The 72,089-nt window shown below is 39.7% G+C and overlaps 1 long non-coding RNA gene, 1 other non-coding gene and 1 pseudogene across 2 annotated transcripts; all 3 read left to right on the top strand.

Moving 5' to 3' along the window:
* Window positions 1–13,355: 13,355 nt before the first annotated feature.
* LOC133044337 (small ribosomal subunit protein uS8-like) lies at window positions 13,356–13,794 on the top strand (annotated as a pseudogene).
* A 7,613-nt stretch (window positions 13,795–21,407) lies between these two features.
* Window positions 21,408–21,481, top strand: TRNAN-GUU (transfer RNA asparagine (anticodon GUU)). Its single transcript has one exon. It is a non-coding gene; the product is annotated as a tRNA-Asn (tRNA).
* Window positions 21,482–21,866: 385 nt separating this feature from the next.
* Window positions 21,867–50,132, top strand: LOC133044420 (uncharacterized). Its single transcript, XR_009689934.1, has 4 exons — window positions 21,867–21,972; window positions 22,587–22,713; window positions 46,756–46,808; window positions 49,931–50,132. It is a non-coding gene; the product is annotated as an uncharacterized LOC133044420 (long non-coding RNA).
* The last annotated feature ends 21,957 nt before the right edge of the window (window positions 50,133–72,089 follow it).

Genomic DNA, 72,089 nt, shown 5'->3' with positions numbered 1-72,089 from the left:
TACTGTCAGATGATAAATAAGTGTTCCAGGCTGGAATACTTTAATTTTTAAAATGTTTAAAATCTCCTACAGTCCTTTCTGTTTCAGAAACTGAAGCTGCAATGTTATTTGTGAACTAGGCCTTATAGCTTTTCTATACTTTTTACGTCTTAATTTTGTAAAATCTTCTAAAACCATCACGGATGGCTCTCTGAGTTTGAACTTTAGCATTGATCTGCTTGTCTTTGAAAGTCACAAAAAACACAAGAAGAAGATCACCTTACCTAAAGATGTCAAGAGTAAAGTTAGAAGTTAGCCATGAGCTTTCTCTTTTGGAAAAGAATTTAATCCTGAAGTAATTCTAAGCCTGCATTTTAATGCAACTTTTCTACTAGAAGAATACAAGAAACTGGGTTGGTTTCCCAACCCCACCCCACCCCTCGTTTGGGAAAGAGATGTTTTCCTTGTGGAAATCTGTAATCTGGAAAACTATTTATATAAAGGATCAACAATTGGAAATAGCCTAAATGTTACTTTAAAATTTAAAGGCCGGCTAATGTAGAAGTAGTGAGAAATTCGCGGAGTTCCAAGGTCCTAGGCAAAGCGGCCGGTGAGCCTGCGCGTGCGTGGCGGACGGAGCGAGCGTATTCAAGGACCCGGCGGCTCGCATCCGAGGATCTTCGAAGGCGCCGAGTTTGGGTGGCGCGTCTGATATACTGCAGGGTCTGAGTTATGCGAGCATTCCAGGGGCTGGTGGCACGGACAGTGCTCTGTGGTTAGAGTTGACCACGGAAAGAGGACGAAGTGAACCGGGGCGCACAGGAGTGAAGACGTTTGTTTTCCAGGTGCAAAACCAGGGAAGCGCTGACCAAGACGCCCTGGGACACTGTGGGGTTCGGTTACCATTGCAGTGATCCCGAGCCCACACTTTCACGGGCTCCGCTCCACCGGCCTGTGGAAGCCGTCGCTTGCAGACCCAAGCCACCACACTCCTGCGCCGGGAAGGAAGGAGGGCCCGGGAAGCCGGAGGTGGCGGTCCTGGCCCGCAGCGCTGCGCAGCGCGGAACCCGACGGCGCGTGTGGCCGCGGTGTCTCCTCCGCCGCCCCTCACGGGTTAGTGCTGGGAGCTGGGCGAGACCGGCCGCAGCTCCCGACGCGCGGCCTCGCGGCCCGGCGTCTCCCGCCGCCCCCCCGACTTTGTCCCCAGAGGATCGTCAGTGGAGCTAGCGCTGAGGGGGCTTCTCTAGCGCCGGCAGGACGTCGCTTTGAGCGAAGGACACTGTCAAGTGCAAGTGAAGAAACAAGGAGAGGGGACGAAGGGAATCTACCGGGGGCGCGTTGGACACTCTTACAATGGACACTGTCAGTCGACGGAAACCAGCAGTTGAAGGTCGGGGGTGAGAAAACCTCACTTTCTGTTTCCTAAAGAGCCTCCCATTGCCCCAGAATTTAACCCCGCAGGAGCTTCGGGACATCCCCGCGCCGAAAATCCCTGGGACTCCCACCGCGCAGACCGGCGTCCCGGCCGCCTCCCGGACGGGCGCCCAGAGGCTGGCTGGCTCTGAGTCATCGTTTCTCCCGGGCCCGCCTGAGGTTCCGGGCCGAGCCGGGTCTTAGCCGTTCTTCCGGCTGCGGGGACAGGCCTGGAGGCCTGGGCCCGGCGCCGCCTCGGGCAGCGGGGCTCCGGGTGGGCCGGAGACGTGGCCCCGGCGGGAGCGCGCGAAGGAGGCCGCGCCACCCCCGTCGCAGGGTGCAGGTTGGAGGTGCTCCGTGGGTCTCTCGACCCAAGGCCGAATGCGGGCGGGACCTCCAGCTATTCTGGGAAAGGTCTAGGTTCCGGCACCCCTCCCGGCTCCCGGGTCACTGCGCGCCCCTCCCTCCCCGCCTCGGGTGTAGTCAAGTCTTTTTCAGTTTCTTTCCTCGACGCTTCTCGATTACCCCATCCCTTTGCGGCACGCGCCCGCCGCCAACCCCGCGGGGGGAACTGGAGAGATCGGCGGGCCCCGGGGGTTCGGGTCGGACCCCCTCGGGCCGGGGGCCGAGGAGGGAGGCCGCCCCGCCACCAGCAGGAGCGGGGGGTGCGCTGGACGTCCGGAGCGGGGAGGGGGCCGCGCGGGCCCTGCGTGCCTCCCCGTCTGCCGGAGCGAAGCTGCTGAAGCTGCAGAAACGCGCTGGCGCCGGTCCACCCGCTGCAAACAAAACCAAACAAAACGCGGCGAAAGGAAAAGCGAAATGGCGCTGCTGAAAATGGAGCCTCGGCCTCTAGGACGTCTTTCTTTTCTCCTCCGTCTCTTACTTGGTCAACTGTTTGTTGTCCTTTAACGCCCCGCCGCCCCTCGGCTCTTCTCCCCGTAATGGCTACCCCGTCACCCCTTGCTTTTCTGCTTAACCATCTCCTTCCCCCGCTTTTCCTTCTTTTCTTTCCCCTCTCGGTTCCTCCTTCTCCATTTTGTGTCACAGACGCTTCTCTTCTCAGTTCCCTTTCTGGGCTCGCGCTCCCCTGCCCGTCTCCCTTGGTGTTTTCTGCGTGTCGGGGAGCGGGAGTGGTGGGGATGGTGAGGCTAGGTAACGGATTGGTTTGGTGGAGACAGGGGTTTTTTTGTTTTTTTTTTTATTTTTATAACTCAGATAGCTCCTTTAATTAGTCGTGCGCTCGCCCTGCGCCCTCGTCCCCAGCGGCTCTGCGCCTGGACTCGCGCGGCGCAGTCCCACCAGCCGGGCATCACAGACCTGGAGGAGACTCAGGGCTTGCGCAGAAGTTAATACCTTTTTGAATTTTGGGGGCTTTAGAATATCGTTTTTGCCGTCTTCGTGGGCATAGCATACTTGGATAGATGGATCTCATTTTCCCAAGGGACTTCCAAGGACCATTTTATTAAGAGAAGCGTGTAGAAAAGACGGCAATGCTAGTAATTCTTTTTTTTTTTTTTTTCTTCTTGTTTTCTTTGGAGCCGAGGGAACCCCAAGCACTGAGATACTTGTGTTTTCCAGGCCGAACTTTTTTGAAAATTACTTTTCCTTTTACACGCATTGTTGACTTTGATCCTTTTGAAGAATGAGGATGAACTCTGTTTAAAAAAGAGAGAGAGGCTTTTGAGTACGTAACGCCCCAAAATGTGGTTCTCGGATGGTTTTTCTAGACTCTTTATGATTTTGAAGTTCAGGGTCCCTAAGCGGTGTTCAGTGAAACAATGAGAAATATGTCGCTACGTTAAAGATAAAGCAGAAGGTGATATTTCCGGATTGTGCTCAATCGTTGTGGTAGAGTCTCGGGTTTGTTTTTGCTGGGGGTGGTGGTAGTGGTTGGGCAGAATGTGCCTTGGTTCTATTAAAGAACCAGCTGATAGAAGCTATTTTAAGTGAAGGGCTTCAGTCAATACAAAACTCTGAAAGCAGTGACATCATTTTTCTGACCTGAATGTGTCTTTTAATCATGGTAAAGAAAAAGGTTAGTCTCTATACAATATTTGAAAATAAAAAGATTGTGCTTCCCAGTATAATTATTACCAACTACATTTCACTTTATTTTCATATCTTCTGACTAGTTTCATCTCCTCTGTGGTCTGTCAGAACCATATGCTACTGAGAAAAATATACAAATGCTCTTTCCTTACATGATTCTAGTGCTCCTGGAATTATTTGAAAAGATTTCAAAATTTCATAAGAAGACTCTCTTTAAAACTGTCTCAGGGTAGTAGTATTCTTTGAAAGAATCTTAGAATGGGTCTTTAAAAATTTACCTTCCTTGGTTTTCATGAATTGCTTTGATTAAAGTTAGGTTATGTTCATATCTTACTTTCAGACTATTTCTTTATGAAAGAAAAGAGAAAGGAAGTAGTCTTGGCAAGAACTAAACCAGTGCAACTAGGCCTTATTAAGATCCTAAATCTGTGAATTGGTATCCTCCTGGTTTTTTTATCAAATGAATTTTGCATAAACAGCTGCTTTTATGTCTTTTAAAAATAGGTTTAATTCAGACTCCTACTTCTTTTTTATGCTTTTCCCTTGATAATAAGCAAAATGAGTCTCAGTGAAAGGGTAGGTACATTTTTCCTCCCCCCAGACAAGCTTTCCAAAACTGGGCAAACTTAGAAAGTTATTAGTGCCCTTTAATTTATTTTCTAATACCCTTCATTTTAATTGGAATGATTCAGTATTTATACCAAGTTAATCCTATTAAGATGTTATTTCCTGCTCAAAGGGGATATATTAAGGCACAATTAAGTTTATTTTAGATGGACAACTTCTAAGCAAGGGGGGTTGTGCCTAGAGAAAAGTCTCATTTATCTAGAATATATAGATACATACTATTAGTAATTTTCAAAGACCATTGAAGCAATGTATTGGGGAGAAGAGTATAAATCAGACATGGTATCTGATGTTGAAGAGTTTACACATTATAAGGAGTGATTAATTCTTTATTTTTTCTCATTTAAAAACAAACATTCCTATGGAAAAGAGTAAAATTAAGTCACTAACTTACTCTACACACAAATTCAGATAGACTAAAAACCTAAATAAGAAAAACAAAACTTTAAAAACATTAGAAGGAGGTATAGGAGAATATCCTTATGACCTTGGAGTAGAGAACAATTTCTTAAAACATTGAGATGCGCAATTCATAGAGGAAAGGATACATTGAATTATATTAAAATAAATTTATATATATGACAAAAGACATCATAAAAGGTTAAAAGACAAGTGGAGACAATATTTCCAAGACATGGACTTGACAAAGGATTAATATTCAGAATGCATAAATAACCTACATGAAGTATTTGATAATTTAAATATGAATAATTTCATAGGTGAAGGAACTGGGTAAGGATATACACATGTGAAATATAGTACTATTAACAGGAAGGACTCATTGTCTTAAAAAAAAAAAGTGATTTCCTTTTGGAGAAAAGAAAGGAGGGGAATAGGAAGAAATCCAAAGGGGATGTCAATTCTTTCTAAAAAGATCAAGGGCAACTACAGCAAGATGTTAACATTTTTGTTCTTTCTACTTTGTGATATGATTGTTACAATTTATTTAAAATCTCTAACATTAATTCCTAGTCCAACAAACAAATGACACATTTCTTTCTCTTAATAACTATTGTAAGATGGTGTTCACATACATGATGACAAAGTAAACACTATTTCTCAATGTTTTTCCTATACCATATTTGATTATTATATAATGTTCACATCAGAGATTTCTCTAGTTTGGTGTCTCTCTTTTGAAAGCTTGTTTTCTGAGTAGATTTAGTAAGAGAGACTTGTTTGAAACTATGAATAAGCATAAGAGTGTTTATTCTAATATGACTGAATCATTAAAAATGCTTTTAAAAGCAAGCAAATTGAGAACTTTCCACGTCATTATAAAACACTCTTGAAAAATCAGTCTCAGGCCTAGAATGTAAGGCATTATTTTGGCATGTCTAATTTCTTTTTTATGCAGATTGAATGTTAGGAATTGGTATTTTGGAAGTACATTTGTGGCCTCATGTTCTCATTTTATAAGGCAGAAGTTCATATAACGTGTGGAGCTTCCCTGACGGCTCGGCTGGTAAAGAATGTGTTTGTAATGCAGGAGACACAGGAGACTCTGGTTTGATCCCTAGGTTGGGAAGATCCCCTGGAGGAGGAAATGGCAACCAACTCCATTCCATTTTTGCCTGAAAAATCTCATGGACAGAGGAGCCTGGTGGGCTACAGTCCAAAGGATCGCAAAGAGTCAGACATGACTGAATGGGCAGGCATACAGTGTATATTTCTACCATTGCTACTTTTCATTAACAGAAGTTTTATTTGCTTATAACTTTCACAGGGACTAGTAACTTTCACAGAGGCTATTCATATCATGGTGACACTGAAATAATATAATACTTCATTTGCTCTGAGACTTCATGTTTGTATTAAGCCAATAAGCATGATAAAGTAACACAGTTACTGTTTTGGTTACTCATGTGTGAACTGAGTGAGGGGTGTTCACAGATTGTATGAACTCTGCCATATGCAGTAGCATGTGTGTGTGTGTGTGTGTGTGTGTGTGTGCGCGCTCAGTCATTGTGACCCCATGGACTATAGTCCACCAGGCTCCTCTGTCTGTGGAATTTCCCAGGCAAGAAAACTGGAGTGGGTTGCCATTTCCTATTCCGGAGATCTTCCTGACTCAGGGATCAAACTCATGTCTCTTGCCTCTCCTGCATTGGCAGTGGGCAGTGCCAAATACAATCATGTCAAATGAAAGTGACTTGAAATGTATGATTCTTTGGGCACATATGGATCCTGCTAATTTTGCTAAAGTAATCTTCTGGAAGTTTTAGAGCTTTACTCAAAAACCTTCTATAACTGTTGCCAACAAAATTACAGCCTGTCTCTTCTTTGGCATTAAATGCCCCTGTAACGTCATTATGTTTGCATTTCTAGCCTCATTTCCAAAGGCTACTGAACAAGCTGTCTTTAGCTGCTGATCTATTATTGTTTGTAATATGTTTATTTAGAAGAGGGAGTCTATATTGTCTTCTCTGTCTTTCTCTTCTCTTTCTTTTTATATAAATTAGAATGTACTAGAAAACCTAGCTAAAACAGAAGGTTGGGTTTTTTGTTCTTCTGTTTATGTAACAAGTCTGTAGGTAAAGAATTGCTGGTATTTTCTCAGGGTTTCAGTGATGTCTGCTGCTGCTCAGTCACTTCAGTCGTGTCCGACTCTGTGCGACTCCATAGACGGCAGCCCGCCAGGCTCCCCGGTCCCTGGGATTCTCCAGGCAAGAATACTGGAGTGGGTTGCCATTTCCTTCTCCAGTGATGTCACAGCTCTGCGATTCACTTGACCTTTAACTCATGATTGCAGAATGGCTGCCACACTTTAAGTATCACATCTTCACCTTGGTGCAGAAGTGAAAAAATAGGCAGAAACTTGTTCCTCATCAGCCTGACTCATGTCAAGGAGGTAAAATATTTTCCAAAAGCACCCCACCAAAGGATTTCCTCTTACATCTCATCAGTTAGAATTTTGATATAGTTTAGTACTGGGCCCATTTTTCCACATCAAAGAGAATCTGCTCAATGCCTAAACAAAACTGAAATTCTGCTTAGCCAGGAGGAAATGAGGGAGTGGCTTTTACTTAGACAGTAAACTCTGCCACATCTCCCAGTTCGCACCTCATCATCTGCAAACTAGTTTGTCCTTATCACACTCTTGAAACGCCTTTGACTGCTATCGTCATTGACTTTTGAACTTTTTAATCTAATGAACACTGTTTATTTTCTAACTTGCTTGAGCTTCTTCTGGGACTCACCCACATTGTCCTTGAAATTTATTCATTCATCAGCTATCCACTCATCACTTACTATGTATCAGGCACTCTGATAGGTGAGAATACAGAACTAAACCAGGCATAGTCTTGGCCCTCCACAAGCTTAGAGTCAAGTAAGAAGACAGGTGAACAGATAAATGCAAAAATATTAGAGATGCTGTGATGGAATAAGATAAAGTTGGCACAGAGAAAAGAGCAGTCATTTATATAACTCAGGTGCTAGGCCGCTTTTCAGAGAAGGAAGGGATGGTGCAGTCACTAACAAAGACAGTCTTACTGTTGCTTTGCTATGGTCTCTGCCTCCCATCCTAGAAAAATACAGTTGTTGTTATCTAGTTGCTAAGTCATGTTCTGACTCTTGGGACGCCATGGACTATAGCCCACAAGGCTCCTCTGTCTGTGGGATTTCCCAGGCAAGAATACTGGAGTGGGTTGCCATTTCCTGCTCCAGGGATCTTCCCAACCCAGGGATCTAACCCATGTTTCCTGTATCTCCTGCACTGGCAGGGAGATTATTTATCAATGAGCCACCTGGGAAGCCCAGAAAAACACAGACCTTTGTATAAAAGTGGGAGTCGATGAGGGCCAGAGGGCTGGTCTCCCCACTCCCCTTGGCCTGACAAATATATGTGAAATTCCAGGGAACAGTTGGTCAGCCTTTTTTTTTTTTTTTTTTTAAGCTTAAGATCATCTGACATATACAGAATCCACCCAATGTAGAGGTTATGGAGTGACTTCCCTGGTTTATTTACTTCATCTTGTGTTCTCTTGAGGGTATCCAGTCTCACCACTAAACCCTGGATGGACCATATCTCTGCTCTCTTAGATGTCAGAGCCTAAGCACTCAGGATGGCAGAAAGGACATATCTGGGGAGATGCAAGCCTGTCTGCTGGATTGCAGGGTAGGGCTGGGGAAGAAGTCAAGGCATGATGAGAGAGATGGGGTTGGAGAGGTAGGTACCAGTTCACTACACCCTCAGTGTCTCTGTAATTTTTTTGCAATGCTCAAGACCAAGAGAAATACCTAACAGTTCCATTCATTAAGTTGCTAGTTCCAAATGCCATAATAGTAATTTGTGCAGTGTCTGATAGATGTTGCTGCATTTTCCTCAAAAAAGAATTAAATAGTCTACAGCAAATCTGAGGTCACTGTGTGGTGCCCAAGGGTGACTTGGTACACAGTGTGGCAACCATGCTATAGGTTATTCAAGCTTTTTCATCTAGTAAATTAAATACTCAATTTTGTATTTTAGAAAGACCACTCTTCCAGTGAACTGGAGGCTTGGATGGAGTGAAGATATGATGGGAGGTAGGGAAATTATGAGTTAATGGCAGCCATTTAGGGAAGAAGTGATGAGGATGTAACATGCGGCATACTAATGAGAATGCTATTGGATCTAAACTATCTTATGAAGGTAGAATGGATAGGAATTCCTTATCAATTGACTTTGGGAGACAAGAGATAGGATAATTCTTAGATTGCAGGGTTGGGTTAAAGGGTACATGATAATAGGAATATAGGAAAAGTATGTCTTGGGAGAAAGAGTTCCTTTTCTTGGCATGCTGAGTTTGAGAGGATGAGATGGATACATGGTATTGGGCCTCAGGAACAGATCTGGAAAAGAATTGTAAATTCAGGGATTTTCCTGGTGGCACAGTGGTTAAGAATCTGCCCTGCAATGCAGGGAACATGGGTTCAGTCCTTGGTTGGGAGCTAAGGTTCCACATGCTGAGGGGAAACAAAGCCCGAGCACAACTAAAAAAAGTCCAAACACTACAGTGAGAAAAGATCCTGCATGATGCAACAAGGATCCCGTGTGCCGCAACTAAGACCTGACGCAGCCAAATAACTAAATAAAAATTTTTTAAAAGAAAACCATTATATATATATAGTATATATATAAGAAATGTACATTCACAAGTTATTTATCTAGAGATTGGGGTTGGCAGCATGGGAGTAGACTAGAGAGGAAGCATCCCTGTGTTCAGAGTCAACAGGGGAAGAGGATCCTGCAAAGCAGACAGGGCGAGGAGAGAGGTCATGAAGCTTGTACAAGGCACGGCATCTGGATGAAGCCAGGACTCGACTCTTAACCATTGTCCTGTTCAATAGACATCTGGGTCTCACGTCTTCTGGGTGGGACCCCCTGAGTAGAGCTTCCTAGGAGCAGCTCCGCAAAGAACTCTGTGTGGGTTTATGCTGCAGTGAAGACAGCGGAGTAGAAGCGGGAGGGCCTCAGGAGAGGTGAGTGGCCCGTCTCCAAGGAGGGCTCTCTACAGCAGCAACTCAGCCTTATGTCCAAGGAGCTGCCCTTGCCGGAGCCCCAGGAGAGGAGTGCCATTTCTGTGCCTACATTTTAGGAAAAAATGAGGTAATGGTCTGTTTACAGTATCAAATATAATACACTGATAAGGAGGAGTGGTGAAAGTCCATGGAATCTGACTCTTTAAGGGGCCTTGGTGACTTAGCTAAATACTCTTCTGCAGTGTGTGTGTGTGTTCAGTCACTAAGTTGTGTAGAGGGACACAAACCCAAGGAGCAATAGCAAGGAAGACAGTCATGTAAACAAATAATAACAATGTAATATAATAAGATATAAAGTTTCCTATCAGGTGGGGTAGCTTTCTCCTGCCTCTGTCATTCACTCACCACTTGCTGCTTTGAAACATCTGTGCTCCTGGGTTTCATTTGAGTTCCTCTCTTCTCTGCTTGCCCTGTGTATGTTTAATCATTCAGTCATGTCCCACTCTTGGCAGCCCTTTGGATTGTAGCCTGCCAGGCTCTTCTGTTCGTGGAATTTTTCACAAGAATACTGGAGTGGGTTGCAATTTCCTTCTCCAGGGGATCTTCCCAACCCAAGGATCGAACCAGTGTCTCCCTTGTCTCCTGCAATGCAGCCGATTCTTTACCTGCTGAGCCTGCTCTTCCCCAGCAATTTCATCCCGGTTTAGGGCTTTAACCAGCACCACTAGACTCTTGATTTCTCAATCTATATCTCTAATTCCCTGAGTTTCTGATCTTGAGTTCTGCATTTCCAAAATAATGTGTGCATAAGACTGGGTACATGCAAGGTTTTCAGTCCATGTGAACTGATTTAAAAGTTGATCCTAAATCAATGGACAATCTACAGACGTAGATTTACATATCAAGCCACCACATATTATAGAATAAGTAGATAAAGAAATGTTTCCTGCCAGATTTATCACCACATGTCAATAATTAACCAGAAACCAGGTAACAGTTTCAACATGGGAGTTGGGTTAGATACTGATAGTCACTGTGAATAGTGGACTAGAATACACAGATATGCAAATTAGAATGCAGGTTCCACTGCCAACTTTGGGCAGCTTAGCTAATTCTCTGCCTTTATGTCCCTGTTAGAAAAGAATTCAAAGACACAATTATGCTTCTTATTTTAATTAAAATATAATTCATGCATCATAAAATTCACCCTTTTAAAGTGTACAGTTAAGGGTATTTACAGAGTGTGCAACCATGACCACTGTCTAATTCCAGAACATTTTCATCATTTCCCAAAGAAACCCCATTCTCATTAACAATCACCCTCTAGTCTCTGACTCCTTCGCTGTATCTGTAGATTTGCTTATTCTGAACATTTCATATAAATGGAATCATACAGTATGTGGCCCCTTCATGGATCACAGCCCTCCTTGTTGTGGCGAATGTGTTTGTGTAACTCAGTGAAGCTATAAGCAATCTGTGCAGGGCCACCCGAGACAGACGGATCATGGTGAAGAGTTCTGATGAAACGTCGTCCGCAGGGGAAGGAAATGGAATCCACTCCAGTATTCTTGCCTGGAGAACTCCATGAACAGAATGAAAATGCAAAAAGATATGATGCCATAAGATGAGCGCCCCCCACCCCACACACACACCCAGGTTGGAAAGTGTCCAGTATGTTACTAGGGAAAAGTGGAGGGCAATTACTAATAGCTCCAGCAAGAATGAAGTGACTGGGCCAAAGTTGAAACGACGCCTGAATGTGTGGATGTGTCTGGTATTGAAAGTAAAGTCTGATGCTATAAAGAACAATATTGAATAGGAACCTGGAATGTTTGGTCCATGAATCAAGGTAGATTGTATATGGTCAAGGAGGAGATTGCAAGTGTGAACACTGACATCTTAGGAATCAGACAACTTACTAAAAAGCAGAGATAATCACTTTTCCAACAAAGGTCTGTATAGTCAACACTATGGTTTTTCCACATAGTCATGTATGAATGTGAGAGTTGGACCATAAAGTAGGCTGAGCACTGAGGAACTGATGCTTTCAAATTCTGGTGCCTGAGAGTCCTTTGGACTGCAAGGAGATCAAACCAGTCAATCCTAAAGGAAATCAACCCTCAATATTCATTGGAAGGACTGTTGCTGAAGCTAAAGCTCCAATACTTTGGCCATTTGATGTGAAAAGCCTACTCATTAGAAAAGACCCTGATGTTGGAAAAGATTGAGGGCAGGAGAAGGGGGGCAGCAGAGGATGAGCTATTAGATAGTATCACCAACTCAGTGGATGTGAATTTGAGCAAACTCCTGGAGATAGCGGAGGTCAGAGGAACCTGGTGTGCTGTAGTCCATGGGGTCACAAAGAGTCAGACAGGACTTGGTGGCTGAACAACAACAACACAATATGTGGTCTTTGAGTCTGTTTTTTTTTTTTTTTTGCCTTTGCATAAAAAAAGAAGTCCAACCTATGATAGAGTTTTCAAAGTTCATTCATCTCACAGCTTATGTCAATACTTTATTCCTTAAATAAATACTTGATTCCTTAAATCATATTCCATTAATTGGACATAGCACATTTTGTTTGTCCAATCATCAACTGATGAGCTTGGTTGTTTCCATCTTGAGCTTTTATGAATAATGCTGCTGTGAACATGATTGAGTTTTTGTGTGGCCCTATGATTTTAATTGCCTAGGAGTGAAATTGTTGGGTCATATGACTCTATGTTTAAACATTTTGAGGACCTGTGGAACTGTTTTCCAAAGTAGCTGTGATGCTCTGCATTCTAACCAGCAATGTCAAAGGGTTCCAGTTTTTCCACATCCTGGTCACCACTTGTTATTGTCCATCTGTTTTGTTTTTGCTTGCCAGCAGATGTGAAGTGATATCTCATTGTGGTTTGAGTTGCATTTCCCTAATGACTATGATATTGGGCCATTTTTCCTGTGTCTGATGCCCATTTGTATGACTTCTTTTAAAATATGTCTGCAGATCCTTTGCCCATTTTTAAATTGGGTTAGTTTTCTTCATTGCAGTGTAAGCTTTTTTAAATATATATATTCTAGATATTAGATCCTTATCTAATATATGATTTGCAAATATTTTCTCTTTTTCTATGGTGTTTTTTTCTCCCCTCACTTGCTTGATAGGGAACTTGAAAGCACAAAAAGTTTTTAATTTTGACGATATACATTTTTAAAATTTTGATGACATGCAATTTATCTATTTTTTTTTCTTTCTTGTGCTTGTATTTTTTTTTTTTTTTAAGAAATTGTTGCCTAATCCAAAGCATGGGATTTAAGGCCTATGATCTTTTCTAGTAGTTTTATGATTTTAGTTCTTACATTTAGGTCTTTGATTCATTTTGAATTCATTTTTGTATGTGATGTGAGTTAGGGATTCAACTTCATTCTTTTGTATGTGGATGTGTAGTTGTCCCAGAACAATTTGTTGAAGACTATTCTTTCCCTACTAAATTGTCTTGGCCTACTTGTTGAGACTCAGTTAGTTACAGATATCTGGGCTTTCAATTTTATTCCATTGATCTCTATGTCTGTCCTTATACTAGTATCATAATTGCAATTTCAAAACTGTAAAGTGAACTGTGTTGAAGACCTTCTTATTCCCAAATTACTTGATAATTCAAGAGACGTCAGTCCGGATTTTCTTTCATGCCTTTTTGAAAAAGAAGCCTTTGCATCAAAGTCTTCTATCTAAAAATAACTAAATTATATGCATAAATCTAAATTTATTTACTTATTTAAATATTTACTGGTGTATAGCTGCTGGCTGCCCAGGTAGCTCAGTGCTTAAGAATCCACCTGCCACTCTTTCCGCGCCACCAGAATGGTGCGCATGAATGTCCTGGCTGATGCTCTCAAGAGTATCAGCAACGCCGAAAAGAGAGGCAAACGCCAGTTCGGCCGTGCTCCAAGGTCATCGTCAGGTTTCTAACAGTGATGATGAAGCATGATTTCATTGGCGAATTTGAAATCATTGATGATCACAGGGCTGGGAAAATTGTTGTGAACCTCACAGGCAGGCTAAATAAGTGTGGAGTGATCAGCCCCAGATTTGATGTGCAACTCAAAGATGTAGAAAAATGGCAGAATAACCTGCTCCCACCCCGTCAGTTTGGTTTCATTGTACTGACAACCTCAGCTGGCATCATGGACCATGAAGAAGCAAGACGAAAACATACAGGAGGGAAAATCCCTGGATTCTTTTTCTAGGGATGTAATACGTACAAATAAAATGCCTTAGAGGAAAAAAAAAAAAAAGAATCCACCTGCCAATGCAGGAGACGTGGGTTCAGTCCCTGGGGTGGAAAGATTCCCTGGAGGAGGAATTTTTTTTCTGGGAAATCCCATGGACAGAGGAACGTGGAGGGCTACAGTCCATGGGGTTGCAAAGAGTTGGATGCAGCTGGGTGACTGAGCACACACATGGTTGCTTTACAGTGTTGTGTTAGTTTCTGCTATAAATTGAATCAGTTATACATACACATATATCCCTTCTGTTTTAGATTTCCCTCCCATTTACTTCACCACAGAGCACTGAGTAGAGTTTCCTGTGCTATATAGTAGGTTCTCATTAGTCAGCCGTTTTATACATAGTCTGTATATGTTGTCTAGACGCTAAGTCATGTCCAACTCTTTTGCGAGTCCATGGACTATAACCCACCAGGCTTCTCTGTCCATGTAATTCTCCGGGCAAGAGTACTTGTTTTTGTGTTGTGTTAGTTGTTCAGTCATGTCCGACTCTTTGCAGCCCCATGGACTGGAACCCGCCAGGCTCCTCTGTCCGTGGGATTCTCCAGGCAAGAATACTGGAATGGGTTGTTACTGCCTTCTCCAGAGGATCTTCCCAACCCAGGGATGGAACCTGTGTCTCCTGCATGACAGGCAGATTCTTTCACTGCCCAGCCACCAGGGGAGCCCTGGGCCACTTGGGAAGTACTGTATATGCATAAATCTAAATTTAAATGCTCACCCACATGAGCCCTTTATATAACTCTACTTTTATGTTGATGATAATGGGCTTTGGCAATCTCTCATGTATTCTATGAAGCAGCTAAAAAGTCAATTATGAATTGAGACATTCAATTTCTTATCTTTAGAATGCTGAATATTAATTTAGAACCTAGTTTTCAGCTTCCAGCAAAAGCCTTCAAGTTATTAAGTTTAAAAAGTTTTTTTTTGTTATAACTTGTAAAATTAGACAAACAGTTTAAAAGGTCTCTAAATGTAAGGATTCTTAGAAATGAAAAATCTCTTCTTTAGGCAATAGAACCTCTTGATTTTGTATTTCTATTATTGAAAATCTTAAAGGGGAAAAAAAAAGTTTAAAAATATTTCCAAGGGAAAAATTCTATGGTAGCAAGGTGAAACTCTCATGCTGAGGAAAGAAATAATCCTCTTGGATTGACATAGACAGTTGTATTTGGTTCTGTAGCTCATAAAGAAAGTTGGATTTTTTCCCCCTGAGTAAAATAGATCACAACCTCTTTCCTGGTCTTGACAAAGGAGGGCCATGGCACAAGGTTTCTGTAGAGATCCCTTGTTGAATTGTTCATGGATCCCCTATTATCTCTGAGAGGATTTTTTATTTTTGTGATTATTTAGACAGTGCTAAATCCTTGAAAAATCTCTGCTCCCTGTGTTTTGTTGATTATGTTTAAGAACTTTGTGATGGTTAATTTTATGTGTCAACTTGCCTTGGCCAAAGGATGCCCAAATTGCTGGTAAAATGTTATTTTTGGGAGTGTCTGTGAGAGTGTTTCTAGAAGAGATTAGCATTTAAATCAATAGATTGAGCAAAGAAGATCCCCCTGGCCAGTGTGGGTGGGTATCATCCAGTCCACTGGGGGCCTGAGTGAAACAAAAGGCAGAGAAAGGACCTTTCTGTTTGAGCTGGGACATCCATCTTATTCTGCCCTCAGACTCTGGTGCTCGTTTTCTTGGGCAGGATGGGGCTTGCACCACTGGTTCCTCTGGTTCCCAGGCCCTTGGGCTTGAATTGGACCTCCTGCTTCAAGATGGCAGGTTGTAGTTCTTAGCTTTCATAACCTCAGGAGAAAACGTTTCAGAATAAATCTCTTTTTCTATTTGTATATATCTCCTATTGCTTCTGTTTCTCTGAAGACTAGTGCAAACTTCTGTGGCAGCCAGTCCAGGACAAGAGGTACACGTGTCCAAACCCTGATAAACCCCAGCAGCTCCATGTGAGTCTTACTTCACCGTTTCAGAAATTCATATGCATCTGTTCACCAAGAGGTTAACAGGTGAGGAAAATTTGATTCCTCATAACCAAGTGATAAAGGATTTTATTTTTGAACCACAAAACTCAATGATGATTCACTGAGGGCTCCATCCCACCCCCAAAATCATAGGCAATGGTTATTCCCCTTTCTGGTGGCTGTTTCTCAGGAGATGAAGTGTCTGGTCAGAGTGATCTAGTGAATATAAAATTGAAACAAAGAAGGGATAGTTAGGGGATTTTAAAATAAAAATTTAAATTATTATTTCAAGAATATTTCTGTTTAAATAAATGAGATTATTCACAATGTATGATGTTGAGGAATACTGAGGTCTGTTTCTGCCAAACTCAAGGTCATTGTCACCTATCTCTCTGGGCTTGTTCTAGCCTCATTTTTTTTTTTTCTTCCTATTTTACCATTGTTTCAGATTGATGTTACAGCATCCAGTTTATTAAATGTGTTAGAGGGAGCAAAAGCACCCAACCTGAATCTATTTATGAGGAAAACACCAGACAACCTGACATTTAAGGACATTTTACAACATAAGTGGCCTGTATGGTAAAATGTCCAAGTCATGGTATGTAAGGGAGAAACAGATAGATTCAGGAACTGTTACAGATTTTAAAAGACTGAAAGACAGGACAATGACATGCAAATCATGATCTTGGATTATGTTTTGCAATAAGGGACCTTACCGAAACAACTGGTGAAATCGGAATAAAATCTACAGATTAAGTCCTAATCCTCATAATGCTGTATCAATGTTAAGACTCTAATTTTGATCATGATTCTGTGGTTATGTAATAAAATTCCTTCACTTTAGGAAATACCGCAAAGTATTTAACAGCTATCACATCTGCAATTTACTGTTAAACAAATCAGAAAAAGTTAAATATTGAGAGAAAGAGAAAAAGTTACTGTGTAGTGAGATAGTAACATTTGTGACAATTGGCTAAATTCTTTGTACTATTCTTGCAACTTTTGTTTGTGTCTGAAATCATGTTAAAAAAAAAAAAAAAACAACTTTAAACTAGTGGGAGATTTTTAAAGTCTCCAAATTGTTTAAAAACATGTCTAATGTACAGTTCTCAAAAACAAAACAACAGAAGAGGCAGGATAGCCTAGCGGTTAAGAAAGTAGTCTGGGGACTTCCCTGGTGGTCCAGTGGTTAAGAATCTGCCTTCCAATGCAGGGAACAAATGGCTCAGTCCTTGACTGAGGAACTAAGATCCCACATGCCCTGAGGGCAACTAAGTCCTCACTTGGCAGCCAAAAATAAATAAATATTGAAATAAATAAGCATAATTTTTTTTTTAAGTGTCTGGAGTAACATGCCTGGATTTGAACCCTGGCTCTGTCACTGTGTGATTTTGAGTTAGTTACTTAACCCTTAAGTTTCTCTACCTGTAAAACAGGGATGATAATAATGGAAGTTACTTAACTAGGTCACTGTAAAATTTAAACAGGGAAACATTTGTAAAGGACTTGGAACAGTGCCTGAAACAAAGTCTTATATGTGTATTTGTTAAATGAATAAATCTAGAAAAGCACTTCAGCCTTAGCAGTACCAAAATCACCTTTAGGAATAGCAGTATTTTAAACTTTTAAAAAATTTTAAAGTTTTTTAGAAACAGTCGATTTGAACTTTTATTAGTCTCATCTTTGATCAACTTGGGATTACTGTTGTTTCCCTTGATAATCTCTGGTACTAAATTTTTTAGTCAGCTTCATAGTAGGAATCTGTGAACTCTACTAATATTTTACAACAGTATTGAATATAACTTTCATTTTCACTTTCAGTTGTTCAATACATTTAGCATAACTAAGTCAAGTCCTATAGGAGGTATAAAGACATAACATTTCTGAGCTCTAGGCATGTACACAAGTTAGAAGTGGTTTAAATAGGTACAGAGATGGCTGCCAATACAATATGAGGTTTGGCCAAGGAAAAAGTGCTAGATAGTTACAAGAAGGAAAGATTATATCTAGTTGGAGGGGTCAAGAAAGGTTTCATAGGATGAGACCACTGTATGAGTTTGAAGGAGAAGTAGGCTTTAAAAGGCAAGATGACAAAGGAAGGGTATTCTAAGAACAGGCATGAACAGAAAAAAAAAAAAGATACAATAACAAGGAACAACAGGTGGTACCTTGGGCAAATTATTTAAAGTTTAAATAGATTTAGGACTTAAATGTAAAATCATCATAAGCCTTAGTTTCTTCATCCATAAAATGGGTATAACAGTAGTATCCATTTATTGGAGCTTAAGTTCTATGTAGGGAAATAGGAACATGGAATATACCATGTTAATATTAAGCAGTGAAAATGGGGGTGGAAAAGTGGAGACAAAGTCAAAGTTTAGAGATGTTGCAAAGGTAGAATCTATGACTTTCTGAATGATCCTAGGTAAAAAATAAAAGATAAGGAACTTGGATGATACTAGGATTTCACCTGAGCTTCTAGAAGAGTGGTAGTGTCCTTTAAGGGCCATGGGGGGAAAAATTATCTTTTACCATATCTCATAAACACTGAGCTTGCGCTTAATTTGTGATATCTCATATTTGAAAAACATCCTTTTGGTGGGATCATACTTTAAATATACAAGAGCACTTGTTATTTACAATATTCTAGGATGAATAATTTTGTAAATATTGTCCAATCTTTCAAATATGGATTTATTTGTGCTTGCTTGTGCTTTTTTTTTTAATTAAAAAATGACCTGTGATAATGTTTATACGCCTTTGGAAACTCTAATGATGTTATGGTCAATGTTTCATTGAGTGAACAGTTCATTACATACCAGCTCTTTACCAGGTACAATCTTCTCAGTGATTCAGTTGACTTTAATTCAAGGTGTCAAAATCCATTTACAGGATAGTAGCCACAAGGAGGAGGCTATTCCCAGGGCTTTGGTCTGACTCCCTTTTACTACATTGCAGTTTTAAAATGTGACATCAGTTAGTTTTGAAAGTGGGTCTCGTAGTTTTTTACTTGCTTTTAGAGACTCCTGGTTCAGCATTCTCTTTTGACTGATTTCCTTGTGTCCCAGTCCTCTCCCTATTGAGGTGATTTCTCTAACTCCCTGGATTTCTTTTTAAATTTTAACTACCTGGATTTTTCTTTTTTAAAATTTATTTATTTTAATTGGAGGCTGATTACTCTACAATATTGTAGTGGTTTTTGCCATAGATTTTTCATTTTTAACAACTCAGTCACTGTCCTTTTGAAATACAGGAATTAAAAAGAATAAAGGTCATGCACAGTTGTGTTCATGAAAATCCTGTGGGTTTGAAACTGGAGGCATGGCTTCTGAGAGCACTGGAATCATGATACCAGAAAGGTCTATAAATCAGTGTGGGCCATCTTGCCTTGTATGTCAAGACAGGTGGATCCCATTTGCAAGATGTTCTTTTTCTCCCTTTTTTCCTCTCTGAGACGGAAATAAAATATAGAGGCCCATTAATCTGCAGAGGTCAGCTTCTTTGATAGGGCACATTCTTGGAAGAGTTAAAGTTGCAGTTCATTGTATATGATATACAAAAATGGGGCAAAATGCCCAGTCCTTTGTACTTTAAGCAATTATGAAGACCTAAGTATTAATGAAGCTGTAAGAATCATTTGTTGTGGGTTATCCTGAAATTTAAGGAAAAATGATGTGTGTTTCTGAAGTTAATCCAGTGGACTTAATTTGGCTTTAAAAACTTGGCATAGATATTAAGGCCTAAAATGAGATAATCCCAAAGATTTAGATGACAGCATATGCACTTATTTTTGTAAATGGGCATTTTGCATAAAAGTTACATTTGAATGCATCATGGGAGTGAAATGTTCATATTCCATTTAATATATGTTCTTTTGAAGAATTTACAAATAGACAAAATGGCAAAGCTAATGAACTGTGGATATAGCAATTTATTTTCTTAAAAATATTAACAACCACAGAACTAGGCTTGAAGGCTAAATTTTAAACAACTATCCTCACGTAGAAAAAAATTTTAGCATACAATGAGCTAATTAAATAATTAGTGTATGATGAGCCAATTATTTATTTTTTCTCAACTGTTTTTCAGCATCTCTCTTTTTAGAAGTTAAAATGTTAGGATGTTGACTGAAGTGAGGAAAAGAAGATTGGAGCTTTAGATAATCTCATGAATAGAACCGTTCCTAATATTTCAAGCGGCAGAGTAAATATTGAATGAAAGGGTGGTGAGGTACTAGTTGCAGTCTCTTCTAACTGAACAAGCACAATCGCAAAGGAGAGAATACTCATTTTGGTATTCAGAGAAGAAAAACCAGTGTCTCATAGTTTTTGCTCACATTAACAGGTACATAAAACTTAAGTATGGAGGTAGCATCATATAATGAAAGCAGACTCATGTTCTTTATAAGTACTTCCTGGATTTTTTTTTAATTCAAAATTTTCAAATGCATTTCTAAAAGTGTTTTTTTTTTTTTTTTGAGGGCAGAGTGGTACAGCTTGGTATGAATTCACAGCTGTTTGATATCTCAGTGCTTTCAAGGAACTTCACTAATAAGTTCCAAAGACAGTTTAAGTTGTCTTATCAAGCCACAGGAACTCAAAATGTTGATTGGAGTAAGGCACATCACATACAACTTCTATAAATCAAGATATGAATTCTTCCTCAAGGGATTCTAGACAGCAATTTAGTGACTGTTAAACATTTAAATATAGATCTGTCAAGTGAAAAGTAGCAATTCTCTGAGGCGGGAAGGGAGGGGAAAGTGTCTAGGGTTTTGAAGATTATCTCAAAAGGCGTCAGGACATAGTCACACAAAGGGTAAGATTTTCATATAGTGTATTTACAGGGGTGTAATGTTTGCCACAGGTGTTTCTGTGTTAGGGATTTTCAGGTGTTAGTCATAAATCATACTTTTTTTTCTTCTTTAACTTCTCTTTCCTCAAATTGGGTTGTAAATATCCTGTGAAATGTATGTTTTCAGTGGCATAGTTCAAATGTAGGTGTCCAGGCTAATTTCAGGGAGACTCAGGAGTGAATTGAGCGATTAACTACAGTGTACAGAGATTAAAGAATGTTACTGTAGCTTTTTCCCAATGTCTTTTTCCAGTAACAAAATGTAAGTGACGAGTAATTGCACTAGAGATTAGTACACAACAAATGGGAATTGCATATACGGATTTACTAATACCTGAATATAAAAATGAAGAAGGCAGATACAATTCAGATGACCTTGGGAATGCTACACAAGAAAATTATGAAGATTAGTGAGCAAAGTGCCGGATAGAGTTTGAAACAAAAGGAAAGTTTCTCAACTCATAAGATTAAAATTTTTATTTCCCTATAAAACAAGCATAATAAATAGTTAACTCCCTGAAACAAAACGTTCCAAACGGGAGGGGGGTGGGGAGTAACAGCAGTATTTTAACACTCTTGCAATATGAAATTCTGTTCGATCTTGGTGTATTTTATAATTTTACAGTATGCTTAAAGGTGGAAAATAGAATTAAAGGGTTAGAAATGCTAACTGGAAAAGTCGGATTTTAATGAGAGGAATCAGCAAGCGGAAAAGAAAGAAACATTCATGTGCTGCCTTTATTATTCTTCATAAAGGTTATGGCTGGAGGTTGTAACCGCATCGAGGTCTCTGTGGCGCAATCGGTTAGCGCGTTCGGCTGTTAACCGAAAGGTTGGTGGTTCGAGCCCACCCAGGGACGCTCTTCTATTTTACAAGATTGTCGCCGGCAGTTTTTGCACAAATCATGGGGTTGAGGCTTCTGGGCTACGCTGAGCTGGATTTTCAGAGCCGGTGAAGAAGCACCGCGAGTCTCACTGCGCGGTCCGCGGGCAGGCGGAGGTGGGGAATTCTTCAGCTTCCGGGCGCTCAGGGGCCCCTCCTCCAGCCGCCTGGCTCCCCGTGCGGCCAGGTGGGCGCTTCCTGCCAGCCCCGGCAGGGCGTGTGCGTCCCGCGCCTTCCAGCCCCCGCGTGCTTTCGCTTACACGCCCTTAGTTCCTAGACGCCCGCCCGCGCCCGGGCGCCCGGGCCGCTCGGCTGGTGCCCCGCCCGCCGGGCTCCGGCGCCGAGAGCGCGCGCTGAGGCGGGGCGGCCGCCGCGTCCCGGCCTCGAACTCGCCTCCCCGGCTCCCGCGCCGCCTGAGGGGCCGGCGTCCCGCTTCAGGACCCTTACTGTGTCTGAGGTTGACTGAATGTACGTATTTACTGTCAAGTTCAAGCTGTACATTGAATGAAGGCGCTCCCGGTGTTTGTTCACCAACCGCCCCGCCCCGCAATGTTGAATTGTGCAGCATCTTGTCTGCTCCCTGTCAACAAATAATCCCAGAATTTCACTTAGCTTGACTAACCCTGGCGTTGGTAAACTCAGAAATGTGTCGTAAAGTCTTTGTGTGACACTATTGTAAGAGTATGTGTACATTTTACTTTTTCTACTAAAGTTTTAGAATTTAATAGAGAATAGAATAATACCTGCAATATGTCCCATATATTCGGAAGGGGAGAAAGTTTTATTTTACAACTGTGTTGTTGTTACACATTTAAAAAAAAAAAAATGAGAGATTAAAAGTGAAACTGCTAATATATTTTGCTTCGACATTCTATATGCATATTACCGTTTCACAAAACTCTTGCAAAATAGTTACCTTGTACTTTGTTCTCTAAATATATGCTGCCTTGAGACTTAATCACAGGTTCATCATGATAATTATTGTCTTGGGTATAGATTAATTTGAAAGATGATTCTGGAGAGAAGTGGTATGTCTTATCCCTGAGAATATACAGTTATGCTCTTCTTCATATTTCCTCCAGGTTAACATATTAATAAAGGCTAATGTTTTTTGCGTGCTTACTACTCGCCAGGCACTGATCCAAGTGCTTTCCTGGATGAAAGTGTGAGACATGTGCAACAAGGTATGTTGCATGACAACCCTCCCAGGTATGTCCCATGGTTCCTGTTGTACAGATGAGCCAACTGAGTCTCCATGTGGTGCTGAGTGATTTGCCTGAAGTCACATTTGGTTCCTAGCACAGTGAAGTTTAAAACCCCAGTTGTCAGGCTTCAGAGCCCACACTCCTCAATCCTGTAATTCCTACTCAGAAGTTCTCTCCTCTAAAATAGAGCTACTTGATTGATTAGTTAATTTAAAACCAAAGGTAATACTTTAATTGGTTTTTCTGAAGTTTCATTAATATTTTGTTCCAAATTTCACAAAGGAAAGAAAAAAAAAAAAAAACCCCACTGAACATTCATGAAATGCTAAAGGGCATTGTTAAATCATGTATTCATTGTGCTGCTTCATTGTCTTGAAATGAAAACTATGTCGAATGAAATCTTCCTGTGAAATGTGTCTTTGGAAAACAAGTTGATAGCATTTGTGTCCAGAAGACAAGGTTAGAAATAGAGGTGGGTTGGAATAGCCCAGAGAAAATATGGAAGAAGAAAAAGAACAGGTTCAAGCCAAGCCTAGAGGGTTAACCTGGTGTCTAGGAATTCTCAGACCCCTGACTGGTGTTTGGCCATTGGGGTGCCCAGTCAGACCCTATTTCAGGACACCTGTGTGAGAGAGTTACCAGGATTTGCACTTGACAGGGCCTAGGTGGCAGTTTTAAACTTGATCCTAAATTTCTAAGTATATTCTACTTCATCCTATTCAGGCAGCTAATGGGATTTAGAGGCCAGAAAATAGAGAGAGAGGATTACATGAGAAGGGAGGTGGGGTGAGGAGTGCAAAACTGCTCTCTAATGTAAGTAGTTGATTTTATTATGTGTGAAAGTGCTTAGTGATTTTCTTTGTGCTGGGCTGTTGCATACAGATAGAATAGACGAGAAACATTTTAGAAAACTTGCTTAAATATTTATGAATGTGTTGGCTTTGTACAGTGTGTATTGGGTATAGATGTGATAAATGCTGTTTCTGGGGAGTGTTATTTTATTCCTAGTTTCATGGGTCTGTGATATCAACAAAGCCCAGGCTATGCCGAGATCATTTAGAGCATTAGTTAAAGTTTGAAACGCATTTAAAAGGTTTTGATGAGCATATAAGCATGTAAGTATGTTCCTGATGAACAGTGGTATACTTAAACTTAGAATGTCAAATCAGAGGGAAACTCATTGACGAAATACAATAAAAGGTTAATCAGGTACTATGGTTTATACACACTAATTAGAGAAAGTCATAGTTGTGTGATTTAAAATAATTAACAATTTAAAGAGGTTTTTTGTATTGTAGCATTTCTTTACATAATGGAAGTTGGGCGTGTCCCACATGGCTAATATGCTTCTGTCTTCATTTGTAACACCTGTATTTGATACCATATGATACAAGGTTTGGGGGGGTGGGGCAAAAAACATTAAGCTGCCAAAGAAACACAACTGCCTTGTTTCTGCATTCACAGTACATCCTAATGAGTAGTGCCCACGTGAATTTTAACTTCATTTCTCTGAAGTTTGGTGGGCTGTGTTGCCTGAAATGTTCAACTGATAGTTATAACTAGGAAGAGCAGAGATAACATTGGTGGTAGAAGAAGCCATAATGCATTTAACTAGAAAATACTTTAAGAAGTTGAAACCTTTCCAATAATTAAGAATGTTAATTTTATCGGCTGCAGCATTTCATTTAAGGTGATTCATGTTGAGCCTCTTTGGTGGTGTCCACGTGGTTTGTGTTTTTGCATATTGAGAACAATTGTGTGTGTGTTGTTTTACATGTATTTGGTTTTTTAAAATTTTTATTGAAGCATGGTTGATTTACAATGCAATGCTTCTGCTGAACAGAAAAGTGAATCATCCATCCACTCTTTCAGAAGCATCTGTTGAACTTACAAGATATGAGAATAAAGGGTATCTGTAAAATTGTACTACATGCCTCAGTTTTAAATTGTTTTCATAGCTTAAATTTTTAAGAAAAGCCATTCAAATTTTAATTGTTCAGTATTTAAATTACAAAATGTAGAGATTCATATCTTTAAGCAATCTCTTAAAATATAATTTTAAAAGGAACTCTATTAAGCTTAAATACATAAAGAAATGTGCACAAATCTTTAGGAGTACAACTAAAGAAATTTTTACAGAATAAACACACTTTTATCATCATCTTGGTCAATATGTGGAACAATGTTAATATCCCATAAACCTCCTCTTTCTGCCACCAAAGTTCAGTTCAGTTCAGTCGTTCAGTTGTGTCTGATTCTTTGCGACCCCATGGACTGCAGCACGCCAGGCTTCTCTGTCCATCACCAACTCCTGGAGTTTACTCTAACTCATGTCCATTGAGTCGGTGATGCCAAAATGTAACTTTTAAACTGTGAATATATGGATTATTAAGTTGAAGTGTGAATTTTAAATTGTCATAAATCAGACTCAAAAATAAATTTACTACCAAACCCTATCAGATAAGTATTTACACATAAAGGTTAGGAAAAATAATAGGAATTAGAAATCTGTTTTCCATGCTTATTCACTTTTGACTTAGTCATCTGTGACAAACTTGCTAAGAATAAATTTGTGTTATTAAGCTAGAAAGTATGACAAATTTACTATTTATTTGAACTGTTGAATTTTGTCTGTAAGCAAATAAAGTGCTCTTCTATTACTCCCACCCATTAAAAAAAAAAGAAACAAAAACAACCTTCTAGACATTAGGGCATTTCAATTAATTTTTTTTTTGAAAATACATTTTAAACTTTAAAACCAAGATGAGATTTAAGATTAAAAGTTGCAATAAGAGATGATGACTCTTGGTCTCCCAAATAATATATTCTAAAATCTTAAGAATTTTGATCTTAAAAAAAAAAAAGAATTTTGATCTTGAGTCCTCTGTTGGAGGAACACGAATAGTGGTCCCGTTATTTTGAAACTATATGTAATTATAAAGGAAAATCTGATCTGTGTGGTACAAAAACTATGCTTAAATTTGTGGAAAGTTTAGTTTCTAATATGACTGAGGAAAACCATTCTAGAAAGAGTCATCATGTAAGAATCCACAGAAAAGTTTTACCTTCTTCTAGCAAAATTCTTTATTGTTATTTATTAAAGTAGTGTATACCTAAGATTGTAATAATAAATATATATATACAAATTTAAGTACAGTGATGTTTACTGCAACATTATTTATAATGGTGAGAAATTACAAGCAAGGTGAAATATGCAACACTAATGGAAATAGAGAAATGAATTATGGTATATTAAACATTGGATTACTATATAACCATTTACAAAATGTTTCAAGAAAAATGCCTTTGGACAATGTTAAAATATTTCATTAGTTATACAAAGCTAGATTCAAAACTATCCAAAGAGCATGGTCCCATTTTTGTAATGAGACTGAATTGATCTAATTTCTCTAATGATATAATACCATCAGTATTTTGGCATAGATTTATACCAAAATAAGATTACACAAAAGTAATAATACACTAAAATAAGATTATCACTGATTTTTTTTCTTTTTTATACTTTACTTTCCAAAAGTAAGTTTGTTATCTATAATGAACATGTATTATTTTTGTTAACTGACATCTTTATAACTTAAAAATAATGCCTGAACTCATACTGTATATAAAGTTTTGAATTCTGTTTTTTCTCTCTTAAAATTAACATTGAGGGAGAATAAGGAGCTCAGAAGTAAACCTTTGCATGTATGATCAATAATTTTCAACAAGAGTGTCCAGCCAGACCACTTAATGTGAAAAGACAACCTTTTCAACAAATAGTGTGAGGAAACCTGAATATCCACATGCAGAAGAATGAAGTTGGGCCCTTACTTTACACCCTGTACAAAAATCAACCTGAAATGGATCAAATACCTAACTGCAAGATCTAAAATTATACAACTCTTAGAAGGAAACATAGGGGTAATGCTTTATGACATTGGATTTGGTTCTCTTTATTGGATGTGACACCAAAAGCACAGACAACAAGAGCAAAAATAGATAAATTGATATACTATATTGGGAATTAAAACTGTCTTTACAAGCAAAGGACACTATCAGTAGAGTGAAAAGGCATCCCATAGAATGGGACAAAATATTTGCAGATGATGTATCTGTTAAAGATTTAACATCCAGAATATATACAGAACTCCTATATTTCAACAATGGGAAAAAAATACAATTTAAGTCACACAAGTGTTTGAGTAGAAATTTCTCTAAAGAAGGTATACAAATAGCCATTAAGTATGTGCAAAGAAGCTTAACATCACTAACCATTAGGGAAATGCAAATCAAAACCACAATAGATACTACCTTGTATGCTTTAGGATGGCTATCCTGAAAGACAAAAACAACAAGTGGAAAATAACAAGTGTTGGTGAGGATGTGGAGAAATAGGAAGTCTTGTGCTTTGCTGGTGGGAACATAAGATGGTGCAGTCACTATGGAAAATAGTATGTCAGTTTTTCAAAAAATCAAAAATAGAATTACTATAAAATCCAGCAATTCTACTTGTGAATACATACCCAAAAGGATTGAAAGTAGGATGCCAGAGATATTGGTATACCCATGTTCATAGTAGAATTATTTGACAATAGCTAAAATATGGAAGCAGCCCAAATTGTCAACAGATCAATGGATAAGCAAAATGTGATATATACATACAGTAGAATATTATTTTGCCTTGAAAAGGAAAACCATTCTGACACACACTACAACATGGATGAAGCTCAAGGACATTATACTATGTGAAACAAGCGTGTCACAAAAATACAAATACTGTATGATGCCAGTGATAGGGGATATCTGCTGCTGCTGCTGCTGCTAAGTCTCTTCAGTCGTGTCCGACTCTGTGCGACCCCATAGACGGCAGCCCACCAGGCTCCGCTGTCCCTGGGATTCTCCAGGCAAGAACACTGGAGTGGGTTGCCATTTCCTTCTCCAATGCATGAAAGTGAGAAGTGAAAATGAAGTCGCTCAGTCGTGTCCGACTCTTAGGGACCCCACGGACTGCAGCCTACCAGGCTCCTCCGTCCAGGGGATTTTCCAGGCAAGAGTACTGGAGTGGGGTGCCATTGCCTTCTCCGAGGAGATACCTAGAGTAGTCAAATTCAGAAATAAAGTATTTAAGATGGATGGTGGCTGCCAGAGGCTTGGGGAAGCAGGGGAGTGTAGAACTGTGGTTTAATGGGTATAGAGTTTCAATTTTGTAAGATGAAAAGAGGGAGATTGGTTGTACAGCATTCTAAATGTACCTATACTATGAACTGTGCACTTAAAAGGATTAAGAGGGTAAAATTAATGTATATTTTTGCCACAGTTTTAGAGATGATATTTAGGGGATTTGTTTCCCCTTGTTATATAAGACCTACTATAACGCATGTAAGAAAATAGGTTATTGATGAAGTTGTTTCCTGTGGTCTACTTATTTAAGAACCATCTTTAAGGACATTTAATTTTTTTAAGAAGATAGGCTCTCAAGGAGAGGTGGGGGAGGGGAGCAGAACTCCCCATTCCTTAAGTATGTGTTGTGCAGTGATTTTCTTCCGAAGAGTACAGTAGGGAAAGTGGCTGGAGGTTGGGTGTGAAGAAAGAGTAGTGTTCCAGTGAAGAAATCTGACAAACACTGCCTGCAGCAGGGGGTCAGGACCTCAAGGGTGATAAGTCATGTTGATAGTTTGTACCCTTGGTGATGACATTTCATATCTGTGGTCTTCCTCTCCCAAACTCATAATCCAGTCTGTTCTGATGAAAACCTCTAGTCTGATAAAAAGATCAGGTCATTGTCAGTGCAAGGTCATCCTACAGAATGTTTGACCAGTACTCCTTGCAACTATCAAGGTCATCAAAAGCAAGAGAAGTCTGAGAAATTGTCACAGCCAAGAGGAGTCTAAGGAGACAAATGAATGTGATGTGGTGTCCTGGATGGAATAAAGACTTTAGGCAAAAACTAAGGAAATCAGAAGAACCTGTGGACTTTAGTAATAATAATGTGCCAGTGTAGATTTAAGAATTGTAACAAATGTACTATATTAATGTAAGATTAATAACAGAGGAAACTGAGTGTGGGGTATGTGAGTACTCTGCATTATCTTCTTAATTTTTTTTTTAACAAATGCAAAGCTGTTCTAAAAAATAAAGCCTGTTAAAAGAAAAATAAGGTAGCCCTCCAGAACAGTGGGGAGAGGAATGCATTTTCAATATATGGTATTGAGACAGTTGGTTCACAGATCAGGTTCCCAGGGAAACAGATACTAAGATGCTGGGATTTGGGTACAAGAGGTGAAGTAGTCTAAGGGAAAATGAGATTGGACAGAGGAAGGAGTTGAAATGGGGTGGAGCTACGATAGAGACCCATGGGAAACTTTGAAGCTGAGAAGACCTTTCAAAAATATTCCAAATCAAGACAAAGGTGCTAAGCCTCTGAACCTCCATACTAAACAGTCATTAGGTAAGTTAAAGTGCTCAGTTGTGTCCGACTCTTTGTGACCCCATGGACTATAGCACCAGGCTCCTCTGTCCATGGGATTTTCCAGGCAAGAATACTGGAGAGGGTTGCCATTTCCTTCTCCAGGGTATCTTCCCAATCCAGGGATTGAACCTGGGTCTCCTGCATTGTAGTCAGATGCTTTACAGTCATTAAGTGAAGTCGCTTAGTCGTGTCCGACTCTTTGCGACCCCATGGACTGTAGCCTACCCAGGCTCCTCCGTTCATGGGATTTTCTAGGCAAGGGTACTGGAGTGGGTTGCCATTTCCTTCTCCAGGGGATCTTCCCAACCCAGGAAATGAACCTGGGTCTTCTGCATTGCGGGCAGGCGCTTTACCCTCTAAACCAACAGGAAAGTCTTAGATATATACAAATCATGTCATTAGATATATACAAATCATGGGGAGGGGTCGGAGCCTTGGGCAAAGCATCTTTCTTTGGCCAAGGGCAATTCCTGAAAAGTGACGAAGCTGTGAGTTGTCAACAGCCAACACTATCATCAGAATTGGAGAAAGGCATCCCAAGAGATGCCACCCTGAGCCACTGGGCTGTCACTGTCTTCTTCTCACTCCTCGCAGGGAAGGAGCAGTCCTTTTTCTCCCCCAGTGATCACTGTCAGGTACCCTGTGTGCTCAGTCATTTCAGTCATGTCCAATTCCGTGCGACCCTATGGACTAAAACTCACCAGGCTCCTCTGTCCATGGGGTTCTCCAGGCAAGAATACTGGAGTGGGTTGCCGTGCCTTCTTCGTCAGGAACTCTTTACAGAATGGTAATTACTTTACTTGCCTGCTGGTCTCTCAGCAAAAAGAGCTTAAAGTGACTTGGAAGCAGCCATGCTTTAAGTTTATGAACAGTCTTGCTGTGTCTCTTGGTGGAAGCAAGAATTGTGGATACAGGCAACACAAATTTCTTAAGTAGGTTATTGGAAGTGATGATAACATGTTCTACTCCTACATCCAAACCTTGGTTCCCATATATTTTATGTTCCCATATTTTATTTTATTACATGACACAATATCATGTAATGGTCATTGACTTCAGGTATATACCATGTCTCAAGGAGCAGCTATCCAGGGTATCACCTCTAAGCCAGCTTTGGCTTTGGTTCAGTTGTCTTCAAGTGGCCATCCCACTGCTCCCTCTGCCCAGCAGCTTCTGAATAATGTAAGTAAAGAAAAGTTGATCTCATGGTCTTATGCCCATTGCTGCACCTTCTCTGAAGAAAGGTGGCTTGATGGGATACAGTGTGGGGCCCCAGTCACTGATCGAGTACCACCTCTTAGATAGTGGTGTAGCTTAGGTTGTGTGGGTGTCAAAGAGAACTGCCTGTACCTGTATCATGTATCCGAGTCAGGAGTCACTGCCCCTGTCAGGATGGAAGGGGTCCAGTGTAATCTATTTGCCATCACATGAGTAGTTGGTGTCCTTAACTGGTTACCATGTTGAGGATGCTTGGTGTTAGTCTCTTATTGGCAGAATGAACTTTTCAGCAGTGGCAGCAACTGGCTCAGCCTTGGTGAATGGCAGTCCATGCTGTTGGGCTCATCCCTAGCATCATGGCTGTTCCATTCATGAGCTCGCTGACTCACTGTGGGGCGGTGGATCACAGATGCTAGCTGATGGGAACTGACTTCCTTGTGGGAATTAACACACAATGCAAAGAACTTCGTATTTCATGTCCAATACCATTGGCTCATCCACATCTCTCTTCCTCAGGCTTCCTTTAAAAAAAAAAAAAATCCTTCTAATACACTGTATTTTCTATTTGTATTCCCAGTGACATGGCTTTATTTTTTAATAGGCTTTCTCTAGTTGCGGAGAGTTGGGGGCTCTTTAGTTTCGGCGTGCATGCTTCTCATTGCTCTGACTTCTCTTGTTGTGAAGCACGGGCTCTTGGGTGTGCAGGCCTCAGTAGTTGTGGTACATGGGCTTAGTTGTGGGATCGTCCCAGACCAGGGATCACACTGGTGTCCCCTACAATGCAAGCTGGATTCTTAACCACTGGACCACCAGGGAAGCCCATTCCCCAGGTCTCCTTACCCTAATTGTTTTGTTATCTGTTGCTGCATAACAAACTACCCCTAAACTTAGTTATTACAATTTAATTAGCTCACGACCTTATGGTTTGGCTGGGCTCATCTGGGGGGGGGGGGGGGGTCTCCTTGTGCTGTGTGGGATTTTTCACTCAGTTGCAGTCAGATGAGGCTGGGCTGGAATGTCCGGGTGCGGCATTGCTCCTCCAGGTGGCCACGCCATTCAGCAAAATAGCCAGAACTTCTTACAGGTTGTCTTCAGTGTCAAATTGCAAAGAACTGGAAGCTGCTTGACCTTCTCGGTGTGTGCCTTCCAAAGTCCCAGAATATCGCCTCCTTGCATGCTGTTAATCAATGCAGTCATGGGCTCCAGCCTAGATCGATGGGACATAAGTTTTGTCTCAGGTGGGAGTAGCAGTAGGTGCGTGCAGGCAGGGGCAGAATTATTCAGAGTTGTCCCTGGAGAATAGCTGCCACAGTCTACCCTCTGCCCATAATTCACATTCCTCCCTTACACAAAATACAGCTCATCCCTTTTCCCAGGACCACCAGTCTCATCCCATAATGGCATCAACTTGAATCCAGGATTTTATCATCTAAATCAGGTATGGACATTGATGGATCTTCTCAGTTGTGTTTCTTTGGATGTGGCTCCTTAGTATGGTTCTTCTTGCTGTAAAGAACTATAAAATTAGAGAAGTTACTTGCTCAGTGATGATAAGACAAGAATAGGAAAGGTGGAATAGCCAAGGGGGTGGGGTGGGGAAACAGTGGGCACACTGCAGTCATGATTTATGCACTTCTGAAATCAAGCAGGGCACACGTTCCTGGTCCTTCACTGTAGGCCAGTCCCGATCTCTAGGATTAGTTCCCAAGCCTCTTGGCTCTGCCCTGAGTCATCCTTCCTTTTCCATAATAAATAGCCCCTCTCTGAAGGTAAGCAGCTGTCAGCCTGCTTACTGCCTGCAGAAGTTTGAGGGTCTTGAGACCTCTTTTCATCATGAAATGACTGTTCTTTTCAGTCCAAATGGATACAGTTCATTTAAAACATCATGCATTTTCTTTGTATCAGATTGCAGCCAACTCTGCTGGGTGAAAGCCACAGCTACGTATTTTTCTGAAATGGGCCTGTGAAGTTCCTCTGGGACTATGTCCTTGGGATTCTTAGAAGCCCTGTTGTCTGGGAGAGAGGCCATATGAGGCACACCCAGAGGATTCTTAGAAGGCTCTTTGTTCAGCTGAAAGGACTTTATGACACATCACCTAAAATCTTCCTGAGGTTTCAACAAAGTGTCTCACGGTCCCACCCTTAATCTGAACTTGACACTGAGGTATGTTTTACTTTGTGTGTCCTGGATTTTTTTTTTCCCCCTTTTCTTCTGAGTCCATTTCTTACCTTGTGAATTGTTTTCAAATTCAGTACATCTTGGTTGCTTTATATTTCTTTAAGTCTGCTCAAAACCTGTATACTTCCTTTAAAAAAAATTTTTTTTTACTTCTTTTTTTTTCAGTTTTATTTATTTATTTTTACTTTACAATATTGTATTGGTTTTGCCATACTTTGACATGAATTCGCCATGGGTGTACTTTTTTTTTTTTTTTTTACTTCTAATTACTTTTCATAGGCAGCTAATAGCAAAAACAAAATAAAGCAAAAACGGTCTTTCAGCAGTCTGCCTGTAAATATCCTCAGCCAGACTCATGTGTTCCTTAGCTACCTTTTCTCTTTCCCAAAGTGCAGGTGAGAGTTTCACCACTGGGTGTGTCATATGTGTGTTTGCACAACATGCTGTTGTGACATCATGATACTCAGGTCACCTTTCCTTCGGTCTCCAAGAGCAATTTCATTGCTGTCTTTCAAGTCTTCACTTTGATCTGTTGAAGGAGCTCCATCCTGGTCCCAATTCTAATGCCACCTGTTTTAGATTTTTGTCAAGGCAGACACCATTTTCAGGTACCAGGTCCTGTTTTAGTTATCTGTTGTGTAATAAACCACTATAAAACTCAGTGGCTTAAAACAGCCCTTTTATTATCTCTCTTGACTCCAGGGACTTAGCAGAGCAATGCCTTGATTGACGTCAGGTCTCATGGGGTTGTACTCAGACTGGGACTGGGACCAGATGCCTGGCGCTTGGCTTCTCCGCCTGACCTCTCTCTCCGAAAGACATCTTACCCTTCAGGGCTTCTTTGGGCCTCTCTCCATAAGGGCAGCCTAGTTTTCTTCTTCTTTTTTTTTTTGGCTGCGCCTCATAGCTTGCAGAGGTCTTAGTTCCCAGACCAGGGAATGAAACCAGGCCCTTGGCAGTGAAAGCTCAGAGGCTACTGCACAATCAAGGAATTCCCCAGCATGGTTTTCTTTAAATGGCAGCCCAGGGCTCCAAAAGGGAGAGAGTGAAAGATGCTAGGCTTTCTTGTTGCCCGGTGAGCATGGAAGTCTCAATATGTCACTTTCTCTGCATCTTACTGATCAGAGGAATTGTAGGCTGTGCCTAGATACACAAACTCCAGTTGTTTATGAGAATAGAGACATGTATAGGGAACTGTAGGATTGTTGGGGGTCTTTTTTGAGGACATGCTACTACACCAGTCTTCCAATCTTCTACCTAACTAGCCAAGCACTGTCTCTATTCTTTCCTTGGGCCTCCTTTCTCTCTATCTGGAGGGACCATCTGAAACTCTGCCCATTGATAGGCTTTGTCCTCAGTGCTGCTCAGTAGTGTAATTGGGCCCCTGCTGTCCAGCAGTATAATTGGTGTCAGTCTTTGGCTTGCACCCATGCACTGACCTGATCCTTTGTGACTTTATTCAGCTCTTTTCCTCCATCATCACCTCTTCATAAGAGACCGCCTCCCCCCCCCCCCCAAATTTGGCCATAGATGTTGGCTGAAGGAGAGGGACTAGGGCAATACTGGTGGGTGATGTAGGGTTTTAGGCCAACTGCTCCCGCAACTCCTTTGACCTTGATCCTGAAGGATCATTTCCATCTCATCGTGGATGACTGTGAGCTGCTCAACTTTATAACATTGTGGATCTGACAGAGCCCAGCTCAGGATGGTGGTTCTGGTCTCATGATTACTCAATGACATTGTGGTCAGGTGCACTGTACCTCAACCCTGGAGTGTGTTCAAGAATGGGTTTTGGATGGTGTGTAACTATTGGCTGCAGATGGTATGGCCTTGTTCCAGAACTGGAAGGGTTTATATTATGATTCTCATTTGTGGGATGGCCATTAACTCCACAAGGCACCTTTTCCCACCAGAGAGACATCTGAGACCATGGGATATGTTGAGTTGTATGGCCCTACTGGCAAGGCTGCTTGCATTACAGTCCAGATTTACAGCAGTACCCTTTCCTGCTCTGGGCTCCACTCAGCCCTTCATGTCACCTGATAAATGGGTTGAAGCAGTGACATTCAGTGTGGAACCTGAAGAGCCCTAGCAGGCATTGGCCATTTTCTTAGTGGTGGGAAGTATGAGATGTACTACTTTGCCAATTACTTTCCGAAGGGGTCTCCCAACCATAGGATTCCTTGTAACTTCACCAACATGGTGGCCTCTGCATATGGGATCCATTTCTGGACAGCATGTATCATACCAAGGCTTCTGATGTACTTTGCCTTCTTGCTTATCTGCTTTGCCTGTCGTGACGTCATCATTAGGGTGGACCACCTCACGATTCTGCAGAATGTCTAGGTAGTCCAGGCTGCTCAGACCATACAATGAATGGGGTGAAATAATTAACATGAACATGGAACTAAACTGGAAATTCAACTTGTGTCTGTCCCACATGAATGCAGACTGCTTCTGACCTTCCTTCCTGGTGGGATGGCCACTGCGCATACACCCCGGACCTTGTTAATTGCAGGTACAATCAGGGCCACCACTTGATAAAATTTGTGGCAGTCCACTAGCATCCTCCAGGATCCATCTGATTTTTGGAAAGGTAAAGCCATTGAATTCAATGCAGGTATGATGAGGACTTCCTCTGCATCCTTTAGAGCTTGAATTGGTGGGAGTCTCTGCTCTTCTCCTTGTAACATGATATGGTTTTTATTTTCTAGCTGGTTGGGGGCATAAGGACGCACTTTCAAAGCTTCCCATCTGACCTCTCCCACTAGGGTAGGTAGCTCATGCCCCACAGACCAAGGAAAGAGTGTGGGGCTTTCTGCCAGCCACCAAGTATATCCATGTCAATTAGGCATCTGTGCATTCAGCACTGCTGCGTGGTCTCTGAAACCAGGACTCCATTTGTTACCTGAATTGTGAAAGTGCATCAGTGTTAATTCAGACCCTTTGCCCTTGGAATGTCTGGGAATTCCTTTTTCCCCTATGTACTGGAGTGAACAGTTATGTGTCCATTTGGGGGAAAGACTGGGAGAATCTTCATCATAAATACCATATGTGATAGGATTCTTCCTCCCAGGATGCAGCCAAGCTTTAATCAGTGGGTTCCCAGCTTGAGGAATGGCTCAGATCCAGAATCTAGGCAGATTGTGGTTGTCTTTTATTGGGGTGATTGTTCTCAGTCCTTGAAGATCGATCCTTGATGTTTCTTGATTGTGTAGTTTGGGCACTATGCCTATTGGCTGCTTATCCATCTTGGTCCTAAGGGTGCCATGTTCTGTGACACATCTCCATATCTCAGCGGGTCAGACTCCACCCTTCCCCACTCCTTCAGTCTAACCTTGCCAGTGATGACAAGAATTGCCCACACCCTGCCCTCTGTTCAACACTATACTATCCCAGTTGCTATCAGGGAGCCCAGTTCTGTAGGAGCATTCCCAGTGTCAGCCTAGCCCACAGATGACAGTCACACTGATCTTGGCAATGACATTGGTCCCTCTCACCCTGGTGTTTATTTATTCAGGAGCATCCCCTGGGCTCTCCCACAGAACAGTGTTGGTGAGTGAGTTTGCTGACCTGACATAGTAATCCACTCTAGAACATTCCTCTGAACCTTTTGAACTTTTATTTTCCTGTCCACTGTGGCAGTTCTGGGGTTCCCTCTTCATCAAATGTAGCCACGTTTCCTACAAGCTTCTCAGAGTCCCAGCATGTGTTGGCATCCTCTTCCAGGATACTTATTTAGGGTTAAATCCTGTGTCATAGGGTTGTCCATATTGATCAGCTTTCCTTTATCCAGCTTTGTCTTCTACTCACTTTGATCCAATACCCTTTGATTCAAACATACTCTTGGGACTTTGCTGGTGGTCCAGTGACTGACTCTGAACTGTCAGTGCAGGGAGGCCGGTGAGGGAGGGAGGGGCCCAGGTTTGATCCCAGGTAGGGGAACTGTAGATCCCACATGCTGCAACTAAGAGTTCATATGCTGCACGCAACTAAAGATCTTGCATGCCCCAACTAAGACCTGGCACAGCCAAATAAATAAATACTTAAAACAGATACACACAAACTCTTGGCTTTTGCTGGTACATGTTAGCTTGGTCCTGTGGCTCCTTTTGGGGGCATAATCTCTTCTCTTAGCAGGCGGGGTTACACAGGTTAAGTAGACTTAACCCTACTTATTTGTCTGATGGCCAGAAGGGAGGTGGGGGTAGGTCTGAGGGAAATGTGTTTATTCTTGCAAGACAGAGGACTCTGCATCATCTTGAAACAAGGAGGGAGGGTGGCCTTTTATGGGGTGGGGTGGGCTACTTCTGCAGGCCCATAGGCTGGGGAGAATGGGGGAAGTAGCATGTCCCCATAACATGCAGTAGGGTCAACTCCTTTCGAACAGTCTCTGTCCTTAAGCAGCAGATGGGCCAAGCCTGAGCATTCACCCTCTTCTGAAGCTTGGCTCCTCTTGCAGTAATTGAGTCTTGGACTTGACCCTCAGCCTTTCCTGCTCTCCACTCATAGGAGATGAGAGTCTCCTTAAATGGTGCCAAAGAGGCTGTCTGATTGCACATTCATTTCTAATTGGTGATTATTTAACCCCAGTCTTTCATTGACTTTCTCTGGTGCATCCATAGTTCTCAGCAACAGTCTTCTAACTACTGTTTTTTCATTTCTCAAAGTCCTGAGATACTGTGATGACTGGTGCATTCCCTTTCACCAGTATGCTACCCCTGTTCATTCCATGCACATTTTAATAACTGTACCACCCCCTCATGACAGAGACTGTCTGTGCCCCATTTTACACCAGGGATGGGTCTTCAGTGCCAGCTGGCCAGTGAGAGTGGGTGATCCAGCTCCAGAATTTGTTTCAAAGAAATTTCTGAAATTAAATAACATGAACTTACCTGCTCAGACATGTCCAACTCTTTGCAATCCCATGGACAGCAGCCCGCCAGGCTCCTCTGTCCATGGGATTTTCCAGGCAAAAATACTGGAGTGGGTTGCCATTTCTTCCTCCACGGGATCCTCCCGACCCAGGGAATGAACCCGCATCTCCTGCATTTGCAGGCAGATTCTTTACCACTGAACCATCTGGGAGGCCCCATCCAGGATGTTGCCACTAGGATTTTTTTTGAAGAATAAAATGTATTCCATTTTTATTGTGAGTAGTTTTTCCTTAAAGTTGTTGTCATATTTGATTCTATTTGTGGCAATTTAAAGCAGGTTATATATTGTACTTTCTTTTCTTTAGAAACATATTAGACTAATCTAGATAGAAAATAATTTGAGTGAATATTTATTGTAAATACAGTTGTAGAAGCAGGGTTGGGACTAAAGGGAAAATATGTCATGTCTCACAAAATGGATTGAGATGTACATTATCATGAATTTATTGCTTTTTGTTTGTAGATGCCAGAGCCAAGGGGTCTATTAACATAAGTAAGAGTTCATGGAATGACATTTTTTTGTGAAGAGAAGCCTTGAAACTTAAAGTCACTTGCAGATGAAACATTGAGTTTGAAACTCCTCTCTGACTATCTGGTGCTCATTATAGCATCCATAAGCCCCGTATCATGTAGTGACTTGCATTGCAGTTATTGCTACTGTTTTATCTTTTCTCTTAGGTATTCCTTAAAATCTTTAAATGTGGCTTATTGAAGATAATTTGATAATACAAACAAAAGGGGAAAAAGTTAGGCTTAGTTGTCATCATATTGTGCATCCATTTTTGTGCTGTCACTTTTCCTTCATATCTTGTCATTTTACATGTAAATATCATGTAAAAATAATTTACCCAGACAAGTATATTATACATTTTTAGTGACTGTGTAATACTCCATTTAGTGTGTATTCCATAGCACATGTAACTATTTCCATGCCACTGAACATTTATAATGTTTCCTTTCTTCACTGTCATACATGATAATGAAATGTGAATCTTTGTATATGATGACTCCTCCCTCATATTTATAATGAATTTCGCAGGTGATATTTTTATGAACAACACTGCTGAGGCAGAGTGTTACTATATTTGAAGTTCTTGATATATGTTGCTAAACTGCCTTTAGCAAGTGCTGGGCCACTTTGCACCCTCACTGACAATATGTGAGAATATCTATTGTGCCATCTTTCTGGCTGCAGTGAGAATTATCATTTAAAAATTACCCCCCTGATTCACGTCAATGTATGACAAAAACCACTACAATATTGTAAAGTAATTAGCCTCCAACTAATAAAAATAAATGGAAAAAAAATTTACTTGACATGCATTAAAAAAAAAAAAACTACCCCCCTATTATTTTGATTGGTAAGAAGAGTGTTTCCTTATTGCTCTGGTTTTTATTTCTTTGGCTACTGGGGATGTTGGTAATTTCCTCATGTTTGTGCACTTGCTCTCTCTTCTGTGATATGACTGTGTGTTATAATAAAGCAATTTATAATATTGTATATTGCCATAATATGCAGTATAGTGATAGAATATACTATATCTAGTATATTGAATAAATGTACTATATATTGGAAAGACCGTGATGCTGGGAAATATTGAAGGCAAAAGGTGGCAGAGGATGAGGTGGTTAGGTAGCATCACTGACTTAATGGATATGAGTTTGAGCAAACTCTGGGAGGTAGCGGAGGACAGAGGAGCCTGGTGTGCTACAGTCCACGGTGTCACAAGGAGTCGGACGTGATTTAGCAACTGAGCAACAACTATATGTTGATACAATTCACATGCATACAATTCACCCAGTTATAGTGTACAGTTCAGTAATTTTTAATATATTCACAGCTGTGCAGTCATTGCCATGGGTAATTTGGGAGCATTTTCATGACTCCAACAAGGAATCTGGTACCCACTGGCAGTCATTTCTCATCTTCCTCGAAACCCACCCCAGACCTGGGCAACTGCCCATCTGTACTCTTTGTGTCCCTATGTCTGCTTGCTCTGGATGTTCCATAGAGTCATACAAACATTTCATAGGCTATGGTATTTCAGGGCTGCTGTGGCTGACTTCTTTCTCTTAGCTTAAGTTTCCAAACTTCAGCCATGTTGCAGCAGATATCAGTACTTCATTCTTTTTTATTGCCCAGTAATCTGTCACATGGATTTTACACATTTTATTTCTGCTCATCAGTTGATGGTTGTTGGGGTTATTTCTACATTTTGATTATCGTGAGTAGTGCTGCTTTGAACATTATAAGTTTTTTTTTAACTTTTTATTTTATATTGATGACTCAGCCATACATATACATGTATTCATTTTCCCCACACTCCCCTCATATCCAGGCTGCCACACAATCTCGAGCAGAGTTCTGTGTGCTATAATGCATAGGTTTTTGTGTGGACATGTATTCTCACTCCTCTTGGGCATATACCTAGGCATACGATTGCTGCGTCATATGATCACACTGTCGGAGAAGGCAATGGCACCCCACTCCAGTACTCTTGCCTAGAAAATCCCATGGACGGAGGAGCCTGGGAGGCTGCATCCATGGGGTTGCTAAGAGTCGGACACGACTGAGCAACTTCACTTTCACTTTTCACTTTCATGCATTGGAGAAGGAAATGGCAACCCACTCCAGTGTTCTTGCCTGGAGAATCCCAGGGACAGAGGAGCCTGGTGAGCTGCCGTCTATGGGGTCGCACAGAGTCGGACACGACTGAAGTGACTTAGCAGCAGCAGCAGCAGCATGATCACACTGTATTTGAACTTTTGAGGAACTCCCAGACTGACTGTGCATGATTTTCCCATACTTATCTTTTGGGATGTTGGTATTTTTCTTTTAGCTTTGTATGAGATTTTTATGTACAGCCAATATTAATCTTGCATACTTGCAGAAACTATTTTATCTCCATAGATTGCTTGTCTTTCATTTGTAATGTTTTGTGTGTATGTGCAGATGTTTTAAATGTTTATATTGTTGGTTCTGTCGATATTTTGTAACTTAGTTCATTATTTCTAAGCTTTAAAAAACATTCTTCTGTAAAGTTTGATAAATATCAAGGTTTCTTATAATTTTTCTATAATTTGATCTATAAGAAATTTCACTACTTCATCTGTTTAGTTTATCTGAGAAAATGATATGAGATCTCCATTTTCCTAACACGTCTTCCCTCTCCTGATGAATTTTTTGGGGGGTGAAATTTCCTTCGTGGCTCAGTTGGTCAAGAATCTGCCTGCAAGGCAATCCTTGGGCCGGGAAGATCCCCTGGAGAAGGGAATGAAAACCCACTCCAATATTCTTTATCATTTATTATTTTTTAGACATACTAATATTCATTTTGTTCAGTATATACATTTTTATAGTAGTGCCACATGGTTTAAACTATTGCAAGTTTATGTTTTATATCTGGAAAAACAATCATTTTCCCCTTCTTCATTTCATTTAATTAATTATCTTTTTCAAAAATTTCTTGATGATTCTTTTTTCCAGATGTTTCCTGGATTTTCCCAAAGTCTTGTTATGCTTTCTAAATACTATTGGAATATGCATTGCTCTTACATTAAATGCCCAATTTGATTTTGAGAGACTTGACATTTTAATAGGATTGAGTTTTGTCATCCAGGAATCTTGCCTGTCTCTCTGGTTATAGCGTTTTGAAATATCTTAGCCAAGAATCATGCTCACATGGAAATTATGTCTTGTTTATTTCCTTGCTGGGGTGGATCCAGGTTTTGTAGGGGGCTGCAGCTTGTGCAGTTTTAGAGCCATTCTTTAGGGAGAATAATGAGGACTAATTACTATGTATTTTAATATGTTCTTAATGTCTTTAGTGGGCTTCCCAGGTGGTAAAGAACCTGCCTTCCAATGCAGAAGACACAGGAAACTCAGGGTTGATTCCTGGGTCGGGAAGATTCCCCTGGAGGAGGGTGTGGCAACCCACTCTAGTATTCTTGCCTGGAGAATCCCATGGACAGAGGAGTCTGGTGGACTATGGTCCATAGGAATTCAAAGAGTTGGACATGACTGAAGCAACTTAGCAATGCCTGTAGTAATAAGCCATTTACCGAACTTAGAAAATATTTTTAAATACTCTTCTAGTTTTCCATTTTGGAATTTCTATATAAATGTTCACACTGTATGCAAATAGCAATGGCATTACATCATCTTTTATACTTTTTCCCATATCTTAAACTTCTTGAGAGAAAGGATTGTAATTAATAAATGTTAGTGATGGCTTATAAACACCGAAGTTATATCCATAGAGGACTCAGAAAGATGAATTTGATATTCACCAAATTTCGTGCTTCAAATGAAACAAAATTTTGCTATACTGTAGGATGTAGCCAACAGGCCCATTAAATTTGCCGTAAAGACATATATTTTATTGGAGTGTGTAACAGCATACTTGGTATTGTAGACTGAGTTTTTAATACCATTTTAATGCTTTAAACTCAGAGTATATTTATAGAGAACTTTCAACAGTTTTCATTCCAGAAATTATTCAAGAAACTTTGTATTTGGCCTAAATTCTTCTGCCAAAAATAGATTACCAAAATGGGAAGAGAACTTCCTAATGGAAGAGTGTTGAGATCATACATCAATAATTAGGTTAAAAAGCCTCACTGGAGGCTTCTATTTAAAAAACAAAGGAAAAAAAAAGGACAGTTTATTTGGCATATATGTTCTACTATTACAGCATTTTATAAGATAAGGGATCAGATTTTTATAGGCCATCTTAAAACTACATGTTGTAGGAATCTCAGAAGGCAATCTGCCTTATTCTTTAATGTCTTTGAATTCTAATGTAAGGTGTTGTAGGACAACAGAAAAAATAGGCTGTTCAAGTTATTTCTTAGTTAAGTTAACTGCCTTTGTTGGAACTGAAGCAAGTTTTTGGAAAATTCACAAAATCCTATAGAACTCAAAGGAACCATCAGGTCTGCAGAACATTATAGTTGATGACCCTGGGAACACCACCCCTGATTCTTAATTATCCAAATAACCAAGAATTCAGGGATGTTTTTAGTAAAGTCTTTTTGCTTTAATAATCTAAGACACCTATATGCAATTAGAAGTGCCTAGAATATTATGATTGTAACTGTTAGTTAAATTAAAGTGAAAGTAAAAGTCGCTCAGTCGACTCTTTGCAACCAGGCCAGAATACTGGAGTGGGTAGCCTTTCCCTTCTCCAGGGAATCTTCCCAACTCAGTGATCGAATCCAGATCTCCCACATTTCAGGCAGATTCTTTACCAACTGAGCTATCAGGGAAGCCCTTAGTTAAATTAAATGCATGATTAAATGTTTGGGACACAGAGTTAAGAAGTGATGTGTTCAAAACCATGTACCTTTAAGTGGCATTAAGTAGCCCACCATTAAGGTGGAGGGAGGAAATCTTAAGGGTGCACCTGAAATTGTTTTCAGTTAATCTTACTTAATTAGATTTTTGCCATTTCCTAAACAGAACAAAATAAAAGCATCTTAGAATTTATATGTACTTTCAGAGTTGGTAATCATAGAAAAATCTGTAAGTTTTAGGAGCTTGTTTTAATGTATGGGAGTTCTGGACATTTCTTCTTATAAATTTTTTTTTCTATACAAATGGGAATAAAAAGTTCATTACAGGCATATGTCAGAGATATCATGAATTTGGTTCTAGATTACTGCAGTAAAGTATTCCACATGAATTTTTGGTTTTCCATTGTATATAAATGTTATGTTTATACTTTAAAGTGTGCAGTAGCATTATGCCTAAATGTACACACCTTAATTTTAAAATACTTTATTGCTGAAAAATGCTTAAAAAAAAAGTATAATGGTAACATCACAGATCACTGGTCATGGATAACCATAACATACAATAGTAATGAAAAAATTCAAATTATTGTGAGAGTTACCATAATGTGATGCAGAGATAGAGAGTGAGCAAATGCTCTTGGAAAAATGACACCAATGGACTTGCTCAATGCAGGGTTGCCACAAACCTTTAGTCTGTAAACAGTGCAATAAATCTATGAAAGACAGTAAGGTAAAGCACAATAAAACAAGGTATGCCTATATCATTGTGAATTAGTGCAGAGGAAATAATTGGTTGAGATGTGCAACATTCTGCTCAAATCAAAAAGCCTGAATTTGGAACAAAATTGTGAAAGACATGACTAAATAAAACGTCATAACCCTTAATTATCTTAATTGTGGCCAGACGAAAGAAAGAGATGAATAACAGTACAGTTGTTACAGCTCTTCCAGTGGAGGGCTTTAAATGGAATATTGTGATTAGTGTGTGGTTGCTTCAGCTTTAAGCTTTTATCACTGTCTAGTCTTTAAAGCAGAACGTGCATTATCATATCTAAAAGCTCTTTAATTTTTAAAAACCCTAGAGAGCCTTTGTGTGTGACTTAATTAAAGTTCAAATCAACCTTAAATGTGTATCCAAGACAGTTTTAAAAAGATGCTTACATACAGCCTGTTACCTGATTCACTCATACTCTGATGATCATCTCCAGTGGTTCTCACTCAGGGCAGCCCCTGCGCTGCAGAGTTTGGAAATGAGGCGTGTTTAGGGTTGATACAATGACTTGACATGCGGGGCACCACTGGCCTTAGAGAAGGGGCAATTTGTTTGGTGTTGCCCCAAACTTTACTCTGTTCTGCACAATGAAAAATACTCTTGAGTCCTGCTAGAGTCTTTTTTTTTTTTTTTTCCCTTTTAATTAGATGGGTCCACTGGGAACCCCTGCCCTTTTATTTAAAAAATCATTATTTTATTTATTTTTGGTTGTGCTGGGTCTTTGTTGCTGTGTGGGCTTTTCTCTAGTTGCTGCAAATGGGGGTTACTCTCTAGTTGCGGTGCTCAAGCTTCTCACTGTGGTGGCTTTTCTTGTGGCGAACAGGCTCTAGGGCATGGAGTCTTCAGTAGTTGTGGCACATGGGCTTAGTTGCCCTGCAACACATGGGTTCTTTCAGGACCAGGGATCAAACCCGTGTCTTCTGGATTGGCAGGCAGATTCTTCACCCCTGAGCCAGCAGGGAAGGCCTCCTGATGGAATTTAAAAACATGCACTGAATTAGAGAATATGGTCAATGATACTATAATAACTTAGTCTGAGGATAGATGGTTACTGGACTTCTCATGATGACTGTTTCATAATGTATGCAAATGTCAAATCAGTATGTAGTACACCTGAAACTAACACAATATTGTATGTCAACTCTATTTCAATAGAAAAAAAAAAAAAAATAAAGACACCCTGAGCCATATCCTACTACAAATACGTTCAGTCAGTTCAGTTCAGTCACTCAGTCGTGTCCAACTCTTTGCGACCCCATGAATCGCAGCATGCCAGGCCTCCCTGTCCATCACCAACTTCCAAACACATTAATAGTACATTAGTACTAGTGTAAATCAGTAGCCCTTCAGTATAAAGTAATACTGAAAAGTTCTATCAGAAGCTACACATAAAGACTCATAATTTAGGAAAAGTTGTTATGGACATAATGTCACTAAATGACATAAAGATATTGTGTCAGAGTTATGGGAAAACTTGCTCTGTATATCTTATCTTTAAAATGTTGTTACTTTCTTCATCATAAGTTTTTTTTTGTGTGTGCGGCATTAATTGGATGTTTTAAAAGATTGTGTCAAAATATTGTTGATCTTGATTACTGTTTAAATTTAAGGAGACTTAAATTTTGTGCCCAAGGTGAGTACCCCACTCCCTTCACCCTAGGCCTGGCTCTGATGTACACAATCAGTTGAATAAGGTATTAAAGGTCTCAGTCGTGCAGTTACTGCAAAAGCAAGGAAATCTTTTGTTCCTTGGAGCAAAGGTAGAAACTGCAAATCTCTTAAGCCGTGCCACAACTTAAGACCCCCAAAGTTACACAGCGTATTTTTGCTGGATTCTATTGGTCAAAACAGGTCACGGGATTCTGCCCAAATTCAAGGAAAGGCAAAACAGCCTCATCTGTCGATGTTGGAGTGGCGAGGTTATATTGTCAAAGAACCTGTGAGGTGGGAGAGATTGTTGTGGCCATCTCTGAAAACATCATCTCTCAGATATCGTGAAATGAAATTCTTACATAATAGAATCTATCTGGGGCCCAATGTTTTGAAAAATGAAAGCAGCACCCCAACAGTAATTTAACAAAGGAATAGAAGAAAATAATTCATAAAATGCGTATTCAATATATAATTGCTCAGGTATGGCTACACTAAAAGATCTAATAAGGTAGCCAGATTTTTTTTTTTTCTTTTTTGGCTGAGCCATGTGGCATGCAGCATCATACTTCCCCACTCGGGGATCCAACCCATGCCCCCTGCAGTGGACGTGTGCAGTACTCACCATTGGACCACCAGGGAGGTCTCAAGTAACCAGATTTTTAGAATCCGGCTGCCATGCTGTGAAGAGGCCTGAGCAGTCACGTAGAGGGGCTCACCTGGAAGAGAGGTATGGCCTGCACTGATCTGCCCAGCTGAGCTTCCAGCCAGCACCAACTGCCAGTTGTACGAATGAGACCATTTTGACACCTTAGCTGTCCTGAGCCTCACTTAACATCACACCAAACAGAAAAACTGCCACGTGAACCCACAGAATCATGAAAGTAATAAATTGCCGTTTGGGCTTGTTTGTTTTGGTGTCATAAATAAACAAAGTAGGCTATGAAGGGGGACATTAGGAATATTCCTTACAAAAAGGGTTGTTAAATCTGATATTATTGGGGAATTTCCCTGATGGGTCCAGTGACTAAGATTCCATACCGCCAATGCAGGGGGCCTGGATTCAATCCCTGATCAGGGAACTAAATCTCATATGCTGCAACTCAGACCTGGCACAGCAAATTTAACTAATTAATTAAAAATCTGATATTGTTGAGAATTACTGTCACAGATAGCAAATGCTTTACAATTAGAATGTTTAAAAGATTCAGTAACTTGAAAAAATGTATTTTCTAACTGAAGATAATTTGGATTAAAAAATTTATCAATTCCTGGATTTAACAAGAGAACCAATAAGCCAGAAACTTGCTACAGCCATGTTTGACTTTTTCTTATTTCCTCTCATTTTTTTTTTTAAGTGATAAGTTAATTATTCTCTACTGTGCTCATTCACTTCAGTCTTGTCTGACTCTTTGTGACCCCATGGACATAGCCCATCAGGTTCCTCTGGCAAGAATACTTCTAGGGATCAAGGGATCTTCCTGACCCAGGGATCAAACCCATGTCTTGTGTCTCCTGCATTGCAGGTGGATTCTTTACCACTGAGCCACCTACTGGAAGACAGAAGAACACAGGCAGGGTAAGCTGTAGGTCAGTGGTTGCCTACTTCTGGGTCAGAAATTACCGAGGCCCCTTAATCTCCATGCTTACCAACTATCATCTCTGTGCTAATTCTCAAATGTATACAGATGCTGTTATGATTAGGAATGTACAGATGAATTAAAAGTGTTACTAATTTAGTTTTGTCATTATTCATTTTTCAGTTCTGGAGGTATTTTGACATTCAAACAGAGTTTTTATATTCGAAATATTGGGAAAACCATTGGTGGAAGTCCCTATATCCAGCTACTAATAGATTTGTAGCAGCTTAGATTCCTTCAAACCAATTAACAACAGCAATTAACCACTGTCTGCTGTTCATTTGGTTTTATGGACCTTGACTTCTTCCTGTAAACTGAACAAGTATAGGAAAATTAATTCCATAGAAAAGTTCAAGAAGAAATTTAGGTCGCTTCCATAAGGCAATGGAGCTCTTAATTATCTGCCATAATGAGATTGCTTCATGGAGTCATTTTTAGAAGGCAAAGACTTAAAAAAAAAAATTTGGCCACACCATACAGCATGTGGGATCTTGAGTTCCCCAACCAGGGATGCAACCCATACCCTCTACATAGGGAGTGCAGGATCTTAACCACTGGACTATCTAAAGAAGGACTTCTCACTGGAAGTTCTGAGAAGGCAAAGACTTTTTGTATAAAGGCCACTGAGAGAAAATAGAAAAGCTAGTGGGTGTATATGAATGAATGGAAATTTTTAGTAATTTGTGGTATATGACTTATATGCTGTAAGTAAATAAGAGTAGGTCTGGAAGTTCCACATTAGTAAACGTTTATTAAATTTGAACATATCTTCTAATATTTTTTAATGCTTTGTATTTTCCAGAGGACTTTCCTGAGTGTTATCTATCTCACAAGAGGGTCCTGAGAACCTAATAAGATGTTCTTCTCACTTATAGACCAGGACAGTGAGTCCCAAAGTGAAATACAGAGCCAGGGCAGAAGCTTAAATCTCTGAGTCCTCATCTGTATGATCAAAAATTATAAAACGTGTGTTCAGTTAGGTACTGGTACTGGCCAACATAGATGTTTATCAGTGTAAGAAAAAGACCAAGGTTTAAAAGAACTATGTTGAGACCTGCTGGTACAAGAAAAACTAGAGGACTGTTTTGAATTGAAGTGAAAGTGTTAGTCACTTAGTGGTGTCTGATTCTTTGCAACCCCATGGACTGTGGCCTGCCAGCCTCCTCTGTCCATGAAACTCTCCAGGCAAGAATACTGGAGTGGCTACCCATTCCCTTCTCCAGGTGATCTTCTTGACCCAGGGATCAAACCCAGGTCTCCCGCCTTGCACACAGATTCTTTACCATCTGAGTCACCAGGGAAGCCCTTGCATCAAAATTGGAAGAGGCTTTAGATATATATAATTGAACATAGGTGTTTTCCATTTTTTATCTTTTTTGTTGTTGGTGGTGGTGACCAATTGATATTCATCAACTTTTAAATTTTGTTAATAAGAACAATCCAAAGATGAAGTAGGAACAGGAAGGGGAGAAGGAGGAGGAAGAGATAAATAACTGTCTGTTGTCATCACTATTTCACACAAAATGGGACACAGAATAAAGGACAATCATTTAAATTGGGCAGAGTTGGCTTCATGAAGCTCCTTTTCTCACTATCCTGTGGAGTGGTGGGAATTTAATGCAAGCTTCACACACTTGCATTGGTAACCACGGATGTAGGACCATCGCTTCATTTTATAGATGAGAAGACTAAAATTTCTCTCCAAGTATATCCAAACACGGGACTTCCCTGGCAGTCCAGTAGTTAAGACTTTGCCTTCCAATGCGGGGAGTTGGAGGGCGAGTGGAGGTGAGTTCAGTCCCTGGTGGAGGAGCCAAGATCCCACATGCCTGGCAGCTAAACATACACACACACACAAAACAGAAACAATATTGTAACAAATCAATACTTTAAAAAGTTGGTTCACATTAAAAAAAAAAAAAAGGCCTTAAAAAAATCCAAACATCCTTTAAGATGCATAGTTAAGTTGATTCACAAAATAGTTTTTCTTGTTTCTTTTCTTTATTTAAAAACTTTTTTTTAAAGCAAGAGGGTCCTACTTCAGTTTCTCTGCTTATACTGGCCCCCTTGCCTTAGAGATAATGAATCTAGAAAGGTTTAATCCTAGTATTCTGTAGCGTTTCCTGCTATCATGTCAAAAACAGGACTATCTTTCTGGTAAACACTGGCTTCTTTTCCTTTATATTTCTGTGCAGTTGCGCACAGAAATTTATTTCTCTGATCTGAAACCTGAACGCTGTTCTAGCTCCTGATGTCGTTAACCAGAAAAGTCAAGGCACTTATTCACATTAACTGCTGCTGCTGCTAAGTCGCTTCAGTCGTGTCCAACTCTGTGTGACCCCATAGATGGCAGCCCACCAGGCTCCCCCGTCCCTGGGATTCTCCAGGCAAGAGCACTGGAGTGGGTTGCCATTTCCTTCTCCAGTGCAGGAAAGTGAAAAGTGAAAGTGAAGTTGCTCAGTCACGTCTGACTCATAGCGACCCCATGGACTGCAGCCCACCAGGCTCCCCCGTCCATGGATTTTCCAGGCAAGGGTACTGGATTGGGGTGCCATTGCCTTCTCCATTCACATTAACTAGGTTGGTGTATAAGTGGAATTTGGGACACTTTTATAATTTTGTTATAAGACATAATAGGATTTTTGTGACATTGTTATCTTCATAATGCCATGTCTGTTGTTAATAGTCTCTCCACTATAGATAGAGAACTTTGTTTTCTTAATATATATATTCCAGTTTCTTCCAAATCTGCGCACCTAGGAAAAAAGATGTTAAATTATCTGTTGAAATTGGACATTATCACCAATCTTTTTTTTGTCAATCCCTCCTACTTCATTTTCTCTTCCCCTTCTCTCATTTTTAGCTCAACTCCACTCCACTCTTCTCCCAACACATTCCTGTCCCCAGAGAGAGTTTCCAAACTACATCTTTTGAAATTCCAGTATACCTTAACATCAATGTAGAATTTTTCATTGTATTAAAATTCTAAGAAGCACTTTTTAATATCAATCGTTTACACCCTAGTATGAATAAGTTCATGTGTTTCTTTCCTGCCCCTAAGGTCTAATTTCTTTTTGAGCAAGAGAGACAGAGCGAGAAAGAGAAACATGAAGATAATGGATCTTGAAGAAGGGTGCCATCAAGTGGGGAAAATGGCAAAAGAATGGCAAAAACATTGACCATGAATTTCATCTACTTTACAGTTTACTTGGGACTGAAATGTTGTCTCCATTTAAAAAAAAAAAAATAATCCATCCTAGTAGTTAATCAGACTTACCTGCAGACAACTTGAAGGGGACAAAAGAGAAATGGGTGTAGTTATGTTTTTAAAAAAAAAAAACACATAGAAAATCATGCTTTACAAATAATGAGCACAAATCCTTCTTGTTAATCATGGTGGATTGGGTAAATGCATTTATTTGTGTTCCCTCTGTAAACCATACTCAAAGGATATTAAAGGATTAAAAAAGAACAAACCCACCAGAACTAAGAGAATGGGAGGAAATGATGACAGACAAAAGATGTCAACAAAGACTGAACAAGTGGAGGAGTGATACCTGATTCAGCAGTATGAATAAGGTGGAAACCCTAGACTGCTGGTAGAGAGCCAAATTCTGTCTGCAGAACCCCAGAAAGCCCCAGGAATTTGCAGGAAGTAGGAGTCTCTCAGACAGGGGTCCTGAAGTGGCACCAACATTCACAGACTTCCTTGAGAGACTCTACTTGGACTTCCAGGGCAGGTCAGCCACCTCTCCCCAACCCTTCAGAAGACTGGCTGTTTGCTCAGGAGAGTGTATGGATGATTCAGAGGCAGATACAGAGAAAATCAAGCAAAGGAAATTATCTGGGGAAAAGCTATGTGATAGAACCTTGTGTGGCTTTGATACATAGATTTAAGATCCTAAGAATGAGTCATAGAAGGTTAATTGATTATGCTGTAACTACATTGAGAGGAGGGAAAATGGTTTTGAGGCAGGAGGGAGATGGGCACCCCTCTCCCCAGGGTAAATCAATAGGAGGTTATTCCCTCTGGATCGGCAGGACAATTAAGAGAGAAGGCTGGGCCCTGGCCAGACCACATATTTCTCATTCTCAAAATCAGGAGACTTCCCTGACTACACGTGCACAGAAAGGCTCCTTGGAAGTTGAAGGGAAGAGATGCTAAGGGATGCTTTACTCACCGGCCTCTTCAGTAGGATCCATCTTGGCTAAGAGATGTGTGCGCACACATGGGAGGATCCTGAGATCTACCAAGTATGGACTCTGAACCAAGCAAATCAAAATGATTGGCCAAAGGAAAATTGGAAGAAATGCCTCATAAAAGTAATTCAGACTGCCACGAGGGTGCAATTCAGGGACTCTCTGAGTCTGTTGCCTATGTCTGTCCACACATACTGTACTTTTCCTCCTAATAAATACTTCACTTCACTACCTTCTACTTTTGTGGGAATTCTTTTCTGCAAAGCCTGGACCTTGTCACTGACCACTGGTCTAGTGGCTAGGATTTGGTTCTCTCACTGCCGCAGCCCCGAAGCCCGGCTTCAAGCTGTGGCAGGCCAAGGCCACCCGTGGTCGTATCGTTTGTTTGGTGGGGGTGGATAGGTGAGCAGTTCGTTTCTATAGGAAGAAATCAAAAGACAGTATGAAGAACAGCAAACAAAAATCAAGGAATAGCAGAGTAAACTAGGGGCCTCCCAGGTGGTGCTACTGGTAAAGAATCCAACAGCCACTGCAGGAGATGCAGGAAGAAAGCCAGAAAGGTGAGATTCTCTGGGGTGAGATTCTGGAGTGGGAAGTTTCAGCTTTACTCCTTGTAAAGTTTCAAATATAACTGTAATTTTTTTTTAATTAAGAATTATTTTTTTGTTTTTCCATAAAACACATCTTGGTATGAAAACCAGAAATCAAATGGTTACTTCAAAAAAATCTGTATTATTCTACACTTTGACATAACTGAGGATGAAACTGAGAAAAATATTTCAGACTGAATCTTCTTTGTAAAGGTTAGGTTTTATTTTCTTCCATCTTCTTGATTTTTTTGGTTTCTTTGATTTTGTTTGTTCTTTACTCTGCTTGGTTCTGTTTTCTTCATCATAGTTAAGAACCAAAAGGGTAACTTGCCAGGTTTTGTGTTTGTTTAAAAAAAAATTGACATGTGAAAGAAATTTAGAAAATCTGAAATTTATTATTTTTTTTGATCCTGAAAATTGAAGAAGGGTTGTAGAATAATCATCACTATGGTTTATAACTGGCTATTCTTTTCCTTTAAGCTTAGATTCACTGATGTTTTCTATTTAAGCAAGGTAAGCAAGTTTAAAAGAGAGCACAAAGGGACAAACAAGAACAAGAAGCATCCTACGCAGAAGCTTCTGCTATGGATGGGATAAATTGAGAAGTCAAAATTTACTCAAGGAAGTAATTTGACTATATGTGATAGTTGTTGTTCAGTAGTTAAGTAAGTTGAGTCTGACTCTTTGTGATGCCATGGACTGCAGCACGCCAGGCTGCCCTGTCCTTTACTATGCCCCAGGTCGGAAGGTGTCCAGTATGTGATAGACTCCTCTACAAAGGCAAGCTGACTGCTGAGACAATGTAAATCAAGGGAATTCTTTTCATTTACATATACAGAAAAAAAGCACCAGAGAAGGTACAAATAAACTTGGCATTTATTATTGTCCCAGAATGACACTGAATTTTATGCCAGTTAGTGAAATTAGAGTTTGAATTTTTATCTTAAATTGATAAACTTAGCAAATTCCAGGCTAGAAAAAAATCTGTTGATAACAATTTCTGAATGTAAATGTAAAATGATTACATTTCTCCAAATGTAAATTTACTTTAGGAAAAGGAGGGCAGGCATTTCAGATGCTAGAAGATGAGTGTGGGAATGATTGTCTTGGGTAAGCATCAAAATATTTATTTTAAATTCTTTTGCAGAATAAAATAGGTCATTGGTGAAAAAGACAATTTTGTCCTACAGTATCTCTTTGGAATCTGAGTCAATACATTGACCTAGTATGCAGAATTCTCAGTAAAACAAATGAATATTGAAGTAAATATTTCCACACGATGTGTATAATTTATATACTTCAAATATACTTAGTGACTTAGGAGTGTTTACGTATAAAAACACTTTTTAACTCTTTTATAGGAAATATTTCAACTAAGATACCTAAGTTAGTGCTTTTAGTCTCTATTTGGTTCATTAGAAACTCAGAGGATTCAGTGCTTTGTGTAAAAGTATTTGGGCTTCCCAGGTGGCGCTAGTGGTAAAGAACTCGCCTGCCAATGCAGGAGACATAAGAGACATGGGTTCAACCCTTGGGTGGGGAAGATCCTCTGGAGGAGGCCATGGCAATCTACTCCAGTATTCTTGCCTGCAGAATCCCACAGACAGAGAAGCTTGGCAGGTTATGGTCCATAGAGTTGCAAAGAGTTGGGAACAATTGAAGCAATAGCACGTTTGTTAAGAGGGAAAGCCTGGACAGTCCTTGGTAGTATGCTATTTAATATGATAAGTGGGATGCTCTTTTGTGTAGTTGAATTTGAACTGGATGCATCTCTGGTGCTGAAGATAGTCTGGCATTTGGTCAGGAGACCACTGCTAGTCTGGACTTATACTGAGGGCAGTGTCATGGGCTCACCTCTGAACCGTTTTGTGCTTTATATCATGAGTATCTGATCTAGATCATTCACTTTCAGCTCTAAAATTATCTGGTGGTTAATAGGAGAAACCCAGTTATTTAGGAAATAAGGCAGGAGTTGATTTTCCTGAATTTAAAAAATTATTAATACTTATTTGGAAAAATTTCTGAAACTCTGCCATGGAAGAGGAGAAACTGTGTTAAAGCTGGTTCGGCCTCATGCTTTCTACAGTACAGGGAGATTAAAATGCAGTTTATTTTGGGGATGAATTTTGGGTTTAGATTCTGAAAGATTTCTTAATCCTGTGTATTTAGTCACTCAGTCCTGTCTGACTCTTTGCAGCCCCTGGACTATAGCCCAGCAGGCTCCACTGAGCCACTTAGGAAGCCCTTTCTTAATATTAACATTGTTCAATTTTGTGAATAAAATGTCGCAGATAAAAAAGCATGGTGGCAAAGATGGTATGGTTCATTTGATGATGCTCTTGATCAGGATGATGTATATATGCACACTTACTGAGCTCCTGCTGTATGCTAAGCGCTGTGCTGAGGACTTTGGTATGTGGTATCATTGAATCTCCTCAACAGTGTGAAAGATGAATGGTGGTATCCCTGATTACTAATGAATAAACTGTGTGGTTTGAATTCAGTTCAATTCAAAATTGCCTTCCCTTTAAGCAGATGTACTCCCTCAATTAGCTGCAGGAGTATATATAGGAAAAAGAGTATCATTGCCTGTATACCTAGTGAGAACTTTTCCCTAGCTCTCTCTCCAGATCTTTACCAGGAAGAAATTATAATCGCAATTATAGTTTTGTGAAGTGTGTTCATAACATTGTAGCTCCTTGTTCTTCCTGAGGAACGCTTGAAACTTTCATTATAGAAAATAGGAAATACCAACTTTATTCCTGCATTTCATTCATCAGACTCTTCTACAATCAAAGTGACTAACTGGCTACCCTTTCAGTCTGCCTCAACCCATCCCCCTAGGGTGATGGGGAGTTCTTATTTATGTTACATGGTTGATTGGTTGTCATATTAATTTCCAGCGACTCAAAACACTGTGCCTGATACGCTTCCCCATAGAACTGCCTTTGGCACTAGAGCAGAGTCTGCTCTAAGATACTGCTTTCAATTTTTCATGCGTAGGTTTAATTAAATTTTGTTTTATTTAATTGACTATTCACAGCATTTGGAGACCTCTAAAAATAAAGCGTGTGGAGCAGGAGAAAGATTAGGCAAAAATCTTCCTACAGGAAATCAGACTGTGCTCAGTGAGGATGGCATCCAGTACATGCTGGGGAGAGATTCCAAAGGACTTCCACCCCGTGTTAGGAAATGACATATGTTACATGTTTATAGCATACTTATAACTTCAGACTTGGTGTATTTGAATATGATTGAGTTACTTGATACATACATATATATCAGAAAAATGGAGGCTTCCCAGGTGGCTCAGTTGATAAGCAAGCCTCCTCTCCAGTGCAGGAGACCCAAGAGACATGGGTTCGATCTCTGGGTCAGGAAGATCCCTTTGGAAAAGAAAATGGCAACCTACTCCAGTATTCTTGCTGGAAAATTGCATGGACAGAGGAGCCTGATGGGCTATAGTCCATGGGGTCGCAAAGAATCAGATGTGACTGAGCACACACATGCGTGTATCAGAAAAATTACATATTCATTTAATTTTTCTTCTTTTCTCTTTTCCATTATGGCTTATTACATGATATTAAATATAGTTCCCTGTGCTATACAATAGGACCTTGTTGTTTACCCATTGTATTATACTCAATTTTTAGGAATAGATTTATTTTTAAATGATATGGGAAAATAAATATTTTTAAAGCCTAAGATTATAATTTTATAATGAGTGATGATTTAATTTTATACATTAAAAAAAATTAGGTATGTTCCATAACAGACTGTCCTAAAAGGAAGCATTTATTAGTTGCAGTGTATACCATGTAAGATATTAAAATATTCAAAAGTTTGCAAATGAAAATATAGTACATATCTTGGATTAATGTCATATTTTTATTTACCATTAAAATTAAGTTGTACTCACTAAAAAATATTTATGATATGTGTAATCCTCAGAATTTTAAATCTACAACATATTTAAAATATTCACAGCTCAACTTATTTCAAGTTTAACAATGTAAATGTATTGCTAATACATTTAGCGGCTATAAATGATAAACTCCTACATGATTTCAATTTGTTCCAAATGGAAAGGAATGAATCTGCAAGAGCAGTTTTACCTATAATACTTAAGTAAAGAAGTCAGTTGCAGGAATTCCCTGGCAGTCCAGTGGTTAGGACTGGGTGCTTCCACTTGGTCACGAGTTCCATCCCTGGTCGGGGAACTAAGATCCTGTATGTCTCACAGTGTGGAGAGAAAAAAAAAAAAAAAGACTTCAGTTGTTTTCCTGAAATGGTGATGAGGTAACCTTGCTCTCCACACTGTCCTGTTACACCAGGAAACATTTTGATCGTTTGGTCACCTGGCTAATGTCAAGTTGGATAATGATTTCATATCTCATAACATTTAGCCCTGTTGTCCATCTCTTCTCCAATTTTATTGCCTAATGATGGCAATATTTATTTTTCTCAGTTTTTGTTTATGTGAGGTTTGTGGTATGGGTATCTGGTCCATAAAATTTACTTTGGCCAGCTAACACTGAAACACTTACTGGATTCTTCATGAGTAACTAATAAATTACTGTTGGTGAAAGGAGTACTTAATTAGCTCTAATCTTCACAGTAAGGATCATTAGCATTTAATGAGAATTAATAATTTCATAAGACATGGAAATATATTGCCCCAAGCCAAATAGTTTATAACCATAGTATTGCAAATTGGTATTTAAAATTAATGAGTGACATTTTCACATATTGTTAGATGATCTATAATATTTTTATGTTATACCTCTAGGTCCAATAGAATGTATACTGGGGTCATGTAATTTCATTGTAAATTATTATAGTTAACCAGACTTGAGATTCTACCTTCCTGTGAAATGCAGCTCTTCTTCTCCCAGCTAATTTCTACTTCAGTTTAAATACCTCTTCCTTCTAGAATCTTTCTCTGATCCCTTGTGTTCATCCAACCTCTCATTCTTACCGTGCACGGTTCTTACCCTTTCAGAAAACTTACTGCTGTCTGTAAACCTATATTTACTTGTGTGTTTCTGTGTGACTCTCTCTATATGTTTATATAGAGGCAAAGAACAAAGGTAAATGATTTAACAAATGAAGAAACTTCTAGTGTGAAGGACAAAGTCTCATTTCTCTCCTTTACCCATAAATACATCAAGAATTACTTGGACACATCAGTATAATCAGAGGGTGACAGAGGATGAGATGGTTGAATGGCCTCACTGATTCAATGGACATGAACTTGGGCAGATTCCAGGAGATGGTGAGGGACGGGGAAACCTGGTGTGCTGCAGTCCATGGGGTCACAAAGAGTTGGACACGACTTGGCATCTGGACAACAACAACAAAAATCAGGTCTAATCAGTTCAAAAGTTTCAACAGCCAACAGTTGGATACACTTAAAAGTCTTAGGCTGTGTTGCCTAATATTACCTCAGTCTTTGGGCTCAAATACTTTATTTACCATTGATGATGATATTGAATAAAGATCGGCTTCAATTGTTTTTCTCTCTTAGCTACCTTTCTTATGAACGGAAGTTAGCACTTAAAATAAATCTGAATATCAGCTTACCTGTGGATCAACAGAGTCTCTGAAGTTTCCAAAGTTATTATCTTACTCACTGAAAGCATCTGACACTGCCCTGAATGATTCTTCCATTGTGTCCCATGTTTTAGCAAAATTATTCCAAGTAGACACTTTATTTCTGCAAGTAATTTAACTTTTACAAAGTATCTTTAGGCTGAAATTCATATTAAGACAGAAAAAATTGCCTCTCTATCCTGGTTTGAGAACATCACCATTTTAGACAGAGCTTGGTGATATTATGAAGTGTGGACGTAATGACATTTATGACATTTAGTCCCTGCATCTTAATTTGACAGAGCTTCATTTCTACTCACATCTAGGTGGTCCTCCTCCTTCCATCTTACTCAGTGTCACCATGATTACCTTCTGTCTTCTCTTACCCTCCCCCCAACCTTCAGAAGATCTCTCCCAGCTTCAGAATCAAGTCCATGTTTCTTAGGGCATGACCTTTGAGGCTGCTGAGACCTGACATCAACCAATATTTCCAGTCTTAAAATCCTCTAGTCCCTTCTGTAACTCCTGCCCTTGGTTCAAACCAAACACTTGTTTGTTTGTTTTTTCCCATTTATTTTTATTAGTTGGAGGCTAATTACTTTACAATATTGTAGTGGTTTTTGCCATACATTGACATGAATCAGCCATGGATTTACATGTGTTCCCCATCCCGATCCCCCTCCCACGTCCCTCTCCATCCCATCCCTCTGGGTCTTCCCAGTGCACCAGCCCCGAGCACTTGTCTCATGCATCTGTGGGAGAAGGTGAGGGTGGGATGTTCAGAAAGAACAGCATTGAAACAAGTATACTATCAAGGGTGAAACAAACACTTGTTTTATCTCTGCACAAGTCACCTTTTCCCAGCTCTGTGCCTTTATGCCTCTTGTTGATGATGGCCATCTCCTTCATCTTCACATTCCAAAACCCTGCTGTGCATCAAGGACCAGCTTGGGTGTCTTGTCCTTCATGGTGGTGTCCTAAGCCCCTGAGTGTTGTCACCTTTCTCCACTCCTGTGCTCCAATCTGGAAGGGCATTTTGTATCTCTGTCTTATTACATGACCTTCTACCCTGTCTCATGCTTATTAATATTCACTACTTATATCTGTATCTAATCTCCCTTACTTTGAAAAATGATCACTGAGAGTTGGGTTTCTGTTTCATTTTCTAAACTCCCAAAGTGCTTAGTAAGTGCAAGTTTGGCAGGATGCTGCAACGCTGAAGGAATTAACCATGATATAAATGCTATAAAGATAGTAATGAAATAATTTTAGTTTCAGTGTATATCTGTCTTCTATTGTGAGGTACTTGACACATGTGTGCTCAAATCTTATTTATGTTGTATTTTGCAAAGTTTTCTAAGCCAAGAATGGCAAATAAAGAGGGTCGGAACATGCTGCCTCATAGTGTGCTGCTTTGACATATAGATTATTTTGAGTTGAAGACAATTGAAAAACAGCAGAAGCAGGAAGGGCTCTCTGCCCTCCTCCTTTCTATCTAAAAGCAGGTCACAAAGTTCCTGTGAGAAAGGTGCCTTCTCTGTAGCAGAAAGAGAAGAACACTCTTATCATCCAAGACAGGAAATAGATGTTGAGATGAATCTATTAAAAAACCTTAAAGGATACATGTATATGTATGACTGAGTTGCTCCATTGTGCACCTGAAACTATCTTTCAGCATTGTAAATCAGCTATACTCCAAAATAAAATTAAAGATAAAAAAAACCCCGAAATCCCAAATTAAAAAGACACAGCACAGGGAACTCTACTCCATGCTCTGTGGTGACCCGAATGGGGAGGAAATCCAAAAAAGAGGGGCTCTATGTATACATGGAGCTGATTCACTTTGCTATACAGCAGAAATTAACACAACACTGTAAAGCAACTGTACTTCAAAAAAATCTTTAAAGAAATAAAATGTAAACCTAAAACAACAATAACAGAAAACTTTGTTACAATAACCCTTACCTGTCATTATTTTCCATCATTTGCTTCCTTGTTACTTTCCCACAGTTTATCACCTGTAGTCCCAACCCCCTTTTCCTCTGTCTTATTGCATCTCCAGTATTTCTCACTCTTTGTTAAAATGCTATGTAAGCTCTCAGGCCTATCCACTTCTTTGGGTCTTTGTTTCTTTTATACGAAGACCTCTGTATACCCTAGACACTTTAATTTCGAATAGAATATGTATGCTTTTCTCCTGTTAACCTATCTCTGTCAGTTTAATTTTCAGGACTAGCAACAGAATATAAGAGGTTAGGGGAAAAGTCTTTACTCCCTAACATAAACATTGTATAACCAAGATATATCTCCTTCTTTCCCTAAAGCTCTGAGAACTCCAGAGTGTGTGTGTACATGTTGTTGTGTATAAAAAATTCAGAATGATAAAGCCTCTAAGCAGAGAGAGGGAGGGGATTCTGCCAGTATCTGTGCAATTATTATAATTTGCTAAGTCACTGAGATTAGGTACTTACCCTTCAGATCTTCCTGGTGATTTTCACAACCTTAGTGATGGCTAGTCATCTTAGTTAAGTCCTAATGTTACCTTCCAGAGTACCAGTTCTGCATTTCCCACTATATGCTGAAATTGGATGGGCTCTTAATAACTTAAATTCAACATCTTTAATACCAAATTCATCATTCCCTATCCCCTACTTCCTAACCTACTCATCTTGAACTTACCAAGCTCAGGACCCCATTACTGTTTGTAAAGAATGTTAGAATAACTGTCTGACTTGTGTCTCCCCACTACCATCCATACTACATTCTCCTGTCAGATGAACTGCCCTCCAAATCATGAATCACATTGCCTTTGTTCAAAAACTTTCTTCTGTACTGATTTGTGTTCAGACTTCGAGCCTGGACTTCAAGGTCCTTGACCAGGAGAGAACCACAGTGACATTAGTAGACACAGCCAAGTGTACATGGCCGGAATGGAGCAACTACAGGGTGATTATCCAGCACTTTCTAAAATGGTCAAGGCACCCTGGTGATACAGGTCAGGTACAACCACCACACTGGCTTTTGTCTTTCTGTGGTTAAGCTGACCACGATCAAAAAAGAAACAACCGTCTCTTCTGACTTTTGCAATGTTTGATGATATCGTCTATTGGTAAATACTTAAATTCTGCACTGTGCCAACTTAACATACTATCGGCAAACCTATTTTTAAGTCTTCCATTAAGAGAAAAAGAGTAAGTGGAAATTTGAGACCAATTTTCCTCAAGTATAAACCTATCGGGTGGAGAGAGAGTGAGGGAAGAAGGCAGATAGTGTGGAACAGCTGTTTCTGAGACTTCTTTTTCCTTGTGTGATTTAGTTTGTCTCTTGGTATTGATCAAATTCACAAAAAGTTATTGAGCTTCACTTTATTTGCATGAGAAATCACAGCTTTGGTCAGACACTGACCAACTGTTAGGAGAAAATTGTAAACATGGTCTGATGGAGGAAAAAAAGTTCCTATAAGGTTCACACTTAGTTTTTACCTTTACTTTCACTCAATCCCCAAAAACATCTATGAAGAATTAGGGTGAAAATATTGAAATGCTTTTTTTTCCCCTAGTGCCTGTAAGCCTTCCATGTCACATGATTTATTATTTCAAGATCCTGCTCATTTGAGATTGATTCAATAAGAGAAGAGAAGAGCTTACCTGTTACGGGTCTTCTCATCAAAATGTGATCTAAGATTTAGCTTCTTAATTTGATAGCTCCTCTATAACTAAATTGTGTTAACTATTGATGTCAAAGTTAATTATTCAGTATTTGCAAATTCTCAGTTAACAATGAAAGAAGCCTCTCTTTAATTGATAGTTGTTCTTGATTTATTGATTTTATTCCATTAATCTATTGGGTTTAGGAATGGCTATTCTTTAAATTTGTTCTCAATTATAATAAAAAAGAGAAATAAACATACTTACTTTATCTAAAATTCTTCAGTGAATCCTCTCTTAGATACAGTAAGGCCTTGACTTTGTGCCTGCCTGAACACAGAAGCTTACCTCTCCCCGAACCTTCTCCCTGTTACAGAGCCTGCACCCCAGTGACCACAGCTTTTATTTTTTTGTAGGGATGACCTAGAACTCTGGACTGGGATAAAAAAATTTTTGTTCTAGTTCTAGCTCTGCTTCTAGATAGGTGTGCTTGTTTACATATTTATTGTGTTTTCAGTTATGTAACAAGCACCCTCAAACTCACTGTGTCAAACAAAAGTTAAGACCTTGACAAATAACCTGAATCTTAACCATATGGCCTCTTCTTCATCTCATCTCCTGACTTTCCCTGATCTCATGTAACCCTTGTCCTGAAGCCTGTGTTTGTATGTTCTTTTTTCTCCCGTTTAATGTTGTTTTGTGGCATCTATATGTTTTCCCAAAAGAATTTTGTGTTTTATTTGTTTTTAACCTTGAAAGGGCATCAGTCTACATCCAGACTTATCCATTGTATTCCCATGAGTAATTATTGTTTTAAGTCAACTTGAAGTGGATTTTTCTGGTACCTGCAGTACAGTGACTCATAACTGATTCAGTGACCAGGCTTAACTGGGAATGAAGGACAGATCTCCCTCCACATTCGCTTAAAACAGCCAGAGTGGTTTTGGATGACCTGTAGCAATATCCTTATGCACTCCTGCTTCTCATACAGAGATGATGGGCAATGAGGGCTAGAAGGGAATTCTCCTGTCAATCAAGCCCTTGACAGAATTTTAACTAGACTATCTTAATGTTAACATTGCCTTAATTTATGAATGTTCTTCACTATTCAAAATTTAATTGTTGGATTTTAAAATGGTAGAGGGGGAGACTTCCCTGGTGGTTCAGAGTCTGCCTTCCTTGCATTGCAAGGGATGTGGATTCAATCCCTGATCAGGGAACTGGGATTCCACATGATGCAACTAAGACCCGATGCAGCCAAATAAATAAATATTTTAAAATAAAATGGTAGAAGAACTAACAGGCTAACTCAGGGTGGCAATTTTTGTTTTCTGGCTGACAGTGAATAATTAATTGATTAAATAATTGAACAAACATCTATTGAAATAGTATGTGACTGAGTCTTAAAAGACCCTCATGCTGGGAAAGATTGAAGGCAGGAGGAGAAGGGGACGACAGAGGATGAGATGGTTGGATGACATCACCAACTTGATGGACATGAGTTTGAGCAAGCCCCAGGATTTGGTGATGGACAGGGAAGCCTGGCGTGCTGCAGTCCATGGGGTCGTGAAGAGGTGGACACGACTAAGTGACTGAACTGAACTGAGTCTGGAAAGGTACTCAAGATTTGTTTTAATCAGGTAAGACACACAGACATGGACAAGATTGTCGTGAAGAAACAAGTTTTTACTCATAGATCCCTAGGATCAGGAGATGTGGCACAGTGCTCCATGCAGGGCCACAGGGGAAGTACCAGAGTTGGTCAAGAGGCAGAGGGATGTGAAGAGAAAACATGGGCAACGGCTCTGAGTATAGTTTCTGCAGAAGGAACCAAGAAAGTAGGGTAAGCGGGCTTAGGATTGGCTAGTTTGAATAATTTTAGCAGGCTCTGGGGTAGAGGGACTGCCTCTAGTTGTTACCTGGCCTGGGGGTGATGAGGGTAAGGGAATAATTGCCTGGAGCCTAAGAACCCTTTGGGAGCTCAATAAAGGATGCGGTTGAGGGTATGGGATTGGAATTGGTTGGTTTGCATATGAAAAGCATGCTTGCTGATGAGTCCTTTATTATGTCTTGGGAGGGAAAGTCTCTCTAGGATCAGGGAGGCCCCTAATGTTAAAATATCAAAATAAAAAGATGTGTTTGGGACCTCCCTGGTGGTACAGTGGTTAATGATCCACCTTGCAACACCTTACAGGGGGTGTGGGTTCAGTCCCTGGTCAGGAAACTAAGATCCCATATGCCATGGAGTGCCCAGCATATTAAAAAGCAGAGACATCTCTTTGCCGAAAAGCTGTGGTTTTTCCAGTAGTCAGGTGTGGATGTGAGAGTTGAACCATAAAGAAGGGTGAGCATCAAAGAATTGATGCTTTTGAATTGTGGTATTGAAGAAGACTCTTGAGAGTCCCCTGGACTACAAGGAGATCAAACCAGTCAATCCTAAAGAAATCAACCCTGAATATTTATTGGAAGGAGTGATGCTGAAGCTCCAATACTTTGGCCATCTGATACAAAGAGTCAACTCATTGGAAAAGACCCTGATGCTGGGAAAGATTGAATGCAAAAGGAGAATGGGGTGGCAGAGGATGAGTTGGTTAGGTAGCATCATCGACTCAATGGATATGAATTTGAACAAACGATGGGCAATAGAAAGCCTGGGCATGCTGCAGTCTGTGGAGTTGCAGATTTAGAGAGGACTGAGTGACTGAACAACAGCAAGCTAGAGGATAATATGAAGTCAGAGAAAGGAGAAATAAGCATATTTATAACTCAAGGGGATATTTCCATTAGAAAGAAAACATGACTGGAAGTACAAGGTGATACAAGGTGAAGGTCGTAAGGGAAGAAGGAGAGGATGGCATTCAGGGCACAGGTGTAGAGGTCCTTGAATATGAGAAAGGATTTCTGATCCTCAAAGACTGGGAGAAAGGCAGAGTTTCTAAGAAGGAAACAGCTTGCATCATTTGATCGGTATTTAAACTTGTGGGTCTCCACAGTTCTCTTCAAATAAACTTGGCTGCTTCTGACTGAAGCTAAGTTACTGCCACTTGTTTTCCTTTGGGCAAAAACATGGCTTTTTCCCTTAGTCACTCATATTTAACATTGTTTTAAAAGTACTTGTATTAAGAAATTAAGGGAAAAACAACAAATGTGTGAGAAGGAATATAAGTATTGAATTTTTTTCAGTGAGGATGAGATGGTTAAATAGCATCACCATCTCAATGGACATGAACTTGAGCAAACTCTGGGAGATAGAGGAGGACAGGGAAACCTGGCAGGCTGCAGTCTATGGGGTGGCAAAGAGTGGGAGGGCTTCTCTGGGAGAGTTCTGAGACCTGAAGGATGAATAGTTATCTAGGCAAAACATGAGGCAAATCCCACTCCAGGCAGAAGGAATAGCCACGGAGAAGGACTTGCAGAAAGTTTTGTCATCTTAGGAAATAAAAGAAAGTACTGTGAGTAAAATCTAGTGAGAAAAGAAGGGCTTGGAGAGGTAGGCTCTGTTAAAGATCTTGACTTTTATTCTAGATGCAGTGATTAACTCCTGAAAGGTTTAGGGCAAGGCGATGTCCTAACCTAGACTGTGTTTTCAAAAGAGTACCCTGGGTATTATGCAGAAGGAAAGGAGAGGAACAGAGTAGAAATGGAAAATCCATTTGCAGACTAAGTTAGTAATGAAATGAAAGATTATGATGGCTGAGACTAGCGAGTTTGCCTTGGAGATTGAGAAAATGGCTATAATACTTGAATTAGATTTTCAGAGAAACCCTACTAGTACATCATACCTATTCATTTTACTGTATGGCCCACATAAGACAATAAAATGAGAGAAATAAATTGAGGGCATAAGAATGAGATAATAAGGAATCTGAAAAAAAGTCATTATTTGCATATGACATATATAGAGACCCCAAAGAATCTACAGAAAAGTTATAAATAATGTGAGAGTTTAGTAAGATGTCTAAATGCAATATTTAATTTAAAAGTGAACAGAGGAGGACATAAACACAGGAGAGGGGCTTCCCTGGTGGCTCAGTGGTTAAAAAAAAAAAAAACCTGCCTGCCAGTGCAGGAGACTTGGGTTCGATCCCTGATTTGGGAAGATCCCACATGCTGCGCATCAACTAAGCACATGCACCACAACTATTGAACCTATTCTCTAGAGCCCAGAAGTCAAAATTACTGAGCCTACTCGCTGCAACTCCTGAAGTTCTAGAGCTTGTGCTCCGAAACAGAAGAAGCTACCATAGTGAAAAGCCCAAGGACTGCAGCTAGAGAGTCATCTCTGCTCACCACAACTAGAGAAAAGCCCACATAGCAATGAAGACCCAATACAGCCAAAGATAAACAAGTTAATTAAAAACCACACTGGAGAGAGGGGATGGCTACAAGTGGAGTAATGTCAGTTAAAAAGATAAAAAGAGAGAGAAAAGGAAGGAAAGGAGAAAAAAGAGGAAAGAAAGAAGGAAGGAAGGAAATAAAAGAACAAAGATTAAAAACTGTTATACTCCAAGTGGTTGAACTAGATGGATAGGAAGTTGTGTTTGGAAGGGGACATAAATGAGTTAAGTTGGTGATACGATACAGTTCCTGACTGATCGAGGCATGACTTGAAGGTAGGTTTTATTGAGGTGGAAGAGGGTAAGTCACCAATGAGGAGGTATTCAAGGAATTGAATGACTAGCTCATGGGTCATTCAGGCTTGTGTCAGAATGACTCAGGATGGTTGCATGAATTGGGATGGAGGAAGCCTGAAGCCAAGTGCTTTGTCCCTTATGAATGAGGGGCAGCAGATGATTGCTGTGAGGAGGGGGAGAGGGAGGTGTAAACAGATGGTTGCTTCTCCAAGGAGCAGGTGTTTTGCAAAAGAAAGAGAAAATAATGGTCTGGAACTGACTATAGGGAGGAGGGAAGATGGATAGGTGGGTCTTCCATTTGAGAGGACAGATATCTCTAAGGGACATCTAGGACTTAGGTTATGGCAAGAAATTGAAAAGGGAAGATGATTAAAAAGAGGTTGCTAATTATAGATCAGAATTTTGAAGAGCACTTGGTCAAGTGTCAATGCACAGTAGATGCTCAACACATAATTAATAAATCAACGAGTTAATCATGAACGTAGTAGAGAAGCTGTGTAATCTCAAACCTACAACCCAACCCAATTTGCGTGTTACCACCAAATGGGCTATTTGATTTCAAGTGCTTCAGAGAGTTCTTTGCTCTCTTTAAAACTCCATTCAATATATAAATGTATCTATACTTTTCAATACTCAATGTATCAGTTAACATGCTGTACATCTTAAATTTATACAGTGTTATATGTCAAATATATTTCAATTAAAAGCCAAACAAAAACAACTCCATTCAGTCACCAGGAAGATCCTCAGTTCTTAGTTGGAGAAAACGTCCTTTTTGGAATTCTTTATTTTTATTATAGGGGGTTGTAGCCAAAGAGTATAAATCTCCCTGTCTTCCTGTAGTTATCATTTTAATAATTGGGCACAATCTGCTTCTCATGTTTCTGCCAAACTGAAACTATTAAATGCTTTTAATAAGCACCTCATCTCACAGCCTCCATACCATCTAATTCTTCTTTTTAATTTCCTCTACTGACACACATAAATGCTCTTTTTAACCTCATTTTTAAAGTAATATCTTAATCTTTAGACTTAGTGATATATTTTGTTTCTCCACATGTCACAGTTTATAGCATTTTTAAAGTCCTCTATGATGGCTATGAATGCTTATAAACTCACTGATTTATGCAGTGTATTTTCCTGAGGGAGGGGGGGCAAATGACCACCTGAGAGGTTGGTGAATCTTGGCTTCCTATCGTACCGTAGCATTTCATCAAACCAGTAATTAATTTTAAAAATAGATCTAGGTTTATGTTTAGCCTTAAACAGAACCTTTGAAATTCCAAATGATTTTTTTGTTTTTACTTCATATTGCTTCAACCCTTTATTTCTTAAACCATGTGTTATTTCTAGTGAAGGCATTTATCATTTAGAAATCTTTTTTTTTAATTTTTTATTTATGGCTGTACTGGGTTTTCACTGGTATGTGGGGCTTTCCTCTAGTTGTGGTTCTTGGGCTGCTCATTGTGGTGGCTTCTCTTATTGCAGAGCACAGGCTTTAAGGTGCATGGGCTTCAGTAGTTGTGGCTCAGGGGCTCAGCAGTTGCAGCTCTAGAAACAGGCTCAGTAGTTCTGGTGCACCAGCTTAGTTGCTCCACAGCATGTGGGATCTTCCTGGATCAGGGATCGAACCTGTGTCTCCTGCATTGGAAGGTGGATTCTTTACCACTGAGCCACCAGGGAAGCCTTACAATTTACTTTAATAAGTTTTAAACAGCTTTATTGATGTATAAGTGACATATGATATGCTGTAGATATTTAAAGCATATAATTAGATACCCAAGAAACTGTCACCACAATGAAGATAATCACCTCCAAAAGTTTCTGTATGTCTCTGATTTATTCTCTCCCCTGTTCCCTCGGTTTCCAGGAAATTTGATCTGCTTTTTGTCATTAAGGATTACTTTTGCATTTTCTAGCATTTGATACATATAGAACCATACAGAATGTACTTTTCTTTGGCTTCTTTCCCTTAGCATCAATATGTCAAGATTCATCCATGTGGTTGGATATATTAGTAGTTCATTTCTTTTTATGCTAGGTAGTACTTCATTGTATGGATAGACTAATTATCTGCTCATCTGTTGACAGACATTTGGGTTCTTTCCAATTTAGGATTATGACAAATAAAGCTGCTCTTAGCATTCATGTGCAAGTGTTTGTATGAACACATTCTTCCACTGATCTTGGGGAAATACCTAGGAGAAGAACTGTGGAGTCACACGGTAGACATATGTCTAACTTTTTAGGCAACTTTCAGACTGTTTCCAAAAGTGATTAAAACATTTCACTTTCCCACCAGTAATATATGTGTTTCATTTCCTCCATATCCTTGCCAGCACTTAATATGTTTATTCTTTTTAATTTTAGGAATTTGGAGGTACATAGTGTTCTTTCCTGGGGGTTTTATTTTTCATATCCGTATTGACTAGTAATGTTGAGTGTCTGATCATGCAGTTGTTTGTCATCCACATATCTTCTTTGGTGAACCATCTGTTTTATTGTTTCCATTTCTATTAGGGCATCTTTTCTTATTATTGAAATTATTGAAAATTCTTTATATATCCTGGATGCAAGTTGTTCAATTGATATGTAGTTTGCAGATATTTTCCCCCACTCTGAATTGTCTTAGCAGAATTTTTTGAAGAGCAAAAGATGTTAATTTTTTTTTAAAGGTGTATTTGTTTGTTCAATTATTTATTGGCTGTGAGGCATGTAGGATCTTCCTTGACCAGGAGTTGAACCCATGCTGTCTGCAGTAGAAGCCTGAAGTCTTAACCACTGGACCACCAAGGAAGTTCCAAAAGCTCTTAGTTTTTACGAGGCCCGATTTATTAACTTTTTCTTTTATGAATTATGCTTTTGATATTATTTCTAAGAAATCTCCTCCTAACCTAAGGTCACAAAAATTTTCTTTTAGAAGTTTTTAGTTTTACATTTAGGTCTATGGTTTGAAGGTAATTTTCAAATACAGTTCTGTATTATAATTTTTACCAGCTTTGTTGATATATAATTTAAAAACCATAAATTTCACCCATTTAAAATGTAAGCTTAAATGTCCTGATATGCTCTGAGAGTTGTATAACCATCTCTGCAATCTAATTTTAGGACATTTCCATCGCTCCCCAAAGAGACCTTGTATCCATTAGTAGTCACTTCCTCACTTCTCCACCCTTTTCTCCATCTCCCTAGCTTAAGACAATTGCCAACCTACTTTCTTTCTCTATAGAGCTGCTTATTTTGGGCATTTCATATAAATGGAATCATATAATATCTGGTCTTTTATGACAGGCTTTTCTCACATAGCACAAAGTTTTTGAAATTCATCCATGGTGTAGAATGTGTCAGTATTTCATTTTTTAAAATTGACAGATATTATTGTATTTCATGGTTATTCTGGTTTTCATTTTCAAACTACTTAGATTGTGGCCAGAAGTCATATTTTGCATGACTTTTAAGTTTTTTAACTTTTCAAGACTTGCTTTATGACCCAGAATTGAACTATCTTGCTAAGTGTTCTATGTCTACTTGATACGAATTTCTATTCTTTTCCAGTTAAATGGAGTGTTTTATAAACATCAGTTAAGTCAGTATGTTTGATTGTATTTGAATATTTTATATCTTTCCTGATTTTCTGTTTACTTGTTCTGTCAATTATAAAGAGAAAGTATTGAAATCTCTAATTTTAATTTTGGGTTTGTTTCTTCCTGCAACTCATCATTTTTTTGTCTCATGTATTTTGTATTTCTCTATTAGGCATATGAACATTAGGATTTTTAATCCTCTTATTGAATTGATTCCTTAATTATTATAATATAACCTTCTTTATCCCTGGCAATATTCTTGCTTTAAAATTTCTTCTGTCTGATCTTAATATCTTAATGCGTGTTAGTTGCTCAGTTGTGTCTGACTCTTTGTGACCCCATGGACTGTAGGCTACTAGGCTCCTCTGTCCATGGAATTATCCAGGCAAGAATACTGGAGTGGGTAGCCATTCCCTTCTCCAGGGAATTTTCCTGAGCCAGGGTTCAACCCGAGTCTCCTGCCTCGCAGGCAGATTCTTTACTGTCTGAGCCAGTAAGACTCTGTTTACATCATAGCTCTTCTGTTATAACTTTCCACATACAGATGTTGCAAGGAATTGAATCAAAAGGGTCTGAACCATCAGGGAAGCCAAATCTTAATATAGCCACTTTTAATTAATGTTGGCATGTTATGCCTTTTTCCATCCCTTCACTTTTAACCTACTTGTGTCTTTGACTTTAAAGCAGATTTCTTGTAGGTAGTACATGGGTGGGTCTTTTTTAAACCACACCTACCAATATTTGCCTTTTACTGTGGGTGGTTCAGTTCAGTTCAGTCACTCAGTTGTGTCCAACTCTTTGCCACCCCATGGACTGCAGCATGCCAGGGCCCCCTGTCCATCACCAACTCCTGGAGTTTATTCACTTATGTCCATTGAATCAGTGATGCCATCCAACCGTCTCATCCTCTGTCGTCCCCTTCTCCTCCTGCCTTCAATCTTTCCCAGCATCTGGGTCTTTTCCAATGACTCAGTTCCTCGCATTAGGTGGCCAAAACAACAAAGTATTGGAGTTTCAGCTTCAGCATCAATCCTTCCAATGAATATTCAGGACTGATTTCCTTTAAGATGGACTGGTTGGATCTCCTTGCAGTCCAAGGAGCTCTCAAGAGTCTTCTCCAACAGCACAGTTCAAAAGCATAAATTTTTCCGCACTCAGCTTTCAAGTGGTTAGGTCATTACATTTATTGATATGATTTGGTCCATCTTGCTATTTGGTTTCTTTTTCTCCTATCTGTTCTTTGCTTTCCCTTTTCTCTTATTCTGCTTTATTTAAAATTATCTGGGTATTTGTGTATAACTGGTATTATTTCTTCCTTAAATGTTTGGATAACATTCTATATTATCTCCTTTGTTTGTGTCTTAATTATAATTTATTGTATTCTTTTAGATGTTGCTTTACAGTTCATAGTATCCATCTTTAACTTAAAAGAGTCTACTTAAATTATATTATGTTACTTCATGTTTAGTATAAAGAGCTTTACAGCATTCTGTTTCCATTTCCCCCTCAGACTTTTGTGCTTTTGTTATTACACATTTTACTTTGCACATGTTATATCAGCTCCATAATACATTGTTGTTATTTTTGCTCTCGACAATTCATTTTCTTTTAAAGATATTTAAATAATATAAAAAAGAGTCTGTTTTATTTACTCACACAGTTTCCCTTTCTGGTGCTGTTTTCTCCTGCTGTTTTCCATCTAATATCATTTTTCCTTCTGCCTGGAAACTTCTTTTTATTATTTCTTATAGTACAGATCTGCTAGTTATTAAATCTTTCCTTCTTAAAAAATCTTTCTTTTGCCTTCAATTTTGAAAGATGTATTTGTTGTCTATAAAATTCTAGTTTGGTAATTTAAAGGGGTGGTCATTAAATGTTTTACTCAACTGCTTCTGAAGAAGGAATTCACAGGGCCTGGACTCCATCTTAGGCCTGTTCATGCTGATCATGCTCAGCCACCTCTCCAATGGACTGTGAACTCTGTGTTTAGTGTCTATGGAAACGACAACAGAAGGATAAGACCCCCTCCGGACTGGGGAGTCCTGAAGATCGAATCCAGGTTACTCATCGCCTAAAAGAACACATACACAAATCACCCCTTTCTCCAGACAGGCCATAAATTTTTCTGTATCTGTTGGAGTGTAACCTCGTGTTTATTGATTATTGGCTAATCGTTTAACTGTCTGAGCCCATGGCACATGAGTGATGGGGTTTTGGGGGTTGTATTTACCCTTCCTTAGCTTATGTAAGTCTCAAGGAATTTGGGGTGGTGGGTTTGGACATGTACACATGGGGTATAAAAGATTTTCACAAATGCTGGTCGGGGTCCTTGGCTAAGAGGAGACTGTGCCTTGGGCCCGCCGGTGTAATAAACTGCACTCCACTATCTGCATTGTCCTTCTGAGTGAGTTTGTTTCCCAGACCGCGTGGCTACAACACTTCTGACACGTTGTTTCCTATGAGAGATTGTTATCATCCTTATTTGTTTTTCTCTGCATAACGTGCCTTCTTCTCTGGCTGCTTTTAGTAATTGTTCTTTGTAAACAGTCTTGGGAAATTTGTTTTGATAAACCTTGGTGTAACTCTCATTATTTTTCTTGTGTTTGGGGTTCATTGAGTTTCTTTGCTTTGTGGTTTATTTGATCAGATTTGGGAAATTTGGGGCCATTTTTCCCTTAACTATTTTTCCCCTGCTGTAGACTCCAATTACACATGTATTTGGCCACCTGAAGTTTTACCATATCTCACTGATGTTCTGTTCATTATTTTTTTAGTCTTTGTGTTTCTTTTTGGATAATTTCAATCGCTAAAAAGTCAATTTCACTAACCTGCAATGTCTAATATGCCATTAATACCATTCCAGTGAATTTTTCATCTCAGACATTGAGTTTTCAACCTCTTGAAGTATGGTTTGAGTCTTTAAAATATCTTCCATGTCTCCACTTAACATATTCAATCATCTTCTAACTTCTG

This window comes from Dama dama, chromosome 23, assembly GCF_033118175.1.
Source record: "Dama dama isolate Ldn47 chromosome 23, ASM3311817v1, whole genome shotgun sequence".
NCBI classification, from domain to species: Eukaryota; Metazoa; Chordata; class Mammalia; order Artiodactyla; family Cervidae; genus Dama; species Dama dama.
Note: the sequence above shows the minus strand (reverse complement) of the source record. Positions and strands in the feature narration are given on the sequence as shown.